Raw genomic sequence first — 70,808 nt, forward strand, 5'->3', positions numbered from 1 at the left:
TCTCCTATGATTATGTAAATCTTACCTTGTATAAATAGTGTAAAACTCTATTTAAAGAGTGGTAACCAAAGAGAATAATATAACACAGTTTACTACAATCATCTTTTCTATACCATTCGCTCCATCACTATGAGTAATACCAAATTCAAGATGGTATCAGAGCGGGAGTGAGACTCAGAGAAGTCTCATCACTGTCTCGAAACCAATCTCAAACCAAAAGGCCAAAACCCGGCAGACCCTGTTCAAATCAAAACCATGTCAGAATCCAATGACAACCGAAATCCAGAAGGAACCGAAAATGAGCAATTTGCTCGATTATTTGCTGAGTTCATGCGCACCAGCATCGCACAAAGCCAACAAATCACAACCACCACACCAAACCATCCAGAAACCCAAAGAATCGATACCTCACCATTGTTGATTGGAACCAAACTCAATGGAGAAAACTACTCACTCTGGGCCATCCACATGACGGCGGCAATCAGCGGGAGGGGTATGATATCTCACATTACTGGAGTCCCAACCCCTCCGGCAAGAACCGATCCCACCTTCAGTAGATGGCAGCAAGGAGACCACTGCGTATTCACGTGGTTGATCCAAAACTTGGAGCAGAAATTAGTAAATCGGGTATCTCAATACCCAACCGCCCGAGACGTATGGAAGAGCCTGGAGGTTACGTATGCAAGCGGCGGCGACAAAATCCAAGTGTATGATCTATACACAAGAGCAAACAGATTAAAACAGACAGATGAATCATTGGAGGATATATGGACTATCCTCAACGATTTATGGGTATCGATTGATCAGAAGCAACCCAATCAAATGCAATACCCAGAAGACATCAAGATTTACAACAATGAAAAAGAAGAACAGAGGCTGTATCAACTACTCGTGGCATTGAACGACAAGTATGAGGGAGTCAAGAAGGAAATACTCAGATTGGAGCCACTGCCGTCAGTAGAGGAGGCATACGGAATCCTCCGGCGAGAGGACACCAGAGCAAGCATCCTGAAGGCAGGGGATAACGGGGCTGCACAAGGAGTCGCGGCTGGACTCAGTGCAAGGCAACCATGGATCAACCAATCCGCTCACCGCCCCTCCCCTCACCGAAGCGGCGGCAACGCCGGCGGAAATTGGAACAAGAAAACGGAGGAGGAGAAGCTACGACTCACATGCACCCACTGTGGAAAGAAAAAGCACACTCGGGACACATGCTTCGAACTCCACGGCTATCCAGAATGGTGGGAGGAGCGGAAATCAAAGCCACCGCCTCGAGGGGGAAGAGGAATGGCAGCCGTGGCGAATGGAGGAGGGGAGCCGGTAGCCGCCGCCATCGGGGGTAACGCTGAGGCCACGACATCCCGAGGCAACAACCAGCCGGAGGAGATTACCCTCGGAACATTCTCCTTCACTCACGGTGGAATCGGAGAGGACACGGCGCAAATGGGAGGCGGAAATGGTAGAGGTACACTAGGGTTTGGGGATTTATCCCTAAGTCCTATTACTTTCGGGAAATTAATAAAAGCACCTCACCCCATTAAATATCCTCACCTTCAGCCCAAACAAATCATAAATTCCGAAAAACACCCTACCAGTTTAAATATTCCCGAATCTGCCCCATTAGTTTGCAAAAATAAATTTCAACCACTTGAGAATTTATCCGATAATTTGCCCACATCATATGCTCTGTCCATTTCCTCCAGTACAAAAAATGACAAGTGGATTTTTGATTGTGGAGCCACGGATACTGTAACTTTTGATAAATCTGATATCTCTAGCATGCATATGGCACCAAAGAGTTATATTCAAAATGCGAACGGAGAGTTGACACCTGTAGTAGGAGCAGGAACTGTCAAAATTTCACCAAGTTTAACGTTATCTAATTGCCTATATGTTCCCTCTATGTCGCATAAACTGCTCTCGATTAGCCATGTGACTAAGGAACTGAATTGTACTCTCCTAATGCAACCGAATTTTTGCCTGTTGCAGGATATCAAGACAGGGAAAATTATTGGACGTGGCACTGAGCGAAATGGGCTGTATTATGTGGATGAGATAGATCAACATGGACATGCGATGGTGGCTCATGGGACAGCCTACAGGGAAGCTTGGTTATGGCATCGCCGCCTAGGACATCCTTCATCGGGTTATTTAAAGTTGCTTTTTCCTAAATTCAGTCGAGATTTGTACTGTGAAACCTGTGTTTTGGCCAAAAGCCACAGACAAACCTACAAATCAAATAACACTAGAGTTGATTCTTTGTTTGATCTAGTCCATTCTGATGTTTGGGGTCCCTCACCAGTTTTAGGGGGGCACGGTTTCAAATATTTTCTTCTCTTTGTGGATGACTGTACTCGTATGACATGGGTATATTTTATGAAACACAAATCTGAAACCTTCCAGCATTTCACCCATTTCTACAACCTCGTCCAAACCCAATTTCAAAAAGCCATAAAAACCCTTCGATCAGATAATGGAGGAGAATTTGTGAACTCCGATATGAAACAGTTTTGCCACGACAAAGGCCTTGTACATCAAACTACCTGCCCCTACACACCAGAACAAAACGGAGTGTCAGAAAGGAAAAACCGAACCCTTTTGGAAATGGCCCGTGCTATGCTTATTGAATCCAACACCCCAAGAAAATTCTGGCCTGAAGCAGTAGCCGCATCAGCCTACCTCTCAAATAGATTGCCATCAAGCTCACTAAACCTAAAAACATCGCTAGAGATCCTCTCGACACTAGCTCAAATTCCCTTACCTCTAACCCTTCGACCGCGGATATTTGGCTGCTCAGTTTTTGTCCACATTCCAAAACACGAAAGAACCAAACTATCCCCTTGTGCAGTAAAATGTGTGTTTGTAGGGTATGGAGTAAACCAAAAGGGATATAGGTGTTTTGATCCCAAATCTAATCATCTGTTCACCACTATGAACTGCGATTTCCTTGAAACAGACTACTACTTTAGCCACCTTAGCGGTCAGGGGGAGAATGATACCAGGATCGACCCACTAAGTTGGCCATCAATACCACTACAACAAACACCATCAAACCTTACGGAAGGAGGAGAGGAGGCCGACAAGATCTCACATATACAGCCCCCAACGCTCAATACCACTGTCCAGGATACTCCCTCACTGATATCCACTGTAAGTCCTTCTGCTGTGATTACTACACCAGAAAATAGCCCACTTGATTCCACTAATAGTGTTACTGAAGAGAGTCAAGAGACAAGTGCAGATTCAGGCGATGAGAACCAAGGTGAACCAGAAATTTGCGATTTGTTGGAAGAACAGATCAGTGAAGGGATTGGGGGGTATAAATTACCTCCGAGAGTGAACAGAGGAGTTCCACCAAAGAGATACAGCCCCGATGTTCACACAAAGGCCAAATACTCAAGAGTCTTCTTGGCCAAGAATCACCTCTCAGAAATGGCTCAAGCATTTGAGGCAGCACTATACGAAGAAGAGGAAATTCCGTGTACAGTGGAGAAAGCTTGGAGACACAAACATTGGAGGGAAGCAATGCAGAAGGAAATGGGAGCACCAGAGAGAAATGGTACATGGGAAAAATGCATGATACCTGAGGGAAAGAAGGCAGTCGGATGCAAGTGGGTATTTACAATTAAACGCCGACCTGATGGCTCTATTGAAAGATATAAAGCACGGCTAGTAGCAAAGGGATACACGCAGACCTACGGAATAGACTACGATGAAACTTTTTCCCCAATGGCAAAAATGAATACCATTCGGGTTCTACTTTCAGTAGCTGCAAACAGAGATTGACCCTTACATCAGTTCGACGTTACGAATGCCTTTCTACACGGAGAGTTGAAGAGGGAAGTTTACATGGAGGCTCCCCCAGGTTTTTCTGATGACTACAGAAAAGGAGAAGGGTGTCGACTACGGAAAACCTTGTACGGTCTCAAACAGTCTCCTAGAGTCTGGTTTGGAAGATTCACCGAAGCTATGACAAAGTATGGGTTCAAACAAAGCAGCTCAGATCATACACTATTCTTGAAGAAGAGGGACGGTCGAATAACCTGTCTAATCATCTACGTAGATGATATGATAATCACTGGTGACGACCATGAAGAAATTGAGAGACTCAAGGAAGGCCTATCAGAAGAGTTCGAGATGAAGAACTTGGGAAATCTCAAGTATTTCTTGGGGATAGAAGTATTGAGATCAGAAAAAGGTATCTTCTTAAGACAGAAGAAGTACATCCTGGATATTCTTGCTGAAATAGGACTACTAGACTGCAAACCAGCCGATACACCAATTCTGGTGAATCACGGATTACAGATTGTAGAAGGGGCAGAACTGGCAAACCAAGGCAAATATCAACGCCTAGTGGGAAAGCTCATATATCTGTCTCACACAAGACCAGATATTGCTTACGCAGTAGGCATTGTAAGTCAATTTATGCACCGACCGCAGAAGGATCATTATGAAGCTGCGTTGAGAATAGTAAGATACCTAAAGGGAACAGTTGGACATGGAGTACTGTTCAAAAGAAGTAAACATAAGGGGATCTATGGATACACAGATGCAGACTGGGCAAGCAATCCGATTGACCGGAAATCAACAGGAGGATACTTCACCTTTGTCGAAGGAAATCTGGTCACTTGGAGAAGCAAGAAACAAAAAGTAGTGGCCTTATCAAGTGCAGAAGCGGAGTTCAGGGGTATCAAAAGTGGGTTGATGGAAATATTGTGGTTGAGAAGATTAATGAAAGCGATCGGGCTACCACACGAAAAAAGTCAATTGTTTTGCGATAACAAAGCTGCAATCAGTATATCTGAAAATCCAGTGCAACACGACAGGACCAAACATGTAGAAGTCGACAGACACTTTATCAAGGAGAATATTGAGAATGGAGCTGTTGAACTCCCATTTGTACGATCCGAAGATCAATTGGCTGACATCCTTACCAAAGCAGTCAACTCAAAGAGTCTATCCAATGTTTTGAGCAAGTTGAGCTTTGGAGATCCCACCACTCAACTTGAGGGGGAATGTTGAGAAAGGAAGAAGATTACAGAATCCTCCAAATTTGGAAACAAGAATAAGATCGGCATCAATCAATTAGTATTTATTGAAAAGTATATCTCCTATGATTATGTAAATCTTACCTTGTATAAATAGTGTAAAACTCTATTTAAAGAGTGGTAACCAAAGAGAATAATATAACACAGTTTACTACAATCATCTTTTCTATACCATTCGCTCCATCACTATGAGTAATACCAAATTCAAGACCTATCACCCCTACAAGACGCATAGTAGACTTTAGATTAGCTTCTAACACGATTCAACACAAAGGATCTACCCCCGATTTATCACCTAATCGGTTCTAACTCGAAGGTTCCTTATCTTTGTTAGCTCCTTATTCTAAGTTAAAGAGACATTAGAATTAAGGCAATTCCCAAATTAAGGTTACATGCTCAACTCAACAAGGGTAAGAATAATCACCAAAGATAAGAACTAAAAAGCAAAGGAAATCATAAATATTCAATTAAAGAAGTTCATGTTCAACAACCCTACTACAAATTATGAGTAATCCCAAGCTCTAGCCACCCATGATGATCACAATAACAAGGAAACAAGCTAAAGATATCATGGCGGACAAGGCTTAGGTGGATAAAGCTTCAATCTTGCTCTCCTTCTTCAAGTGTGGCTTTCAAGCTCAAATTCTCTCTCTAAAAACGTTCCAGCCACCAAAAGTCCCATAGGAAGTCGTGCCCTAGCTTTTTATATAGTTTGGGCTGAAAAATCAATTTTGCCCAGTCGGGCGTTTTGTTGCTCAAAACTCGCCCGCCCGAGCGTTTTTTCTGTCTCGCGACATTCGCGCAAAACGCCCGGTCGGGCAATTTAGATCCGGCCCGCGCGTTTTTTCACTACAATGCACAGTCTTCGTAAAACAGCCGTATCTTCTTCTACCAGGCTCCGATTGAGGCGTACGAGGTATCTACGCGTTAATACAAGTGGTGTGAATGAAATGAAGTTCAACTATACATATTTATAGAATTATTAAAAAAAGAAATTAATGCAATAATCGGGACGTCCGTGGGAATCAACGTAATGGCGGACGTCCGCACGGTCATCGCTACGGATATCCGCGGAACGCCGCGGATGTCCGTATCCGTGCCTCCCTTGCACAATGGCGGACTTCCGGCACGCCGATCAGAATTCCGCCGGAACGGACGCCATTCTATAATATTAATAGTAATATATCTGCGCTGCGACGTCGTGTAGTGTGGTGCGCATGAGACAAACAAGCGATAATTACGACAAAGTCAAGGCGTGAGACGTGGAGATTAGAGAGAGAGAGCATGTGCATCAATTTTGATTGACTCTATTTAATTATTAATTGATATTAGTGTAGTACAGAAATATTTTATAAGTACGGATGTGAATTGAAAGGCTATCACACTTCGCGGGCAGATAATTAATGTGCAACAGTTGATAGCTTATTAGAGCATCTCCCATGATGGAGGACATCCAATAGCCTTCACATAGCATTCCCACTGTCACATTATCAGCACTAAAATCCATCTGCCACATCATATGAACATGCAACTGGACATCCAATAGCCCTCACATAGCCTTCTCATAGCCTATCCACATCACTAATAAGAATTATATAATTTAATTTACAATCGTAGCAACATACGAAATTTAATTTACGAGACAAATACGGGAAAATTGAATAATACTATTAAAATTTAAAAAGTACAATAATTTAAAAAAAAGTACATTAATTTAAAAAAAAGTACAAAAATTTAAAAGTACGATAAAAAATTAAATAAAAATCACTCATCGCCGCCGTCCTCACCTCCGTCGTCACCCAGCCCTTCGTCGTCGCCGCCGCCGCCTCCGTCGCCACCAACGCCGCGGCTACTCCCGCCGGTATCCCTCTGAAACCCCTCCAATTCTTCACGCATGCTCCGGAGCAATACGCGAAGATAAGCCTTCTCCTCGGGGTCCACCGCCGTCCGAAAGTCGGCTAACGTCTTCACCATTTGAGCGCGCGTTTGTTTCGGAAAATTTAAAAAAAAATTAAAAATCTGACGCCGATCCGGGGCATACAATGGCGTCGTGAGGATCGGCGTGAGAATCGGCGTCAGTCCAAGAATCGGCGTGGGCACGCCGATTTCGACGACGACGCTCGCAATGGTTCGGCGTCAGCACCGGCGTCCGCGAAAAATCGGCGTACCGGTGCCGACGCCGCCATTGGAGATGCTCTTAAGCGTAACATGTTTGTTGTACTATATCTTACTATAATTTTGATGCCCACTTGCAATTATACAGAAATCTTGAATCTTGAACTAAACATGGCATGATGCAAGTGGGCACCTAAATTAATCCTTGTTGATCATCTTAATCATAATAAAATCCATATACATTCATATGTATATGCATCAATGATCATATTCATTCAAAAATTACTTCTGATATCAAATTCGTGGAGTTTTTTTTTTTGGAATGCAATTGAACTATTTATTATATAAACAATCCGAATAAGGTATAAATACCAATATAATACAATTAAATCTAGGTTGAGTTTATGAGAAATCTTATTAGTTGTTAATTCTTTTTTAACTACTCAATTATATATTCTGTTTTTGTACTAGTAGTAGTATAATTTAATATCCTTGGATCGTAACAAGAAGCTGCTCAGCAACTTGATAGGTGTGCAATTATTTATACTACTAGTTAACAGCTTAAATTTAGAATATAGCTAAAATAAAGGTTGGCCGCAATTGACCCTGAAAATATCAAAATTTTAATATTAAGAAACTCTAGTTGACTAATACTGTTGTTCTTATTACTTATCTTATCTGGCTAGAGTTGAACAGTTGATAGGCAGCTCTTTCTTTTGCTGGATATACATTGACTTCGTATCAGTGTCATGTCCCTTGCTGGATATATATCAATTGAAGTAGTACTATATGATATATACATTCATATGGAAATCAACCCTTTCTCAAGTGATGCTACTCCCTTCGTTCCATAGTAATTGAGACATTTCTTTTCGGTACGGAAATTAAGAAAATGATGTATATTAAATTAAAACATACTACGTAAGACAGATGGAATAGTAAAAAGAATAAAATAAGAGAGAAGGAAGAATGTTGAATTTTACTAAAAATAAAAATGACTTCATTATTATGGAACGTACCAAAATGACAAAATGACTCTACTACTATGAAACAGAGGGAGTACTATTTTGCGGGAAATTAGGGAAGCTGTTTTTACGTTTGATTGTAGGGAGATGTACTAATCACTCAAAACTTCCAAGCTTTTTGTCAAATTTCAAATAGTCGCATATATTAGCTGCGCATGGCTTATTTATCAGACCACTAAAAGTTCAACAACTAATGTAAATATGTATACATATAAACATTTTTGTGACTCATAATTTCGAATAAAGAACCAACCAAATGATTAAAATATATAGAAGTAGTACGGTAGTACCTAAATTTTGAAAAAACAAATAATAGTAGTACTCAATAAATAATTATATACTCCGTACAATAATTAGATATATGCAAGTAATTGCAGCTACTAAATAACAAAAATTGAAATATTAAGAATAATTAAAGAACAAGTGGCAACCTAGTTAGTAGAAAATGTGGCGCGGATCCAATAGGCAGAGTAGCTGATTACTCATTTGTATTATGGAGTATGAAAAATTCTGTGGAATATGTCCTGTGAGAATCCAAAACTAGTTGATTATTCAAACTGAGATACGGTCCTCACCCTGAAATCCAATAACATACTTTAGCTCCCTAGCTTCTTTTCTCAATATATCAAACTCAGAATTTAAGTATTGCGATATATATGCACACATACATATGGGAATACGAAATTCTATTGGAGTAATATTTTTTAAATTTAGAAGCGAATTCGGTTTTTTCTACAACCGATCACTTAATTTGATTTATGGTCCCCGATAGGCCTGCAAATTCGGGTACCCGCGAGTACCCAAACCTAAAAATTGGGGTACGCGAACCTGAAATCTCAAAAATATCATACCCAATACCCGACCCGTATGTGAATTCGGGTACCCTAATACCCGATGCGGGTACCCGAACCCAACTAATCAGGTACCCATAAACCCGAAATTATAATATTTCAAATTTATTCTTTTATATAAATTATATTTTGATGAGAATAGAAGTTATTAAAAATAACACAATACTACTATTTATTGACTATTATTAAAAGTTTAAACTTCAATTCTAAATTTCTAATGTTTTAGCTTTCTCTATATAAAATAGACGTTAGACAAATAGATACTACTTAATTTTAAAATAAAGAAATTTTTGGCATAAATTGAAACATAAAAGAGATTAAAATAATTTTTTAAGACATTAAATGAACATGTAAATAAAATGGAGAAAGCATAACTATATATTTTCAAAAGATAACAAGTAAGAAAATAAATAATGCAACATGAACATAACACGAATGTAAAGAAATACTATTAAAGTCGAGATAATAGAACAATAAAATGTCAAAGCAACCTATACTAAATAAAAATATTTATCACAAATACATAATTAATCGGGTATTTGTCGGGTACCATAATATGAGTTTCGGGTATCCTAAATCCGAAAAATTCTAATATTAACTACCCAAACTAGTACCCGAATCCATAATTTCGGGTTTCAGGTACCCAAAACCCGTCGGGTATTGGGTCGGGTCGGGTCAGGTATACCTGTACCCGAAACCCACGGATTAAATTTGCAGGCCTAGTCCCCGAAACAATGAAGCAAGAAGCCAACATTTTGATCCATGAACAAAGCAAGCAAGTATAAGAAGTTAATTAAGAAGACAATCAATTTTAGGTAATAATTATACATTACGATACATATTATCGACTACACAACACAATCGAATCACAAGAACTAAAGCTGGTAAAAGCGCCCTTCATGGTTGTACATTTACGTACACCTATGTACAACCAATCATGATATACAACGCCTTTAGATTACACAAAATTCTAAGGGAGGGATAATTGGACTATTCAGTCGAGAAGCGTTGACGATTTTAAAATAAAGGGCTAAACATGAACCGGAGTGGATCCCGGCGGGGTCAAGGACGCGGCGATCTCGGTCCGAGTCCCGCGCTCGGAGCGGCTGTTCTCGGCGAACTTGAGGCTTCCGCCGTGCAAGCCCCTCTCCCTCTCCTCCTCGCTCCACTCCGAAGCGTAGTAGCTCTCCTCCGTGTGCTTCCCGCTCTTGGACGCCGGGAGGAACATGCTCCCCCACTGCGGGAAGTGGATCAGCGCCACTGGAACCGTGCACGCGACGGCCATGGCGCCCATGTAGGTGAGCCCTTCCGCGGTGGAGAATCGGGTGCCGGAGAAGAACACCAGCTGCGTCAGTCCGCCGCCGAAGTTCCCTCCTGCGCCAGTGAGGCCGGAGATCATCCCCAGCGATCTTCGGGAAACAAAGGGGATGATGCCGTAGGTGGCGCCGCAGGCGGCCTGGGCGCCGATGGAGAAGAGGATCATGGAGGCGACGGCCATCACGATTGAGTTGGAGCGCCCCAGCCAAATGCACAACACTCCTCCGAGTGTTTGGAATATCCATAGGATCCAGAGCCTCCCCCTCATTCCGAACCTCTTGGCGGCTATGTCCGAGGCGTAGCCGCCGAAGGGCCGCGCGAAGAAGTTCGCCATTCCAAATGTGGCCGCGATTACTCCGGCTGTGTGTAGGTTCAGGTTGAACCTGAAACAAAACAATTTTAATTTATCAATTTAAGAAATTGTTTGATTCTATAAAGAAAAAATGAGAAAATGTGAATGTAATGATTTTCTAATTAAATGTGAGTGAGGTCTACTTACTTAAAGTAGAAAAAAGTAAATGAACTTTAAATCGCACTAACGGATATATATATATATATATATATATTTAGTGTAAGAAAAGATGTGTAAGCGAACTGAGCTAACCTGTCGTAGAAATATTCAGCGATGACATTGTTAATGCAGAGTTCAACTCCCATGGAGAAGCCATAGAGAAGGAAAAAAACCCATGTTCTGTAATTTGTGACAGCATGACGGAGTACCTGCAGTACAATAATAATTAGTATATTAAATTTGAACTGATACTAAATAATTAAAAAAATTAGTGACATTAATTAATTACTGTACCTTGGAGAAGTTGTCCTTTGCAACATCACCACTCTTCTGGAGAGTGCTAAGGTTGCCATCTGGCAGGTCTTGACCCATGGTCAGCACCATGACCCCGATGATGACATGGAGCCATCCTGGGATCATGAATGCGATGCGCCACGCCGTGTAGGGGGTGGCGCCGGAGATCTTGATGAAGTGGAAGAGGAAGGGCATGAGGAGCTGGGTGACGCCGCCGCCCATGTCGCCCCAGCCGCCGGCGACGCCGTTGACGGTGCCGATGATGGAGCTGTTGAACATGACGCTGGTCCAGTACTGGCACGAGACGAACGTGGCGAGGGAGAAGCCCGTCATGAAGCGGACGGCCACGTAGCCCTGCGGCGAGGAGACGAAGACGGTGGAGAAGACGACGGGGGCTGCGAGGAGGTTGAGGACCGCGCAGCCGTAGCGGGGGCCGATGAGGTCGCAGACGACGCCCATCATGAGGCGGGAGAAGATGCTCCCGGAGACGGAGGCGACGCCGGCGTTGCCGATGTCGGAGCGGGTGAGGTTGATGTTGTCGCGGATGATGGGGACCAAGGGCGCGGCGGCGAAGGTGGAGATGAAGCAGGTGAAGAAGGAGATCCAGGCCAGGTGGAAGGATCGCATGTGTGGCTGCGCGAAGGAGGTCACTTTCAGGACTTTTGCTTTGTGCTCCGAATCTACCGGCAGAGAGAACTTAGTGTCGCCGGTGGACAAGGGTGGAAGAGGCACTTTGATTTCCCCCATTTTCGGATTTCTTTCAACACTAGGAAGTGAGGAATTGAAGAGAAGAGATTTAAGTTTTGTAGGTGTGCTCTCAAATGGAGAAGGTGGTGTGGTATTTATAGAGTTTGTGAGAGCATATTCTAATTTGATGCCAACAATTTAATCAATATTTTATTATTTGAATGTTGTCATTTCCTAACTTCAAGTGTTTATTGACATTCAATCTCTCCGATATTTTGCCATTTTTTTATAAAGAAAAGCGAGCATAGTCTGAACGAATAATATAAGAAACATTTAATTTATTATGTACAAACTAAAATCTATACCCTATAGATGGATTCTTCAGCACGTGAACTTCGTTGTAGATAATATAAGCATAAGTGATAAGTAATCAATAACAAATTTCATTTCCTTGTGCACATATGATCGAGTTAAAATCATTTTGATTTATATTAACTATGTTCATCTAATAAAATGTTACTAGCAAAATAAATTTACATATGTGATGCACACAGCACCATTAATCAAACTCGCATTCATATTAAACTAGTATAGTTGAATAATAAGCTTGATTCTATAAATGATTTTTAATAATTGTCAACGATATATTATGTTATGGTAATGTTAAAATGCAAACTCTATATATTGTACAAACTATAAATTTTTTAACGTAATGTCAACACAATATAAAATATCAAGATTTTGATGTCAACATGGTGTCAATCGTTGACACCGTGTTGACATTTTCTATTAATGTTATTTTATTGACATTTTCTAATGGTTCAGATCATAATTTAAAGTTGGTACAATATCTAGAATTTACATTTAATCACGTCTTATAACTATTTTTGTTAATTTAATAACGGTTGACATAGTGCTCCTGTTAGGTGCTGACGGTTCCATCTCATGTCCTTTTATGCTGGATATAGCAATAATATTCCTTTGATGCTTAATTCAAATAATATCTATGTTCTTTCTTTAAGTAAGAATTTGGTGCGGTAACACAATTGACTTATATGTATTGGATAGCACATTTTTATTTGTGAATGGTGATATGTAATGAAAGCAGTAAAATTTGGACGAGATGGTATTGGTAAACTCTCTAGCTAATCTTGTGATCTTCTTGCTGGATAGGCCAAACAAAATAAAAACTCCATTTACATAGAACTATATCAGCTACACCATTAATTGTAGTATGTTCAACCTATTATAATTTCAGAAATATTATCTTTTTATTTTTCTATTATTGAATTTTAACTCACATTATTAACTCACAAGATAATATATTTGCATAGATGTTTCAAATATTACTATTAGGGAGTAATTTATATTTCAAGTTTATCTGCAGGTAAACATTAGCTTCAATTCATAAATATTCTGTATACAAAAATAAGTTGACTTACATAAAAGTAATTAATTTGCCGATAAGGACACTCCCGTATTCATGAGAACATATATACCTATCACAAAACTTTGACCAATATCAATGATATAGACACGTCTTTAGGTGGTACTATATGAGTATGACCGTGTTAATCAGCATAGCATATATAGTTAATACTCCGTACAACTGTTAATTAAATTGATTGTGTTACTCAATCAGCATAGCATATATAGTTAATACTCCGTACAACTGTTAATTAAATTGATTGTGTTACTCAATCAGCATAGTATATATAGTTAATACTCCGTACAACTGTTAAATTGATTTTGGATATTTTACGTACAGCTGTTTAATTGATTTTGGATAATTTCGTTTAATTGGTTTTGGATAATTTCCGTACAACTGTTTAATTGATTTTGACGATGAGGCATTTTTCCAAAGATAAATTAATATGCTCATTATTCTTAGATTCTTTCTGTTTCCGTCTATAACCCCAATCAAAGCTTTTATTTTGGATAATTTCTCTTATATACCAATTTTAAAGTTTATCAGAAATACGACCAAAATTATAATTTTAGGGATCAATATCTCAGCCGTTTATCGTAAAACTAAAAATACCAAAGAAGCAGGAGTTTAGCCTCCATATAATGATAAAAGAAAATAAACATTTGCCAAGTAAGCACTAACAAATTAATAATTTTACGTAATTAATAGACATGGTCAATCGACATTACGGCATTCGGATAAAAAAGGGAAAGACAAAAAAAAGTTTAAAGAAAAAAAAGGATATTGACTCCTATCATGAAACTTTTCAAAAAATTTACTTTTTCGTGAACTTTGAAATTAACATATAATTATATTACAAACTTAAATAGTTGTTGAATTTTTTCCATCAGCAACATATTCTGACAAATGACATTGTAATCACATTTTATCATTTTTCAGTGGTAACTATATCTTATGTGATGTAATGTGATAACAAATGAAATGTATCAGGATTTTGTCACCACCAAGAAAAGTTTAACAGCTATTTATATTCGTGATATTGTATGCCTAGTTCAAAGTTCGTAGGAAAAAATAATTTTTTTTTAAGTTTCGTGATATTAGACAACAATATTCGAAGAAAAAATAACTAAAGTGGCTTATTAACTCAATTTTTCAATATCCTCTTTTATATTGAAGTTTTAATTATTGATTTCATCACTAAATTCGATATAAATATAAAAAAATTCTTAAGGGATTCACACTCCTCTTGAAAAGATAGAATTCACAATTGGTATTTTGAATACTCCGAAAAGAAATCAATTTCTCTCTGGTGGAATAAAATGGAAAAGACTTAAAAGACCAAGGTGATGTTCTCTTTAAAGGAACTACAGTTGTTAAAATGTTCTTTATTAAAATTAAGTGACAAATTCTCTCTGGATAGGGATATACAGCAGGGGCTGCTACTCCTCACAAACCATTAAAATAATATTATATTAATGTAATTTATTTATTTAATTTATCTGATTATTTTATTTTTTGTAAGAGGCAGCAGTGCATTTGGAAATGCACAGCAGAGGATCCTACCCCTCAGACTCCCTTGTTTAAATTAATTAATTCGATTTGATCCTTTTGGTATGAAGTATGAACCTAAGTTAATGACTCGTCTAATCACAGAAAGAGGCTGTGGAATACCAAATCATAATTAGGCCCATTTAACTGCATCCGATCTATTTCAAATACTGTATTTATTTATATACTTCACATGTAATATCTAAATAACACAGAAATTTTCACCACAGCAACCTGATGAAACATACATTTCAATGTTAAATAAATCAAGTTTTGCTAAGTCCTACTACCACTGCTCAAACAAGGATACAAATGAAAGAAAAGCCAAAGAAGATGATGAGGTTCGTGATCAAGAAAATCACCTCTTGCTGCTGCTTTATCTTCATCTTCTTGGAACAGGTTTGTAGAGCACAACAGTGACAAATTTTGAACGAAAACGATGAGTGACCCCAAGTGCAACTACTGTACGAGGAGGTTCTCGATTCTCTATGTAAAGATGATTTAGTGTAACATTCTGTGGTGATGGGAGGGGTGCACAAGGATCACTTGTCGTAGGTTGATTCAACAAAGTATGCTGCAGATGGGGAGGTAGGGCAGGTGGTTCTCGCCCCTCGTCTTCGTTTCCAGGATACACGTTGTTGTAACTTGCTTCAGGAGAGTTGGGGATATCAAATCCAGCTACACTCACTCGATCCTGCAAGCAGTGTCATTTTACGAGTTAGTTGGTAGAATGTATGCACACACAACTAATCGGAACGGGTTTTCTAGACTTACTTGGTCTTCACCATATTGGTGGTTCATTGTTTCTGGGACAAAGGAGACTGAAAAAATATTGCAAAATTCCATCTGTTAGCACTACTGGAATTATTCAGCTGCAATAAGAATAGAGAGTTCTGCAATTACCAATTGTCGGAATAATGCTATAGACACTATATTTTATCAAGCATCGAATATGGCAAATTGAGCACCACTTCCACACCGCATAATCAGATCTGATGAGACAGTTTTAGAGAGTTTAACATGATGCCCCAAAGATTGCTGGTGAATGCAACAAACTTTGATTAATGAGTCATAAATTAACTAATAGTACTAAAAAATAACATCAATCATGTATAAAGAAGACCCCAGTGCGTATATATTTTGGTAATAAGCCAAAATAAGATTTTAGTATAGGAGCCATGACATGCCAACATATACATAGCCGAGAATCCAACTAAAACTGACATGCTGTGTTAGCTATATCATGAGTTACAGTGAATATCATCCACCATACAAGGCGACTATCATTTTTGGTGCAGAGAGAAATAATGCAAGTTGTAGAGACACACATCATGAGAAAGTATATGATGGGGTCCACATCTAGTCTAGCTAAATGGTTCAGGTAAATCACTATCACCTTTACCTGATAGCTTAACTGCAATTCAAAAATGCAGAATTGGAGAATCATGGAAGTCCCACGTTAATTTTCTTCTTTATGCAATTAAATTCACATAGTATGCAACTAATTCAGATGATTCGAATTCAACTATTTTTTTTGGCACGGATTATAAATTTTCATTGGTATTATAGTTATTCTTTTCACCTATAATAATCTCTAAAGAGTTTATCAGCTCCTTAAAGTTAAATGCCATGCATCATTATATGTATATATATATTCCAAATTAAGATTCTATTCACAGGGTACCAAAAAGGATAAAGTGTACAATGACTATGATAAAAGGGTAAGGTCATAGTGATATCCCATTTCTAAATTAGACAGAGCAAATACATATGAAAATCTGTTGATAAAAAGAATCTCCATAGACCATTCATTACATTCTGAGTGTTCAGGAGTACACCTTGACTAGAGATTTGAGAAAAGATAATTCTCACTTATTATAATCTAATTTAAGTAAATAAAACACTCTTTTGGAAAATAAGGAAGTAATACTAAATTCTGTATTCAGTAACGAGTAATTCTTCTTGACCTCTTGCGGTTAGTTATCAGCCTTCCGTACTTAGATGAAAAATGGAAGGTTAAGCTCTTCCAAAATAGAGCGGATAAAAGATTTTAATCTTTTCTAAACTTAAAAGGACAGGTGACTATTTTGCTTACTTCTTTCCAACCTGAGAACACTAATCACTACGCCCAATAAAGAGGATAAAAGATCACAAATGGACTTATGACCACATTGAGTTTCAGTATCTGGGAGCTGCAAAAGTAGGGACCTAACGAATTGGTTTTCAGCAAACTAACTACAGCCCCCCTATGTATAGGATGGATCGGTGAGGAGCTCGCAACAGCAAAATTACAAATCTCTGGGTGAGCTCATACTCATGAGTCATGAGTGAGCAGAAGAAAACAAGTATGAAGCTTTATCTCCATTTCTGCATATTTCTAATGCAGCTGAAAGCATGTAAAAACTTTCAAATCATTTAGATTACTTTGTTTCCCTGTAGACACATGACAATGCACATACACTGTATTCACATTACATGGTTAACTTCTTAAGATCTAGTTGCTGGCATAATGCTGTTATGAACCAGTATTCATACTCACTATAGCATTCGTATATTGCAATAAGATACTATAGTAACAACCAACAATGCACATATATTATTTAAATATGAATAAAATTGCAATGGTTCATATGTTCAGATCTAGTTACTGATATATACTGCTTTTATGAACATGTATACATACTAATTTGAGCATTTGATGTATATCAACTAGAAATTATGGTAATACATCCGAGGCATACTTTTTCAACAGGATTTGCCTTCAATACATAAGCCTGAAGACCAGGTATAAAATCCTATCTTTTGATCGTCTCCAAGACTGATGGAACAGGGCATAGCTAAGTAGCAAACGTTAACCGAAAACTACCATAAAAATAACCTAACATTGCACCTTCATGATCATCAAGCATCTAGCATAATTCCTAAAACCATACAAGCGATGAAAGCATTGACAAGACAAGTTCCAAACTCTACCAAAATTAATCTAGTGAGAACATTAAATTAAAAGACTCGTGAAAAAAAATTAAAAAGACAAATCTAAAGGCAGTAACTTTTTCCCAATACAGAACGGCAGGGCAATGAAATTACAACTATCTTCCACTTGCTGCAGCCACAGCTCGAAGAAACAACACCCAAAATTCACCCTAGAATTTCAAGCCTCGTCTGAACAACACAATAGAAAAATTATTACTATCATACAATATTTGAAAAAATGCCCATCACATAATTCGACAAATTAGACACACAGGGTAAAGAGGATATCCAATAAATCACGAAATTGATGATACGAGCAAGATAAAACTTTGAAAAAGGAAGACAAAAATTCGAGAATTCAATTTAATCCCCGAAGAAATTAAATCAAGAACTTCAACATCATCAAATCTAGTTTTTGTACCTAAATAATGGTAGAGGTGAAAGAGTGGCAGAGAAAAATATAAAACCCAATAATTCATGACAAATTACGAAAAGAGGGAACGCGTAAAAGAAGATACACACAGCTTTTTTATTTATTTCTTAATTGAATTAGAAAGAAGGTGAAAATGTCACTCTACCTTGTAGAATCCGCCGATAGATTCTCAAAAGAATCGTATCACTCTGCTTGTCTGTCTCTATGCATACGTGTGTGTGCGTGCGTGCGTGATACAATGAGAGAGGGAGACAAGATTTACAATATTCTCATGACAAAGAATTTTCATATTCGAATAATCTCATAATTAAAAATTAAAATTTAAAAATTAAAAATGAGTTGGTCAGACTCTAGTAAAGTGAATGGGCTCAATAGAATTGAATGGAAGGGTGAATGATTTGGGCCATATTGCTAGGTTAGGCCCAATTTCATAGTTATGCCCAAAACACAACATAATGACTAACTAAAGTTAAATAACTAAGTTTTAGTTAAATATTCTAAAAAAATGGTTTATAATTTTGAGTAATACAAGAACAAAAAGAAAAAGATTTATTTTAAAATTGAATTGTATCACAAAAATGTGGTAGTAAATAGAAAGGTGGACCAAAACGGTAGTATGCTGAATAATGCGCATAACATGGTTTAATGTGCACAATAACGATCCAATCCAATTTATATGAGAGAGAATGAATCATCAATAAAACTTTTCACATCTACGTGTCTTTTTTTTTTGGGTAAGTGAGATAATATATTATGGTAATTGGTATTGATCGATCACTACTAAGAGATAAAATCTGTTTATCGTCTCAAGGTGAGATTATGTATTACCGCAGTATATATCTTGTGCCCTTGCTGTGCTCATGTTTCCATCAACTTTTCCCATTTTTGTTTCAAATTAATTAAGATAGAAAAAAATTAATTAAGCTTAATAGCTATATTATATTTGAGTTGATCATTTTTATTATTTTCAGTGTGTCCATAATGTCAAGATGGAAAGAATAATTAAGGGAATCAATTCTCTATAATCAAGGATTGACTTAATATTTTGAATAGAATAGAGTTATTTGCTTTCCATATGAAATAGTACATACCATGTACAGTGTATATGCATCCCTACTTAAAGGGATCCATATTCTATTGAATAATCAACCTATTCAATACAATTCTTGTTCTTCTCTCTAATCTCTTCTAATGCGGACGGAAGGTGTATAATTAAAAAAACAATTAAATTACTATAAAATTTATGTAAAATATAAAATATCTTGAAATACTCCGTATATGTTAAAATATTAAAACTACGTACCGTTTTCATTACGAAAAATTGAAAAAGCAAGATTAATTATGACCCTTAGATTGCAAATTTGGACGGTATTATTTTAAATGGTCGTTGTCATATTTCATTTACTCCTATTAAATATGTGATGTATTTTTAATAGCATTATATATACACATATTCAACATTAAAAGAAATGGACTAAGAGGTCAAACATGAATGATTTATTAATATATAAGAGAAAACTCTAACATATGAATTTCCTATAATTAACTATCCATTTGCCACGTATTTCTCTATTTAAAAAGAGAGAAAAGAAAAGGGAAATAGTTGTTGTAGTGGACTGATAATTTAATGCAGGTCCACAACTTTGGTGTTTGGGCATGGATGAAAATGAATCATGGTATCTAATGTGTGTACTAGGGTGGGTGAGCGTTCCACAAATCATGAGAGAGAGAGAGAGAGAGAGAAATTAGGGTTTTAGATAATAGTACTATAATTCAATTAAACTGACATTCACATGCAATATTAGCATCAGTCCAAATGCATTTTCAATGCCTTAATAGTTGTACTATATTGCATTGCATCTATAAGCCGCCCTGAGGTCTCATCTTGACTTATAGTTGAGTGTTCATGAGCTAGTAAGAGTCTTAATTACTATATTCATGGAGTATTACTTATTCCATTTAGTGGACTTGTAATTTTTGGTATTTCAAATTAAGATGTTAATGAATCCACCAGTCAAAATCAGAACGGTCTCTTAGTATTTTTAATTTCCCCCATATTAGAGTATTGCTTAATTGATTGTTGAACTTGACCGTTGTTTATACTTGTAACTGATGTATGAGCTGGAGAATCCAATGAGCATGCTGCTTGGGTTTTCTTGATTTCTGTTTCTCCCTTGTTTTTATTGCAGGAATAAATGAATTAGAGTTAGAGGAGAGATTCTTGATCCTTACTGCCATCCTCATTTTTTTTATCAGTATTTATTTAAGTACGTATCTTATATTACAACCCCCCACCCCATTCGTAGTAAGCCACATTGCGCCTCTCTCTCTCTCGATTCCATATGAATTTAAGTTTCAGTACTATTTCCTTGTCAATATTTTTTCATGTCGTCTCTCTCTCTACACATATAGTCATATAGAGTTTGATCTTGGATTGATTGGAGGCTTTTTGCATGGATCTGTCTGCGGTGCGTATACATACATAGACGAGATAGAGAGTCGTTGTTTTCTGGTGTAGCATCATCAAGATTCACAAAGCAAAGGTTTGTTGGTTTATTGCAGATGATCTCAACCCCCTCTCAGCTGATGAGAATCTTGATGATGCTGCATCGGCAATAAACGACTATCGCCTCCAAAAGGCTAAAACCCTTCTCATTTCTTCTTCTTCTTCATTTTTTACCGGTGTTGAACTTAATATTTTGCCTCTATCTATGAGTTAATTGGTTTAAATTTCTTCTTTTTATGTATTATTATTTCTGGTACACCAGTGAAAACTGATACAAATGAGTACTGAGAGAACTATATATATATATTTCAGTCTGCACTTTGCAGGTGAAATAGATCTGTCATATTTGATCTAGTTTTGATAACATAAAAACAATTTTGTTAACTTCTTTAATTTTGTGCTTACTTACTTCATTCATCAGATTCTCAGTTTCAGCAGAACACAATATATATGGCTTTCTGCCACAGAGGCGGAGGTGTAAAGCAACACAATTCAAAAACTACGAGGTGAGATAGTATTATTTTCTTTTTAAATTTTTTGACTGATTTGGTTTTACAATGTGGTTTATCATAAACTTGTGACAGAAAATATGGGTTTAGTGCACAGTAGGAATTTGGTTTTCACGTTTACTGGGATTGTTTGGTAGAAATTGCAAACATGCTTACATTATTTTATGGGATATATCTTTTCCAATTGACCTACCTAGTTTTATTCTAATCAACAATCAAACGTTTGTTTGAAAATTACAAATACCCTTGGGGGAATGGATTCTTGTCATGATGATGATTTGGATAATTTAATCAAAACCTGTTGGACAGTTGATCAAGTGGACTTACACACCTTTTAACATATACTGCCATCTTGCAACTTTGGTAATCGTCATATCTAGTACTACTAGATCTCCCTCGATGACTCACTTAAGCAAATAGTAATAATTTACTCAATTAATTAGTTTTTATAAAGTTATGGTTTGATTTAGTGGTTCATCCATACTACTATGTGATTCGTTAATCCCAATTTTTCTTGGTATTTTCCATTTTGGGTGAACATAGAATAAAAGGCAAAACTAGCTCATTGATTACATAATATGTATGTGAAATATGCAATAAATACAAGAACATTACAAGACTATAGTTTAACTGCAGAGAAGAAAGAGTGATTTTTTCTAATACGTTGTTTCATCGAATTATCAAGGCGTGTACGTATTTATTTATGAATTATCAAACACACACATGTTTGGCAGCTAATGAATGAGAGAGTAAACACAATTGTAGTACAAAATAATCCAAGTTAATAATCTAAACTACATGTTTCGGTGTAAACAACTACTCTACAGTATCTGATTCCACTTGTGCATGAAAATATACATATTCATTGATTCTATAATTTGCTAACTTTATATTCCATCCCTTCCTTTTTCTATAAAGAATGTAAAACCACAAATCTCTTTGTACTATCATAAGAAAAAGGAACATTCATTTTCATGTCATCAATTATTCATTCCGAGCCTCCACAAATATCAAATTTAGGAATTCAACATAATTTTTCTTGTGCAAACTACAAAATAGCAACATTTTCCATGATAATCTAGCTAGACCATCCATTTGTGCCAGAATGCAAAGATCGTCAAAAGCATGGCAAGAATAGATTCGAGACCTTCATGAAAAACGTACCTTAACAAAGTTTAACTTGCTCCAGCAACCCAACATGTAATCTAAAACAGCATTTGGTTCCTCTAAGTAGTAGTAGTAAATACAGGTATGTAAAGAAAATGAAACACAGAAAAAAGTCTGCCGTGGTAGCTTTATACAGGATTGGAGAAGAGAAGAATGTAGAGCATGCTGAATTAACCAGGTTCCCCCATGGCTCTGCGTGATAAATGACCTAGAACGATGGAACAAACTTCAAGTTCCATGGAGAAACAAGAGCAAACAGCGGAGCTGCACAGATAGTACCACACAAGTGCTTCTTCACTGGATTGGATCATTTACTACTGATCCACGCTTTACAAAGGAAGGAATGCTCAACGAACGTCTTGTTAATTTACATGTACCAGGAGGTGGGGGTCTCCTCTCACTTTTTTCTTTAGAAGGTGATGAAAGGGGGCACAATAGAGAATCTAACAGGGGTTCATGTCTCGTTCTCAAGAAAAGGTCAAGGTTTCGTTGATACTTATCTCCGTGAAGGCCTTTCCTGTTTGATAAATCTTCTGAGATTAAAAAATTAGCATTAAGCTCATCATCAGACACGTAACCATCATGTGGAGAATCCTCCATGGCAAGGTCGTCATACTCCTCATCCGACTTAGTTGATTGCTCATCCACGGAACCTTCCAGCTGAAAATTAACTTAAGATGAGAGTTGAATTATTCGAACAAGCAAATGTCCAGAAAAGAAGATCCTGATAATAATGTGTCTTAATGCATGAAAAGCTGGATATTGCACAAACCAAGCACTAAACCAAACAATTTACAACAATCTATAGTGTCAGATTTCTACTCATGCCTTCCCACAGCTATATAATCTTCGTGACCTCATCCTCCTTACCTCTTCGTGGAGATTTTTCCCTCCGTCACTAAGATCCTCATCACTGTCCACCTCAGGTGAAACATCAGCCTCTTCATCACTTCCGTGCACAGAAGATTCTTCCTTGAGCTGAAACAAAGCTATGTCATCAATACCAATTTTACACAAGACAGCCAGATTCATGTTAATAGAAAGATAATTTTTCTTAGTGTTGATATGATGACTATATGAATGCATATGGCCTGTTCAAAAATGGTCATAGTTTGGACAGTCTCTTGTAGATCGATAATTTTCACAATATACCCATTTTAAGGTGAAAAACTTTTGACATTAAGCTATATATAAACTTATGTTTCCCACCTTGACACAAGAAACTGCTTCAGCTATATAGGTCTAAAGAGTAAATTTGTTTGGTCAATAATTCATTGCAACTACGACCAAGTAAAGGTTTCTCCTGAATAAAGGCTATTCCTATAACTCAACTCAGTAGATTGTTACACCTATAAAGAAGTTTTTTGTAATTCATTAAGAATTTCAAGGATATGTGCTAACTGTATGGTGAAAACTTGCAGCACCAGAGGCCTAATAGATTGATAGTTGAGTGAGTCCAGGGAAAATGTTTTGTTGTTGATCCCAAACCGTGCTTTACCTAAAAGTTGATACATCTAACACAAGCTGAAAGGTTTTGAACCAGTTTTATAGCCCAACTTCAGCCATATCAGTAAGCCATGCTGGTAATAAAATAATTTTTACCTCCTTTGCAGGACCCCTTGGGGAGCTACAGCATGATGAAACGCATCGACTAGCGTTATCCGCCCAATCATCAACACTGCTAGCACGACTTGTACCTCCATCACTGGGCCACGCACTAATCCCAAAGTGACCAAATTGCAGGTTGACAGGTTCTGCTTTACCTATCTGCAATGGCCCATACATAGGTGTACCGATTCCATTTCGTGGTGGATGGCCCCAAATGTTCTTGCCACCATCATAGGTCATGTCAACAGGCCAAGCCTTTGCCACAGAACCATCATTATTCAAAAGTGCCATCAACTGTCTACTGGAACCTTTCCTTTGAATAAGCTGAAACATTCCTTTGGAGGTCAAAGAATTAGCAGCACACTGGTTCCTGTACTCCTCATAAACAACGGCGATTGTGTTCGTCGATGGGTCATAAAGCTGCTCCCCCACGACGCGCCTTCTTAGGCAGCTGAAAACTGTTGCATGAATGACAGCTACACTTTTATCAACATTGGTGTTGTTAACTTTTGGCACCAAAAGCTTATCTGCTTGGTTGCATAGATATTCTTGGATGGTTCTGATATTCCGTATGTATTTAACATACTTATTTTTAGCAGGATCCAATGTCATGTACTTGGCACGAACAGCAAATCTTTCCATGTGCTTCTCCTCACTTGAAATATAAATCATAAATGGTATGATTGAAGGATGTTTCTTCATGAGCCCTATCTGAATGAAATTAAAAAGTGGTGAGAATTCAAAGCAGATTTTATCTAACATTTTCGAGACTAAGTAATTAAAAAATAATAGCATAATCATATCTTGAAATAATACCACAAAGTTGAGACTTAAGTGAACGCCCTCCACCACTACTGATTCTTTCCTTTCCTCCCACCCAGTAATTAATCTATCAAGGCTCTCAATTACCATCTCACTTTGTGCTTTAAATCCTTCTACTGCCATCATCTTTTGACTAATTAAATCGCTGGTGGTGCTGTTCTCCTCAGGCTTTCCAGATGCATCATTACTAAATGCATCTGGTGAAGCAGCAGAAACATGAGATGATTTCTTTGCTTTTTTTCTTGCCTTGGCTTGTGCGACAGCTAATGGATCCAAATGTTCCCCGGCGTGATAGGTCGAGGCCCACAGTAATGGATTTTCCTTTTCATCAACAAAACTTCTCATCATATGCCGAATTGAATCAGTAGATACAATAGTTGTAATGCCCAACCTGCTACCCTGCAATGATAACATAAACAGAGTTAATATAGATAACATAAATAGATTCAATACATTGTCAGCTCATAACTAGAAAGGACATTCAAATAGGAAAAGCTTTTCATGCATGGGAAGAGATGCACCACTGTGCTGAAGAAAATTAGTAATTTTTAATCTAACATGGTAACACCCATCAGTGTCTAGGGCACTAATTTCACATGTCAGCATATCAAATGTCAAAGCTTGAATGAAAGCAATGTCTGTCAAATTCTCAGGCACCGGAAGACCTCGAACCTCAAAAACAAAAATGGAAACCATGTTGCCAACTATTCTGGTTCAAACCAAAGAGAATAGATATTAAGCAAAACATGCAAAGCGAAAAAAAAGGTTTCATCACTTGAATACTATGGAAAAGTAGCATTGAAAGCATATACAATGTAAAAACTTTCTTAAGCCATTTCTGAACCGTGAAGATGGCAGTAAAAAATAATTGCATCAGAAAACCAACCAGCAGGGCAGATAATGTAGATTTTCCACACCCACTTGTGCCGCAGAGCAGTACTGTAACAGATTCATTTCTTTCGCGAACTCTGGAAGTGCAACAATAATAGTCAGGAAAGCTCGTAAAAGGAATACCAAATTTTATACATCAACCCTTGTAATCTAGTATATCTAGCAACAGCTAAAGCAACCAAAGTGAACCAAGTGAAGGCGACAAAAAAACTGATCAACCAGATTGTTAGTTTCTTCCTCTCTCTGTTGAACGGAAAATTCAACTTGTCCATTCCCTGGATAAGCACAGATATACCTAAACTCTCTTCCCTCCCTACATAAACATGAATACCAATGGATATTCTGACCAGATTACAAAAGTCAGAGATAAATACATTTTGACTTTAGATCTCGGTCAAAAGTTACCTAAACTTCGATAAGTGAAGTTGATATTTCTATCTGATACACCAAAAACAGGATTTTTAAATTATAGTATGTTTTTAAAAAGCTAAGAATGTCAAGCTATGGGAACATGAGCACTAGTTGCAGAGATGATCTGTAGAGATATACTATAGTTGACAGAACAAGCTATGAATATCATTAGATACTTAGCTATATGAGTAATTAGAGAGTACAAGAAGAATATTTTCAGAACTCTCACATTTGTATAAACCTACATAATTCATTGTGGATTCTAAATGTAACTGTACCTGCAGGCAATCACCAAATCAGCCCTCTGATTTGGCCCGACATACTTGTATTCGGAGAGAGCTTCACAAACAGTGTCAAGAAAAAACTTTCTTCTAACAACAACAGTAGTACGCCTTTTGTACAATTCAAATGGCTCCTCCTTACTCTTATCTTCTTCTAAAGCTGAATCAACAACATCTGCTTTGTCCAAGCAGGCAACAACATGGCTTTCCATCTCCCTGTTATCACATGCTTTGACATCTTGAGCTGGCACCCCAACAAGAGGGGAAACGAACCTCTCCAGTGCATTTTCCAGCCTTATTACCTCAAATACTCTTTGGCTGATCTGTATAAATAACATTGCTTTAGGAACAACACCAGAAAGTTGTTGCAATGTCCCCAGACACAAGCTAGAAAAGGCCAAAAGGGGAACTTATATATAGTTCCCCAAAAACCAAATGCAAGATGCTCAATTCCAGTCACTGACAACATAGGATCCATATGCAGGTTCTATTATGAGAAGAACACATGTTCTGAATATGTTCGTTGTCAGTCCATATTTTGAAAGTCAATCTATTATCACATTCATGTGGCTTTGATTGGACCAAATTCTAAACATTGTAACATATCAGGCGTAATTAAGCTATAAAGATGTCTAGATCAGAATTAGAGCCAAAAATCAAGAGTCATCTGATCCAACTAGAGAAGCTACATGTAGGGATGTCATAAACATATTGTAAAATGTTTATAGTTTATTCAGCTCAATTTGATAATCCGAAGAAGAATATCACCTTCTCCCCGAAATGAAGAAAACAATAACTTTTGAAACAATATCAATAACCTCCATATAAATTGAACCAGTCTGTTTATGCGAAGATCTAGAAATTTGATAAATTCTTCTTTTAATCTGATTGTCCATTTCACACGCACGCATATTTCCGTTCATCATGAAAGGCATGCATGCAAATGAAGATTGAAAACGGACGAATCGGATAAGAGATATCGACCTTGAAGGAATGACGAGGCTTGCAACCAATGAGCTGCAGAGTACTCTGGAGAACGGGGCGCGAGTACCGAAAGGACGACGCCTCGGTAGCATCGGAGGCATCGTCGTCCTCCACCACCACTACGTAGAGCAGCTTCGTGGCCAATCCCTCCGGCACCGGCATCCTAGAGCCCTATTCCAGCCCCATGCACGCAAACATTACACAGCGGAATTCCGAAATCGAGCGAAATTGCGGCAATGCAGGCGGAGAGATGAGACCTAGATTAGAAGCGGAGGGGAGAGATTGAGAGCAGATGGAGTGAGAAATGGAAGAGGCAAAAACGTAGAGGGAGAGGAGAAGGAAAAAGAGGCGGGTTCCGAGGCGATCTGGCCATTTGTACTACCCACTCCTTCCACGCATCATAACTGTCTGCTTCCACGACTCACTCTAACCGATTCCACCATTTTACTCATTCATCCAAGGATACTTTCGGGATTCCAAAACCCACGCCGATTTACTCGTTTCCCTCTAACAAATTCTAACTTTCTACTATAAGAGCATCTCCAATGCCGGCGTCAAAATCGCGACGCCGATTTTTCGCCGACGCCGGTTCTGACGCCGAACTATTGGAACCGGCGTCGGCGAAATCGGCGTGGCCATGCCGATTCGCGCGATGACGCCGGTTCCGACGCCGATCCTCACGGGGGCACCCGGGATGCAGTCACCGGCGCAGCAGATGATTCCACCGGCGCAGCAGATGATTCCCCCGGCGCAGGGGACGCACGGGGGGACAACGCCTATCGGCCGACTTTTGATTTTTCCACCGGTTCTTCCCACACATCGACCCCAACGGATGTACAGTATACGGAGACCTTCTCCTTAGCGGACTTGGGTTTTGATATTAACGAGGTTCCGGAAACTCTCATTCAAAGCCAGGGAGTAGGGCGGGGTAAGAAGAAGGGCAAGGCCAAGAAGGTCGGCGAGTCGTCGCAGCCGGAGGCCGAAATCAGGGGCCGGAGGAAGTGGACGGACGCGGAGAACGTTGCGGTTGCCAAGGTGTGGGTGAGTGTCTGCGACGATCCTCTCGTTTCGAACAACCAGAGGATCGTCAACTTGTGGGCCAAGATAGCCGCAGCCTACAGGGCATTTTGCCCTGAAGGGAGACCGTGCACCGGGGAGGAGGTCCGGAAGTGCTGGGACCGAATCAGGTCTGGCGTCTCTCGATTTTCGGGTTTGTACGCCAACGCCCTCCGCATGCAGACCAGTCGCCAAACAGAGGAAGACTGCAGGAGGATTGCGGAGAGAGCCTACCCCGATCCGCAGAAGAAGTACTATGAGTTCATCTACTGGAACTGCTACGTTGTGCTCAACGAGTCGGAGAAATTCCGGGCAGACGTCGACGCTGGCTGGCCGAAGAGGCAGAAACTGAACTATACCGGAGATTATAGCGGCAGCAGCGATGGTTCGACAGACCTCCCCGTGACGGCCCAGGAGGTCCCGACTCCTCGTTCGTTCGGTCGCCGACCTCGCCCGGTTGGCCAAATGCGGGCGCAACAGGTTGCGAGGGGGGGAACCCCGAGTTCCCAGGGGGTCCATTCGACATCCCCCCTCGGCAGGTCTACCGAGGAGCTCAAATTCTTCGCGCGCCAACAAACGCGCGCTCAAATGGTGAAGACCTTAGCCGACTTCCAAGCGGCGGTGGACCCCGAGGTGAAGGATTTTCTTCATGTATTGCTCCAGAGCCAGCGTGAAGAATTGGAGGTGATGAGGAGGGACACCGGCGGGAATAGCCGCGGCGTAGGTGGCGACGGAGGCGGCGGCGACGACGGTGAAGAAGCGCTGGGCGACGACAGAGACGAGGACGGCGGCGAGGAGTGATTTTGTTTTACTTTTTTAAATTAATGTACTTTTTAATTTTTGTACTTTTTTTTAAATTATTGTACTTTTTTTTAAAAATTAATGTACTTTTTAAGTTTTAATATTATTATTCGAATTTTCCGTATTTGTCTCGTAAATTAAATTTCGTATGTTGATACGAGTGTAAATTAAATTATATAATTGTTATTAGTGATGTGGATAGGTAGTATGAAGGCTATGTGAGGGCTATTTGATGTCCAGTTGATGTGGCAAGCTGATGTGGCAGGAGAATTGTAGTGCTGATGATGTGGCAGTGTGAAGGCTATGTGAGGGCTATTTGACGTCCAGTCTTACTGGAGATGCTCTAACATGTCATCACTTTATTTTAGCTTCTTCAAAACTAACTTAAATTGTTTACTACTCAGCGGATTAAATTCTACACTCAATTTTTTATAATAAATCTACCTCTAATAAAATTACAAACTGTTACGATTTTGATTTGATTAGTTTGTTTAGATTTTAATTATCTTCCTATGACATAGTATAAAGAGGTATATAAATTTTTTTATTATGATTAAGAATTACTAATAAATAATCATTTATACATAGTTTCTCCCTTTTGAAGAAAACGATCCCTTACCCCTCTCCTCAAAAATCAAGCCACCTCTAATCCCTTCCATTCTCTCTATTCTAATAATTTCTCTGATACGTAATAATTAAGAATTATTCCTAGTTAAATACGTATTAGAAAAATATAAATAAAAGATCTTGACAAAAGTTAGTACTAACATAGAATATGTAGCAGCAGTGGCGGATCCAGGATTTTCCGTTTGGGGTACAATAAATAACCAATTCTTTTTATTTATTTTTATTTGTTTTCTCGATCAAGATTTAAATTTTATCATTAAAAACATCATAAAGATGTGCATTAGAAGGGAATTAAAAAAAATAAAAACTAAATTATATATTATGAGTCATGATGAAATAATTTGGAATTGAAATATTGTTAACATAAAAAAAAGCAAATATGATGAATATATAAAAAATAGTTTTAAAATATTTGAAAAAACAAAAATAATAAATATACGTGTGAATTTGGGTAGGTTTACTAATTCATTAGAATATTTTTAAAAAGCTAAATTGATGAAAATGTAAAAAAAATACCTTAAAAGATTTGATAAAATAGAATAAATAAATATATGGAGTATATAAATTGTGTAGGTTTCAAATGCATTCGAATATTTTAAAAAACAAAAGAATGAAGAATTTAAAAATACATAAGATCTAATAAAACAGAAAAAGAACGATTTGTACGGGTTTCTATTTTGAAATGCATATTAGAGTATTTAAAAATGATAAAAAGTTTTCCATGAACAGAAGTGTAGAGTGTATACAAGAAAAACATCATTTTTTACTGTCAAAAGGGTCTCCGACTCGGGCCATTTAATATACACTAACAAGTTGCGACAAAAAACTCTAATACGGTAATCAACAAGTTTTAGCTTTATCCTGTTTAATACATGGGAAGTGTTATATTGCTAACTCAATACTTAATTATTAATTATAATTAAATAATAGATTTTAGATATTCAAATCAAGGGCCTAGATCATTATCCTTAAAATGTCAATAATATAAAAAAAACGTTATTAAAGTCAATTTACAATAAATTAGTTGCAACTAACTTTTGAAAAATATCACATAACTTAAAACGCATATAACTTTCTCGATTTAAATTATTTTTTCGCATAACATATATCAAATTAAATATAATTTCATAAGGATTCTAACGAGATCTCACTTGCATAGGTTCCGATGTCAAAATTTGAAAAAAAAATCGAAAATTTTCAATTTTTTCGTACACAATAAATGTCAACATAGTATATAAAATATGTCAATATAATACATGTAGAATGTTATTCTCAAAGCAATGTGTTGACATTATCAAAGCATTGTGTTGATATTTTCAAAACACTATATTGACATTTTCATCCAAAACCCTAATTTAATATTTTTTTATTTTTTTTATTTAATTAATAAAAATGAAAATGACACGTGGCAAATTTTAGACCACTATACTTCTAAAATCCTATGATTTTAAATTAATTGTAATTAGCAAGAGAGTGAGTTAGCAATTGATCACTTTCCGTTTAATCATATAGTTAGGATGACAAAATTATAGTATTATGATAAATATTTGTAATACTACGATAGTACGATGAGTTTACTATAACCTTGCGATAGAGATTTTGTCGTTGCATGACAAAAGAAGAAACATTAATATTGAGTAACATGTCCGAGTTAATAAACTTTAAATAATATGATATTTACTAGAGAATTGTGTAACTAATTAACATTACCAAATTAATATCAAATTTTAGCCATCTCCTTTATATATATAAATATATCTTCGAATATTGAAACATACTAATAAACATTAAATTATCATCTCCAAAACACTAATAAGCGATAAACTAATGCAATTTCCTTTCCAAATGGCAAAACTGTTTTTATGTTACGCAACAACAACAATAACAATACTTGAACTCTCTCTCCCGCGCTGAATGAATCCTACAAAGTAGAAGCATGTGACTTCCCATTTCAAAACCTATTCTACACTGAATAACTGCCGACTGGGGCATCAGTAGCAGAGCCAGCAGCTGCAGGGAACGCCCTCGGCTTGGGTTTATCCACCACAATGGCTTGAGTGGTTAGCACCATTCCGGCCACAGAGGCTGCATTCTGCAATGCACACCTCGTCACCTTAGCTGGGTCGATCACTCCGGCTTCCAGCAAGTTCTCAAAGGTATCACTCATCGCATTGTACCCAAACTCCCACTCCTTAGCCCTCACCTTCTCCACAATCACCTCTCCCTCCACCCCCGCATTCTGTGCTATCAGAGACGCCGGTGCTATAAGCGCCTGCACCCACAAAACAACCAAAAACATGATTACCAAAGCTCAATTATCATGGTCACATATCATGCATGCATATTACATATACATATGTTATACCTTCTGGATGATGTCAGCACCAAGTCGCTCGTCTGGGTCCTCGAGCATCTCCTTGATGGTGGAGACATAGCCCGACAGATGGACCAACGCAGCTCCACCTCCGGGGACAATCCCTTCCTCAATGGCTGCGAATGTTGCATTCTTGGCGTCCTCTATGCGCAGTTTCTTGTCCTCCAGCTCCGTCTCCGTTGCTGCTCCGACTTTGATCACAGCAACTCCTCCCGACAGCTTAGCGATTCTCTCCGCTAGTTTCTCGGTGTCGTACACAGAATCAGTCTCGCTCAACTCCTTCTTCAGCTGAGCAATCCTCGCCTGCAGCTCATCCTTAGAGGCAGCATCTGCGATCACCGTTGTCGAATCTTTGCTGATTGTGATCTTTCTTGCAGTTCCCAACTGATCCACATCAGTCTTCTCCACAAACAGGCCCAAATCAGTTGCTTGATACTCAGCTCCTGCAAAAATATTAATCATCAGATGCAAAACCAAGATGGAATAGCTCACAACAAGAATCACTCTTTTGTACCAGTCATAATGGCAATATCTTGAAGAAGGGCTTTCCTTCTCTCCCCAAAACCGGGTGCTTTGATTGCTGCCACATTCACAATGCCACGAAGCTTGTTCACGACGAGGGTGGCCAAAGCCTCCCCTGTGACATCTTCTGCAATGATGAGCAAAGGTGCTCTCAACTGTGTCGTCTTCTCCAGCAGAGGGATGATGTCCTTGATTGAGGAGATCTTCTGGTCCGTAACCAGCACTTTCGCATTCTCAAACTCCACGAGCAGCTTCTCAGGGTTGGTGACAAATTGTGGGGAGATGTACCCTCTATCAATCTGCATAACAAGCGGTGATCAAACTTTAGCCGATCTAAAATTCGGATTGTGAGGAAGAAAGGTGAATTTGAATGGATACAGACCTCCATTCCTTCTTCCACATCGACTGTGGTCTCAAAGGAGGAAGATGACTCGATTGACAAGACACCATCCGGTCCAACCTTGTCAACTGCATCCGCAATCATAGTTCCAATGCTCTCGTCGTTTCCAGCAGAGATTGCAGCAACAGCTGCAGTGTTATAGATTTTTCATACCAACAGTTAGTAGGCTGCAGATGACGGGTAAGGAAGCTAAAGGATGAGCATACCTTTGATGTCATCCCTTCCCTTGATGGGCCTAGCTCTCTTCTCAAGCTCGACAATCAAACCCTGCACAGTTTTATCAATGCCCCTCTTCAGCGACACCGGATTGGCACCGGAGGTGACATTGAGGAGACCGAGTTTGATGATTTCACGAGCAAGAATCGACGCTGTAGTGGTGCCATCACCAGCAGAATCATTTGTCTTGCTAGCAACCTGCACAGCAAAATTCAAAATTGAAAACATGAAACAACATTACCAACAATTCCAATTACATCCTGCACAAGAGGAAAAAAGTTGGGGAACCAACCTCTCTGATCAATGCAGCACCAGCATTTTCCATGGGATCAGGCAACTCAATGGCCCTCGCGATAGTCACCCCATCATTCACAACTTTGACGCTACCAAACTCATCTAAAACAACATTCCTCCCTGCAGATTAGGTTAGAGTAAGGCCTAAGTGATCAAACAAGCTCATAATTGCCAATTCCATTAAATTATGCATATACTGTTCAAATCGAACACACCTCTAAGTAAAACGAGACCTAAATTATCCTTGAGGTCATACTAATTGCAATTGAATTGGAAGAAGTAAGAGAGAAATTACCTCTGGGGCCGAGAGTGAGGCCAACGGCGTCGGCGAGCTTATCGATGCCGGCCTGCATGGCAGACCTGGATTTCTGGTCGAAAGCAATATCCTTAGCATTAGCCCTCACCACAAACCGGTTGTTGCTCTGCTTCTGCTTCTGTCCCTGCCGCAATTGGGTCGCTCTGCTGTTCTTCAATCGCCACTGAAAAAGAAAAACAACCACTTACCAAAAAAACGAGAACCCAAAAATTGAGAAGGAAAATGGTGGATGAAAGCGGAGGAGATACCTCTTTAGAAGGAGAAGGAAGGATGGAAGCGGAAGAGATAGCGCTGGCGGAAGCCATTTCTGCGAGAGAATTGAAGAAGAGAAAATGGGAGCTGTGTTGAGTTGGGTGAAGTTGTGGATAAGGCAACGCCCAATGTGGCTCTAAGTAGACACTCGAGAGTAGGGGGATTATTCTAGAAGATTGGTTACACACTAGGCAGTTAATTTTGTTGCACGATTTCAATTATTACTTCATTTCATCCTCCGTTGATTTATTGGGCCGATATCTCGGTGGGCTATTATTTGGGCCTGTGAATTATTTGGGCCTGGTGGTGATCTGGGCTTGTGGCTGCCCTAGCTCAGTTTCTGGATGATATACCCCCTCTCCCTCCATCTGCCGCTTGACATTCACTGCTCTCTCATTCTCTCTCTGCTCTCTCTCGCGTCTGTGTGATTCCCTTCTTTCTGTCTTCTTCTCTGATGAGTCCCCGATTGTTTCACGGTGATCTTTCACAGTTATTTGAGTGATTGATCTTGTGTAAGTGTGGGAGAAGTAACTGCTTCGGTCGCTTGGGTGTTGGAGAAACTAGGGTTTATGTTCCGAGAGTTTCTTGTAAGCTTGTGTTCGGAGAGTTGTTAGATCCGGCATTGTGGAGTGGATTGGGGTTGGTATCTGGTGTGTGAGGTTAATCACTTGTGGATTCAACAGTGCTCCCTTGAATCTTGGTTTCTGGATAATAGATTCGTACTATTAGCGGGTGGCTGAACCATAGCTACTAGATCTATTTGAATCCTTTGTTTTCCTTGTTATTTTTGCACTGTGTTTGTATTACTATTTTAGATCGAGAGGATCTTTTGTGTTTTACTAACTAGAGTTTTGAGTGTGCAGGTTCTCGGTGGTCCAGTGGCGCATCCGATCAAGGATTGCATGGTCCGAGAGTAATAGCTAGTTATTGTAATAGCTAGGGATTCATATTGTATAAATCAGCCGCGTAGGTGAGAGTTTGGCTAAGCTCTCTTGTATAAGAACAAAGAGGTCTCAGTAATTTGTATAAGAACAAAGAGGTCTCGGTAATTAGTGAACCCGAACTTATCTGATCCCTATATCTTCAATATAAAATTCAACAATTTTGTATGACAATTTGTTGATTAATCAATGGTGTAAATATCCTTCCTGAAAATGCAAGATTCCATACACGGTCTCTATATACTAGTAAAATTTTAGGAAAAATAAAAAATAAAACATAAAATTAAACAAATAGAAAGGTAGGACTAACATTATGTTTTCTCACAAAGTTCTTTATAGGATAGTAGTAGTACTAGAATTTTAGGAAAAATAAAAAATAAAAAATAAAACATAAAAATAAATAAATAAAAAGGTAGGAGTAACATTATGTTCTCTCACAAAAACACTTGACGAAATCGAAGCATTAGCACCTAAAATAAGTAAGGAATTATCCACCAATAGGTCCAGCAGTCGAGTGATCACGGGGAATAGATAAAGAATCATTGTTGATCCTCTTAAATAATAGAAAAAAAAAAGAGTAAGAAATTATCCATGTTGGCAAGTAAAAATGGAAAGTACCATGATATGTTTCCTGCCTCTAATAAAACTGCATCAACTAAATATAAAGGTCCATAGATCCACAGAAATTAAAAGATGGTCATCAAGAGAAAATTTTCACTCTCTCAGATTTCATTTTATTCAGAAAGAATCAGCTCTTGTTGCCTTGGTAGAGATAGTCGATAATAGAGTTGGCGGTTAGCAGAGGCCCCAAGCTCTTTCGCCTGCAGACGAGCTGCTTATTCCGCATCATCAGGTCATCAAGTAACGCCAATAAGTCCATATCAAAGTTAACTTGAGGTGCCTAGCTATTGCCATATCATTCATCAGTTATAGTCTTCTGGTGACTCAACGTGCTCGTGTTGAGCAGCCTGCCACCTCTTCTTCTTCTTCTTCGTCCGAAACCTGGGGCAATCTGCAGAAAAATGTCTTAATACACAAGGTTCTAAAATATTGTGTTTGCTTGTTTAGTAGGCTCTGAGTATGAAATATGAGAGTACCTCCGGCAGGATATATCGAGTTGTAATGAACCTCGGACCAGAAGCTAAGGAAAATAACTGCACAAGACACAATACATATTCGTTTAACCATCGTTGGTGGCAAGAAGTTGTGCATACAGTATAGCATAAATGGGCACACGACGTAGAAAAGGAACAAAATCCCCAACAAATTTTTTACCTCTTTCTGACTTTTGAATGTTCGGGAGAATCTCAATGTAACAGGTATCCTTGAACGACGTTATGACAAATATCTTTATACCATACTGCAGGAAATGAAGAGCGACAATCAGTGGATCTCCCAAAAAACGGCAATCAGTGCCTGAGACACTTGATATGTCACCATGCATTGCCCAATATGGATACTATTGACATACAAAAAACGTATCACGACATTAAAATGAAAGAAGATACTAAGGGAAAACATACGGAATCTGCAGCAGCTTGCAACGTGACATGATCTCCCCACTCCCCATTCCTGATGTCCATTCACATCTTGTTAGAAGTGGTCGTATAAGCACAAAAATGAGTCATCAATAAATGAAGTGCAGAGATATACTTTTTCATCTTTATCAGATATTGGTCATAAGCCATGGGCACATATCCCTCGTAGATCTCTGGGAGAGACCTAAGCTAAAATGTGGAAGACATAACATCAGCTCAATAAAATCGATCTTAAGTTTAATACAGATGTATGGGCAAAAAAATCCTAACCTGGTTTACAATCTGCTCCCGGACAAATTTGTGATGCTCAGGAGTACGATAAAATTGGTCTGACAGAGCTCGGAACTGAAAAGGTAGAACATCTACTTAGTCATGTTCGGTCACTTAACGAGATTGTATGACAATGCAGAATTTGGTGAGAACAAAACTAACCTGGCAGTTACCATCTCCTTGAACCTTGAATTCGACCAGTTCATAGACCTGTAATCTACAAAATGTATCATGACAATAATTTATACATTGTGATGGGAAATGTATGAGACAAGTATGATTAGCATTAGGTATAAGAGATATATATGGATACAATTTATTTTTAACCAAATTAGCAAATAAGCTATTGCAAAGAAATCTTCCCGCCCGAGGCAGCAATAAATAAATCTCATTATTTTGGTGAAAAGCAATGTATTTATTTTTCCTCTTATATGGCAATTTAATACTTCGTTGAGATTGGCAATCATTTTACTTCCGTTGAGCAAATAAGGTATGCTGGGAAGGTTTCTATTTTTTTCAAGTACATTAATGACATAAAATGTCTTAAAATGGGATAAGGATACTCATACTCTGGGGCCGGGGTGGAGTACTTTTTTCTACGTCAAAAGCTCATGTAAAAAAGATAAATTGATGGTACCTGTCCAGAAGCCTTTGATGATCTAAAGTTGCTTCATCTACTGAGGGTATTTCACCGTTAATTTTTGGAATGTGCTGCAGAAATAAGGTCCATGGATAAGCGAAAAAGTAATGCATGTCTCGTTTTTTCGCAGTCAAGCATGCAAATTGTTTAAATATATGCAATTCAAGTTGAACATAACTACAACTATACTATAAAAGTTTGAATGGTGTAAAAAAATTCAAAAACAACATATTTCTACACGTAAGGCTTAAAGCACAAGAAGAAGAATTTAACGAGTCGCTCTGTTGCCTGATTGCAGACAAAGTAATATATACAACTAACTCAAACAGTTAAAAACTAAGAGTGACTAGAAGAGAAACCAGGGAGCATGTTTTTATCTAAGAAGCATACAGATCAAATGAAATATACATACGATATTATATCTATGCCCCTGTAAAACCATAAGCTAAGACATGTGACTCAGAAAGCACTCTAAATGCAATTAGAATCCACATATACAGAAACATGTCCCTTTCTGTTCCCGCTATACTCACAGGAATAGAGACCATCTGGTTCAATCTTTTGCCTACTTCACCATCAAAAGCATGCTCATCCATTAGTTCTAGTGAACTCGACCACTCTTCTTCGCAGTACAATTCATCTCCAGGGCTACAACACGAAGCCGGAATTCCCAAAACAGTTTCTTCTTCATGTTGACCATTATATCCTACAAGTCAAAGAAATAGTCCATTAAACCAAGACAGCAAAATTAGGTAAGCGAAAAATAAGTTTAGAAATCAGCACACCGTCGACAACATAGTTGTAGTTCCCCAACGAATGCGGGAACCAATCCTGTGAACAAAACGAAGTTTGGTGCTCCTGTGATAGTTGTTCGTGAAGGCTGTCTACATTAAGGTTCTGGTCTCCTGCATAATTGCAGTCTGCCTCATACTGATACCCTTTCAAATATTGCCCCGGATAGCAATCCGTATTATGTTGGGAGATGGAACCACAATATCCAAAATTAGAATAAGGATCGCCATCAAAGAGCTCAAGTCCCCAGCGAATAACATCCGGATCTTGGTCGTATGTGATCATGCTAAATGCAAAATATATCTGCCAAACAAAGAAAATAATCAGGACTAGTAAGATCCATCAACTTTTACTCTATACACATTTATTCATAAGAAATCATATTTCTTTTATTGGAAAGACATATAGATGCTATATTGATGGCATACAACAACCTATCAACATGTTAGTTCTTGCCTTAAATCAAGCATTAGTTTCCCTGAAGCCCAATTTTGTAGCAATGCCTCACTCTAGTACTCCACTTGTAGTACAATTAATACAACAACAAATAGATTAATCGATTTAATTCTCACAAACAACACATTGATCATCATCAAAATTTACAAGATTTGCTAGCTGCATCTGCATCTGCATCCTTAGACTAGCAAAATCCTACTAGAATTAAACCCTTGGAAACAAAATCGAAAAGCAAAAATCCAGATCAACGAAAAAACAAAACACTATACATATATATAACTTGCATAAAAAACATGATTCCAAAACATCAAAAGTTCATAAAGAAATCAAAATCCTTATCCCACTAAGGATTTAAACAAGATCAATGGATGTACGAACGATCAATGCCATAGAATAGAACGTGAAAGTAGCAGAATTTGTTTAAAGACGCAAACTTGAATCCAAAATTTCAAGAATTGTGCAACAAGCAACACTCACATTGAGTCCTGAGTGATGTAGAAATCGTTGTCGCGAGCATGAACGCCGTTATCATCTAGACATGACGCTCGAGAGGTGGCAGAGGAGGGAGAGGTCTGAGAATTGAGAGATAGAAGTAATGATGATTATATAAGGTGAGGAAATAATGGGATTGATTCGGGAGAGTGAGAAAATGTCGTGAATTTCGGGGGGGTGGGGTGTCATGTCACGAGGTGAATTGAATTGCTGTCTGGAGAGAGAGTGAGAGAAGACAATGGAATTGGAATCTCAGTTTTGGGGTCTCAATTCCCAGTGTATGCAGAAGCTCTTGTACTCAAACTGACGGCGATTCCTTTACGTTTGTCCGTTTTCCCGTTTTCTTGTCCTTTTCTTTTTCTCTTTTTTTTTTCACAATTATCGTTTTATCATTATCAAACTCGTATCGCCCTATTTATTGTAAATTATACTCTTATATTATTAGGATATATGTCATAAATAGATAGATTTAGTTGCACAACTCAATTAGAGCAAAATTCCTTGGATAGTTGTAGTGACAATTATATTAATAACGTAAGTCATTAATTTGATGGAGTGTCTAACTTTTTCATTTTTATTTTTTTTATCAAGATGTAGATCATACGACGTTGAATTGGTAGAAATAAACACAAAAGGATATTTTCGAAGAGTTAAAAACAAGTCGACGTATATTAGATATGGACAGTCTTCTGTGCACGCCGACACTATACGTGTCATAAGATATTAGTGTATTTAATGAATGAGACTAATATACGATATGATTACGTAATTTGATGAACTAATAATTATTAAGCAAACATATACGCGATGTGCGCATCTGAGACCTTTTCATTCCAAATTTAAAAGTAACATTTGATTAACACACGTGTTGAGAAAACCGTTGATACATACATTTTAAATGGATAAAAAGATATTACTAAGTAGTATTTCATTAAAAGTGTTTTTTGTCGTCTACGAAAAAAATATAATCTTAATTAGCGCACATACAAAATGTATAATTATCTCAGTTTTATAAACCCTACTTAATTACTAAAAATCACATTTTTTTCTAGTTAAATAGGGCATACGCCGATTCTCTAATTACATTTCAATATAATTCGGTACCAATACTATCTCTTGTTTCCAAGTTTTTGTCACGCCCGCATTTTCTAAGGATAGAAAACACGGTTGATCGCGACTAGGGGAGGATTAAAGAAGTGGGGAAGAAAGGGGAAAACAACACAACTCAACCATAGCCCGAAACAAATGGGAATGGCTCGAATAACATCAGAGTATCTCAACAATCAACAACTCAAAAGAAACAATATTTAGCGGAAGCATTTCGAGAGTAGAATAATGCTATGTATGAAGACACAACATATTCTAGACATTTGATAGACATTCTTCACTGTTATGCTCAACACCCACCGCACTCGTCACAGCTCAACCTGCACATTTTTAAAAAGAAATGCAGGGCTGAGTACTTGATGCACTCAGTGGACTCATGCCGAAAACATTTTATAAAAAGTATTTATCATGCCACCATTGAGTGACCTTGGGATTTTAACTTTAGAAATCGTCCAAGACACTAAAATCATTTCCATTGAAAAATTCGGTTGATCAACCATTTTCTCATAGCTATCTACCATATCTGATCCATTGATGACAAGGAACGTGGCCACATTCCAAGTCACTAGACCGGCCGACCCAAAAGACGGCTCACGATCTCCATAGGTGTACACTAGCCTGAATAGGGACTCACTCCCTAGACAGACCCGAATTCGATTATCCATTGATGGCAAAAGCCACATCAGATAGGTTCCATAGAATAAAACAAAACACGGCATGACAAATATTCATATCATTTTCACATAAATATACTTAGGGCATTGCCCTTATTTAAAAAGAAAGCCCACCTCGCTTACTTATACCACACAATCACGACTTTACGCAACCTTTTACTCTTGGTACCCTCGTACGTGCAACAACCCTTGTCAAAATCACCACATAATCAGGTTTTCCATTATTACAATTATCATGCATGTCCTATCGTTCCTTTCATCGTTTTCTTAGATTGCCCATTCCCGAACGTTCATCAACATAAGGAAAAACATGCCATAATACTTCTCAACGTGTTACACATAATCATGCCATAGGATACCTTCTTAAATCATACATGCATCATATAATTCATTAAAACTTAGCAACAAGTGATATTTTCACCTAACAACAAAACTGACAGAATTGCGCGGTTGGTTTGTAAAAATTATTTAAAATTCATCCGGTCTCCGTTGGGGCTGAAACTTTTCCACAATACAGTAGACACATAAAATATCATTCAATTAAAATTTCACATCAAAATAATCTTTTTAGGTCGGTCAAATCGAAAACGTAACTCCCTGGTCGAGAAAAACAATTTCTGGCAGAACTGCGCAGTCAACTTCAAAAAATTCACCAAAAATACATCTTTCGTCCAAATAGGTTGAAATTCACACACCACACAGAAGACACCTTAAGGTTTACTCAGAAAAAAGAATCGTATAAAAAGGAGTTCGTTTGGTTGGTCAAACATGCGTCGGAACCTACTATCCGAATACTACAGATTTCATGCTCCAAAATTCGAGTTATCCTAAATGAATGCAAGGAAATCAAGGCTGGGAATTGATCGGTGATTACCTTCTTAGGCGGCAGAAAACTCTCTTCTCCAACTCGGTTCTTTCTCTAAATTTTAGTTCCTGATTTTTCTTGGTATTGAATTTATGTGTAGAAAGATCGTGGGATTGATTGGATATATATAGGCAAAACTGATAGATATTGATGGATTTGTTGGTTGGAGAGATTTTAGGGAGTATAGATATGGGGAAATCGTTTGGTGATATGGTTTACAGAAATATATTTGACCAAGTCAACTAGGAAAAGATTTAATTAGATTTATTTGATTTTTTTTTCTTTTTTTTTACAGGTGTTACAATCTACCCATCTTAACAAAAATTTCGTCCCGAAATTTGCTTACGTCCTTCGAATACAGAATTTCTCCATCATCTTGTCTTCCAAGCAGCTTCCGCATGTCGCTTAATTAACATTGTAGTTGAAAGTCACATCGCTGCCACTTTTAATAAATTACGCGAGATTAGACTATATTAAATTAAATTGCGCACTTCGCATCATCCCTCCTTGTCTTGCACCCTCTTTTGCATTTGAACTTCATTTCGTCTTCGCTATCTTCCACTTCTTGAAATCTTCTTCGTCTTCTTTTTGTTCTTGTCGTGCCTTGACAATTTAGGGATTCGCCCCACACTTTCAGATTCTCGTTCGTTTTTTTGTCACATGGGAAAGTGATAGATTATTTCATCTTAAAACTACGGTTCGCGCATGTTCCATCTAGCTTAGTCTTAGGCACTCTAAGTTCACAACACATTTCACCATCTCATAGATCAACAAATATCACATTTAAAGTCATTCATACTTCCAATAACAAGTATAATACACAACATTTTCACATCCCATAGCAAAACACTTTCGAAATTCACATTTCTTTTCAAAACTTTCAAAACTTTTGAAACAAAAATATCTTTACACTTTCACACTTTCCTCAAAAATTTCCACATCTCACTTTTAAAGTAAACGTTTTGACTCAAAACTAAAACGTACTTTCGCATCAATTTTCATCTTTCGTATAAAACACTCCATAGAATAACGCATCATACTTTGCACCTCATAACATAAATATCATCACACTTCCATAGCTCAATTTTCCAAACGAAAAAGTTAAAAACTATTTTTCTCGAAACTCAAAATTTTTTGAATTCATAAACACAACATTTTCCATTGATCAAATCTTTTCATAACAGATAAGTCACCCCATTGCATAACATATCGCGAAACACAGACGCACATATATTTTTATATAACCATAGCTCATCTATCCTATTGTAAAACATACTTTGTTTTCATAACCATAGCTCCTCTATCCCATTGTAAAACATACTTTGTTTTAATAACCATAGCTCTTCTATCCCATTGTAAAACATACTTTGTTTTAATAACCATAGCTCTTCTATCCCATTGTAAAACATACTTTGTTTTAATAACCATAGATCTTCTATCCCATTGTAAAACATACTTTTTTTTCATAACCATAGCTTCTCATCTCCTTTCCTGAAAACTTTCTCATAAAAAAAAAATTCCATAAAAATAAATTACCACTTTCTTGATTGAGCGCGGCGAACCGGGATGTTGAGCCTTCAATGCATAATTATTATCATTATTATTTTAGTCTAGCGAAACAAGTCTAGACTAAGACTGAAAAAGACTCTCGGGTCCAGAGCGGAAAGAAAAATTGCTCTGATACCACTTTGTCACGCCCGCATTTTCTAAGGATAGAAAACACGGTTGATCGCGACTAGGGGAGGATTAAAGAAGTGGGGAAGAAAGGGGAAAACAACACAACTCAACCATAGCCCGAAACAAATGGGAATGGCTCGAATAACATCAGAGTATCTCAACAATCAACAACTCAAAAGAAACAATATTTAGCGGAAGCATTTCGAGAGTAGAATAATGCTATGTATGAAGACACAACATATTCTAGACATTTGATAGACATTCTTCACTGTTATGCTCAACACCCACCGCACTCGTCACAGCTCAACCTGCACATTTTTAAAAAGAAATGCAGGGCTGAGTACTTGATGCACTCAGTGGACTCATGCCGAAAACATTTTATAAAAAGTATTTATCATGCCACCATTGAGTGACCTTGGGATTTTAACTTTAGAAATCGTCCAAGACACTAAAATCATTTCCATTGTAAAATTCGGTTGATCAACCATTTTCCCATAGCTATCTACCATATCTGATCCATTGATGACAAGGAACGTGGCCACATTCCAAGTCACTAGACCGGCCGACCCAAAAGACGGCTCACGATCTCCATAGGTGTACACTAGCCTGAATAGGGACTCACTCCCTAGACAGACCCGAATTCGATTATCCATTGATGGCAAAAGCCACATCAGATAGGTTCCATAGAATAAAACAAAACACGGCATGACAAATATTCATATCATTTTCACATAAATATACTTAGGGCATTGCCCTTATTTAAAAAGAAAGCCCACCTCGCTTACTTATACCACACAATCACGACTTTACGCAACCTTTTACTCTTGGTACCCTCGTACGTGCAACAACCCTTGTCAAAATCACCACATAATCAGGTTTTCCATTATTACAATTATCATGCATGTCCTATCGTTCCTTTCATCGTTTTCTTAGATTGCCCATTCCCGAACGTTCATCAACATAAGGAAAAACATGCCATAATACTTCTCAACGTGTTACACATAATCATGCCATAGGATACCTTCTTAAATCATACATGCATCATATAATTCATTAAAACTTAGCAACAAGTGATATTTTCACCTAACAACAAAACTGACAGAATTGCGCGGTTGGTTTGTAAAAATTATTTAAAATTCATCCGGTCTCCGTTGGGGCTGAAACTTTTCCACAATACAGTAGACACATAAAATATCATTCAATTAAAATTTCACATCAAAATAATCTTTTTAGGTCGGTCAAATCGAAAACGTAACTCCCTGGTCGAGAAAAACAATTTCTGGCAGAACTGCGCAGTCAACTTCAAAAAATTCACCAAAAATACATCTTTCGTCCAAATAGGTTGAAATTCACACACCACACAGAAGACACCTTAAGGTTTACTCAGAAAAAAGAATCGTATAAAAAGGAGTTCGTTTGGTTGGTCAAACATGCGTCGGAACCTACTATCCGAATACTACAGATTTCATGCTCCAAAATTCGAGTTATCCTAAATGAATGCAAGGAAATCAAGGCTGGGAATTGATCGGTGATTACCTTCTTAGGAGGCAGAAAACTCTCTTCTCCAACTCGGTTCTTTCTCTAAATTTTAGTTCCTGGTTTTTCTTGGTATTGAATTTATGTGTAGAAAGATCGTGGGATTAATTGGATATATATAGGCAAAACTGATAGATATTGATGGATTTGGTGGTTGGAGAGATTTTAGGGAGTATAGATATGGGGAAATCGTTTGGTGATATGGTTTACAGAAATATATTTGACCAAGTCAACTAGGAAAAGATTTAATTAGATTTATTTGATTTTTTTTTCTTTTTTTTTACGGGTGTTACAATAGTTTTATAGAGTGTCTTTAATAAAATGGAGTATTCCACAATATTAAGTGGGGAAAAGAATTGTAATCCGTTGCTAACTTTCTTAAGCTGCTAACTCATCAACGCAATGTATTAAAAATGTCAACACGATAATATTGAAATGTCAATATAAACTTAAGTTGATATTTTAATAAATACATTGATATTTAAATGTCAATACGGTTTATAAAAATGTCAACACGAATTTGTGTTCATATTTTAATGTGATCGTGTTGACATTTTTAATACACTGCGTTGATGAGTTAGCAAGTTAACAATGTAACACCCGTAAAAAAAATCAAATAAATCAAATAAATCTAATTAAATCTTTTCCTAGTTGACTTGGTCAAATATATTTTTCTAAACCATATCACCAAACGATTTCCCCATATCTATACTCCCTAAAATCTCTCCAACCACCAAATCCATCAATATCTATCAGTTTTGCCTATATATATCCAATCAATCCCACGATCTTTCTACACATAAATTCAATACCAAGAAAAACCAGGAACTAAAATTTAGAGAAAGAACCGAGTTGGAGAATAGAGTTTTCTGCCGCCTAAGAAGGTAATCACCGATCAATTCCCAGCCTTGATTTCCTTGCATTCATTTAGGATAACTCGAATTTTGGAGCATGAAATCTGTAGTATTTGGACAGTAGGTTCCGACGCATGTTTGACCGACCAAACGAACTCCTTTTTATACGATTCTTTTTTTTGAGTAAACCTTAAGGTGTCTTCTGTGTGGTGTGTGAATTTCAACCTATTTGGACGAAAGATGTATTTTTGGTGAATTTTTGAAGTTGGCTGCGCAGTTCTGCCAGAAATTGTTTTTCTCAACCAGGGAGTTACGTTTTCGATTTGACCGACCTAAAAAGATTATTTTGATGTAAAATTTTAATTAAATGATATTTTATGTGTCTACTGTATTGTGGAAAAATTTCAGCCCCAACGGAGACCGGATGAATTTTAAATGATTTTTACAAACCAACCGCACAATTCTGCCAGTTTTGTTGTTAGGTGAAAATATCACTTGTTGCTAAGTTTTAATGAATTATATGATGCATGTATGATTTAAGAAGGTATCCTATGGCATGATTATGTGTAACACGTTGAGAAGTATTATGACATGTTTTTCCTTATATTGATGAACGTTCGGGAATGGGCAATCTAAGAAAACGATGAAAAGGAACGATAGGACACGCATGATAATTGTAATAATGGAAAACCTTTGTGTGGTGATATTGACAAGGGTTGTTGCACGTACGAGGGTACCAAGAGTAAAAGGTTGCGTAAAGTCGTGATTGTGTGGTATAAGCAAGCGAGGTGGACTTTCTTTTTAAATATGGGCAATGCCCCAAGTATATTTTTATGTGAAAATGATACGAATATTTTTCATGCCGTGTTTTGTTTTATTCTATGGAACCTATCTGATGTGGCTTTTGCCATCAATGGATAATCGAATTCGGGTCTGTCTAGGGAGTGAGTCCCGATTCAGGCTAGTGTACACCTATGGAGATCGTGAGCCGTCTTTTGGGTCGGCCGGTCTAGTGACTTGGAATGTGGCCACATTCCTTGTCATCAATGGATCAAATATGGTAGACATCTATGGGAAAATGACTGATCAGTCGAATTTTACAATGGAAATGATTTTAGTGTCTCGGACATTTTCAAAGTTAAACCCGAGGTCACTCAATGGTGGCATGATAAATACTTTTTATAAAATGATTTCGGCATGAGTCCACTGAGTGCATCAAGTACTCAGCCCTGCTTTTCTTTTAAAAATTGCAGGTTGAGCGTGACGGGTGCGGTGGGTGTTGAGCAAGACCGTTGAAGAAATTAAGTGTTTAGAATGTGTCATGTCTTCACACGTGGCATATTCATTCTCTCAAATGCTTCTGCTAAGTAGTTGTCTTTCTTTTGAGTTCTTGTATCGCTGAAATATTATTCATTTTTGAGTTATTGATTGTTGAGATACTCTGATTTTATTCGAGCTATTCCCAGTTGTTTCAAGTTATGGTCGAGTTGTGTTGTTTTCCCATTTCTTCCCCGCTTCTTTAATCCTCCCCTAGTCGCGATCAACCGTGTTTTCTATCCTTAGAAAATGCGGGCGTGACAAACAATTTAAGAAAAGTTAACATTATAACGCACCCAATAGGTATATATATTATTTTTTGTAGAGTATGTGATTTTTCCGATATACTTTTTCAGTGGGCGACTTTCATGTATTTGACTTTTTTTTCCTTTTTTCCTTTGTAAAAAATGGAAGTTTGAAATAGAGAGAAAAACAAAAGAAAAGGGAATATAAGGTAGGGTCAAATGACAACATGAAAAGTGCCGTAGCAGCATCGGTTCATTATTTTTGTCCGAATTTGATAGAAAGTTAAAAATATATGACGTACCAAAAAATTAAGTATTATAATTTCAATCATTCAACTTCTCCTAAATATATAGAACTATACTACTTTTTTTATTCATTTATCCATTCAGGAGGTGCTAACATTTTTTTTCCACTGAAAATACTTTCAACAATTTTTGTTAAAATTTATATCCAATCTAATAGACATCTACGATAATAGATGAAGTAAAATGTAAAAAAACCTCGGTCATATTCTATTATTGCTTTGATACTTTAATCTTTTCGAACAAAAAGAAAGCAGCAAATTAAAAACTACCACGTCGGTATTTTTGGGTCTCGTAAGAATCTTTTTGTACTACGATATTTGATAATCATACATACGTTGAAAATTACTGAGTTATAATTTGAAAAGGTAAATCATTCATTCAAAATAGTCCATTTAATTATTTGTTTAAAGCAAAATACGGTCTTTATATTTTGGTCTCAATAAGAAAGCTCATTTTAAAATTTTCGTTCAGTCTCATTAAATGTATCAGTAAGAATTTATTAAAAACGACAATAAATCTCATCTTTACTTTTCATCCTTATTGCATTAAATGTCATTATGAAAACATTAAATAAATAAAGTCAAACCTAAATAACACAACAATTAAAGTGAGGCCCAACATATCTCTCATAAATACAAAAATATCTCTCAAACAATTTATATCTCTAGTTAAATACAAAGTTAAATAATTTCTTAAAAATAAACTACGCAAACAGCACTTGAACTTTCAATTTTAAACAAAAATAGTCTTTCAGCTTTAAAAATATTATGGGTAGTCCCTGAACTTAGAGATAATCTCACATATGATACTTTTACACTATTATATAGTATATACCGAAAATAACCACAAGGCACACGGGATATTTTTATAATTTCATTAAATTTAGGTACTTTGATTGAAAAAGAGAAAGACTAAATAAGATTTGATATACAGTGATTAAAAAAGTGAAGTGAAAAATATTATTTCAAGTTTCCAAACTATTGGGAAATATCATACCCAATACTAGAGATTGAGAAAAATATCATACCCAATACCTTGGTACCCTAGTTTTATGAAAGTCTAAAAATACCCTTCATGTCTTGGAGAGTATTTTCGGTTGAAAAAATAGGCCAAACAGTGAAAAAGTACCATGGATGAGATTACTCCATATGTATAGGGACTATCCATGATATTTTTAAATTTCAAGGACTATTTTATGTGCAAACCTCAAAGTTCAGGTGGTGGTGAATTGTAGTTCATTTTGATTTAAAAGGTTCTTTGGTAATTTTCATTTTATAGATTTCATAGAATAATTAATTTTTTGTGTGAATTAATTTTTTTTATATTTTTTGCTCTTATTTATTTGTAAATTAATTCAATTGCAATATATGTCATTGAAAAAATGATAATTTATAAGACGAGCAATATCAATAATTTTATTATTTTCTCAATGATTCTTGAATCGAATTGCAACTAAAATAACTTTAAAATAAATATGAAAAATTGAAAGTAAATAAATTTAAAATAAATATGAAAAAATGAAAAAAAATAAATTTAATTAATACAAAAATTAATTACATTATGAAGTTTTTTAAATAAAATTCAACAAAAATAAAATATAAATATAAAAAATTAGTAAATCACAATTCATTTGTATATACATGGACTTAATCAACAAAAAAAGCTGTAAAATGACATAAAGAAACAAAACGGATTACTACAATTACTTAATGAACCAAAAATTTATAGAATAATCTAATGATAAATGTATAGTACAATAATCTCTAAGATTGTTTTGCCTTTATTTAACATGCTTTAAACATAATGCATGGAGATGATATGCTCACAATCAGACCGTTTAATTAATACTTTCTCCATCACAACAAATGAGTTTTTTTTTTAAATCATACACGTTAAAAAATATTTAAGATTGTGAAAATATAATTTATATGCAATTGTTATATTTTTCTTTTATTTACGGTTGCTTATATTATTTGTGCAAACATTGAACAAATATATTTTAACACCGCATCTATGTTCCTTATAAAATAAATTTAGGAGGAAAACAAAAGATATTGAAAGTCAATCCAACGGTCCACAATGTCCAGCTCCTAAATCACCTCCCCGCCATTTCTTGTCTCCCTAGAAAAAACAGAAACCCATGAAGAAGACGAGTTTCTTGAATCAAAACAAATGAGAATGAGACGAATGAGAATATTGTCGTGGGCGATAGCAGTCGCGCTAATCCTTGTGTTGGGTGATCAGGTATGGCTGGCACAAGCACAAGACCCCGCTGCCGTGGAAACCCCCGCCGACCCCGCAGCCGCAGGCGACCCCGCTGCCACGGCCGATAACCCTGCGGCCATGGAGCTCCTGTCGCAGGCCATGTTCAAACGCTTCAACAATTTCTCCGCCTTCTTCGGCCCCGACGTCAAGAAGCATCTCAAGTACTGCATCAGAGATATGTACGTGATTCATTAACCAAACATCCTCTCATGCTGATGCTTAGAAATCATTTCTTGATTTGGTTTGGTGATTGTTGTAGGGATGCTGAATGGGATAAGGCGTTTAATTTCTCTAAGAACACCAAGTTTCTGGCGGAATGCGTTAAAGGCGACAAAGGCATGCATAGTTTGATCAATGCTTGTTAGATAACACGGAGTTCATTATTAGTTCATTAAATTTTCTGTGCAACCATAACACACAAATTTATAAAATGAACTAAAAAACAAACTAATAATGAACTATGTGTTACCTAACAATGACCTTCATGACATGGAAACTAGCTTTGCATATAAATGGTTGCATGTGCAGATGCTATGCAGCGGCTGTGCACGGCGGCGGAGGTGAAGTTCTACGGGCAGAGTCTGTTAGGGGGAGAGGACGGAGAAGTGAAGAGAAAATATAGTCTGAGGCCTAACACGAACTGCAACATGTCGGGGTGGCCCGAAGGGTGCGAGCCCGGGTGGTCCTGCAATGTCAGGAAAGAAGATAAGGTTGACATAAAAAATGACAAAGTGATACCGGAGAGGCTTCTTGACTGTCAGCCTTGTTGCCCTGGCTTCTTCTGCCCTCTTGGCCTTACTTGCATGATACGTGAGTCTCTTTCACTTATCTATAACTTACTAGTTCAAAATTGTGATTTCTGTAATTCTTTCTTCAAGCCTGCCCCTTGGGAGCCTACTGCCCTCGAGCTCAAGTTAATGAAGCCACCGGTGTCTGTGCTCCGTAAGTCTTCAATTCCTACTGCAAATCCATTTCCAATAATTGATGTTGACACTCGAGAATATTTGGAAGGTACCGTTATCAACTACCTCCAGGGCAGGTCACCCACAGCTGTGGCAGCGCTGACATGTGGTCTGATTTTACATCTGGCCACCCGTTGTTCTGTTCCGGAGGATTCTACTGTCCCACCACAACCCAAAAGAACCCCTGCACCAAGGGGTATTTCCCTCTCCTGCTTTTTAACATACATCATCAGCATCACTCTCCTACTCATAACTTTTTCTTCTTCTTCTTCAATGTGTTACAGACATTTCTGTAGGTCTGGTTCCACTACTCAGACGCGTAAGTCAAATCTTGTGTTTGTGTGTGTGTCTTGATCAGTTATGAATCTGATCATGGATGAGTTTGCAGCGTGCTATCAGCTCGCAGGCTGTCACAGTCAAACTGAGAATCAGAATATCACAGCTTACGGACTCATCTTCTTTGTAAGCTTCTTCGACTGTGCTTCATTTGATCTTGTAAGAGAGAAGAATTTCGTTGAAATGTGGGTTGGTGTAGGGTGGGATCACTATGATCCTTCTCATCATATACAACTGCTCCGGTCAAGTCCTGAGTGATAGAGAGAAGAGGCAGGCCAAGTCGAGAGAAGCTGCTGCTAAGAGCGCCCGGGAAACGGTGCAGGCACGGGAGAGATGGAAGTCAGCCAAAGATGTTGCAAGGAAAGGTGCTGAGCTCACGGCACAGTTGTCACGGACATTCTCCCGTAAGAAGTCCGTGCTGAATGAGCCACATAAAGGCTCCGGACAACCTAAACCGGGATCAGATGGCGCGTTGCCTCCAGTCACTGGTGACTCAAAAGGGAAAAAGAAAAAGGAAAGCAACTTAACCAAGATGCTGCGCGACCTCGAAGAGAATCCCGATAATGATGAGGGGTTCAACGTGGAGATCGGAGACAAGAATCTGAAGAAGCATGCGAAGGGGAAGCAGCTGCACACGCGCAGCCAGATCTTCAAGTATGCGTACGGCCAGATCGAGAAGGAGAAGCAGATGCAGGAACAGACCAAGAATATGACATTCTCCGGTGTCATATCCGTGGCTTCCGATTTAGAATTCTCGAGTAGGCCACCTATTGAGGTGTTCTTCCAAGACTTGGCTATCACGTTGAAGGGTAAAAACAAGCATCTCTTGAGGTGTGTGACAGGGAAGCTCGTACCTGGCCACGTTTCTGCTGTCATGGGTCCGTCAGGTGCTGGGAAGACAACATTCCTCTCAGCCTTGCTGGGAAAAGCTGCTGGATGCACTATCACCGGCTCCATCCTCATCAATGGCAAGAACGAACCTATGCAATCATATAAAAGAATTATCGGATATGTTCCTCAAGATGATATAGTTCATGGAAATTTGACAGTGGAGGAGAATCTCTGGTTCAGTGCCAGATGCAGGTACATTTCTGCCAATTTATATGATTACTCGTGCTATGTTTATAATCATGGATTTCGTGATCTCCTAATCCCTAAAATTTCTTTAGACTCGCAGCTGATCTTGAAAAATTTGAGAAAGTTTTAGTTGTTGAGAGAGTAATCGAGTCCCTAGGGTTGCAGCACATTAGGGACTCCCTAGTTGGAACAATCGAGAAAAGAGGAATCTCCGGAGGTCAGAGGAAACGAGTCAATGTCGGACTTGAAATGGTTATGGAGCCTTCACTGCTAATCTTAGATGAGCCTACGTCTGGCCTAGACAGTTCTTCTTCACTGCTACTCCTCAGAGCCCTACGTCGTGAAGCTCTTGAAGGAGTAAATATATGCATGGTGGTTCACCAACCAAGGTAAATCTAAGGAGTCTATCACTATTTATGAGCTAATTGGGTCTATTATTAGAGAAAGTTAAGGTGTCAGATTATGCTAATCAGCGACCATTTTTTTCTGTAGTTACACATTATACAGGATGTTCGATGATTTGATACTTCTAGCTAAGGGAGGCCTTACGGTGTATCACGGACCAGTGAAGAAAGTCGAGGACTACTTTTCTGGTCTAGGGATCGTTGTCCCTGAAAGAGTGAATCCTCCTGATTATTACATTGACATATTGGAAGGAATAGTGAAACCAAGTGCAAATGCAACAGTTAAATTTAAGGAACTTCCCCTCAGATGGATGCTTCACAATGGTTATCCTGTACCACCCGACATGCTAGATTCTGCAGGGGTGTCATCTGTTTCCGCTGATGACTCATCCCATGGAGGAATGACGCCTGCCAGTACTTCTACGCCAGAGCAATCTTTTGCCGGAGATCTTTGGCAGGATGTTAAGTTTACCGTAGGCCAGAAGAAAGATCACATATGGCTTAATTTCAACAGATCACAAGACTTGTCTAATCGAGAGACACCAAACGTTGTGATGCAGTATAAGGTTTTCTTAGGGAGGTAATATCTACACTCATTTTGGCGGAAACTTTTTCCTATTATAAGCATAATCTAAGATTTTATGAGATGAAAGCTTAGATTGATGAGGAAAAGCAGTAGCATCTCACCTCTTCATTTCTGATGCACTAAAGTTTAATCTCAGACTCGGAAAACAGCGACTAAGAGAATCCAGAGCACAAGCTGTGGACTTTCTGATCCTCCTACTGGCAGGAATCTGCTTAGGAACACTTGCAAAAGTGAGCGATGAAACCTTTGGCTCATCGGGATATCTGTACACAGTCATTGGAGTGTGTAAGTCCTGAATTCCATGAAAATATTTTCAATGTCTTAAATGAGACATGGAATGTACAACACTACTACACTGATGCTTACCAATGTTTGTGTAGCCCTGCTCACCAAGATTGCTGCTTTGAGATCCTTTTCTCTGGACAAGTTGCATTACAGGAGAGAGAGTGGTTCTGGCATGAGCAGCTTGGCTTATTTCCTAGCAAAGGACTCGGTCGATCATTTCAGCACCATCATAAAGCCTGCTGTCTATCTATCAATGTTCTATTTCTTCAACAATCCCAGGTCTACCATTTTTGAAAACTACCTGGTCTTGCTGTGTCTCGTATACTGCGTTACTGGCATAGCCTACATTCTTGCAATCTACTACGAACCCGCTCCAGCCCAACTGGTGCGCAATATTGTCTTCTCTGAGAGTGTGTTTTCTTGAGTATTTGAGTCTTGAATACATCCTGTGTTTTTTCACCTCTTCAGTGGTCAGTGTTGCTTCCTGTTGTTCTTAGTCTCATTGCCAACCAAGATGCGGAGTCATTCGCATCAAAAATAGGAGACTATTGCTACACAAAATGGGCTCTGGAAGCATTCCTGCTTGCAAATGCAGAAAGGTAGGAGCTGTCCTGCATGTCATACTCTCAAAAAATATTTGTAAGAATATTCAGCACCCGTTGCCTTTTGTTGCAGGTATTCTGGGGTATGGCTTATTCAAAGATGTGGCGCAATCAGAAAGAGAGGTTATGACCTTGAGGACTACTACCCCTGTTTGGCATACCTCATTGCCACTGGTATATTCAGTCGAGGGGTGGCCTTCTTCTGTCTGGTCACTTTCCAGAAGAAATAGTTACAGAGAATCTAGCTGTTTTTTATTTTCTTGTAGCAGAGAGGTAAATGGAAGGGCAAGATTCATAGTTAGGAAAATTCTCAGGCAAGCATTGTCATGGGATACAGTTAGCAGTGAGAGTTAGAATTCTTATTTATACTATGTTTGTATCCTAAGAAGGTAACGAGTGGGAAAACAGAGTAGGTGTTGTTGTATCATATTCAAGCAAAATTCTTAGCTCCGGGGGTATATCCCCCGCCAACCAATGAAAGACGAGATTAAATATAGACAAAGAAGAAACTGTATTTATTAGATTTGCAAAGGGTAAATGAAGGAAGATTCGATTTATCAGATTCTGTCTTAGTTCCATCTACAGATTGCAAGATGCTCCCTCGCATTTGAAACGGGACGATAAATAAGATATCTAATGAACTTCTTGACACATATATCGAAGTGAGATGAAGAACAACTAACTATCAATATGAATGCTTCATTTCCAAACCATATCCCCCATAAATTTGAGAGCTGGGACACCCCTTATCTCTACATCAACTAGGGGCGATTCGATTAGCTTCAGTTTAGCCAGCTCAGGGTCTTTCTCGATCTTATCAAGAGCACGTCTTTGGTCCTAAAGGATATACAAAATCACAAGCTTCAGACACGTTGTCATATCGTAACTTATTTATTTTTTACTTTCTTATGATTAGCTTCTTACAAATATTAAATTCCATCCAGAGTGGTTTTCAAAATGTTGAAAAATACTTTATCTGATTCAAGTATCTAAGCATATTTTTGGAAACGATTTTTTATTTACTAGGCCAAAATCAAAATCAAGATAAAGCTGAGAAATGAGTTTTGATTCATATCTTACCTTTCTTCTCATTGAGCAAAACTTGCAGTCAGAAGCAGATGGAGGTAGCAATTGATTTATGACTAGTCTGTTCACTGGAACCATCTCCTTCCTCAAGGATGCACATAGTCTTGAAGATTCATTGACTGCCATCACCTACACATTATTACACCAGGAAGCAGTCAGTTTAACTTAAAATGGATGTGTTGAATACCCTTTTTTTCTGAATCATATAAGGATAATGATCGATTAAGAGCATGTTACAGCAGTTGAGTGTGGTGAATCAAATTATAAGAAAAGTATGGTCGTGCTGTTGTCAGTATCATCTATAGCATCAAAAGTAGTTCTAGCTAAATCAGAGATCAATTACGAGAAATTGATGGCAGTTATTCATTGATCTTATAAAAAATTTAACTATCTGTGTAGGTTCATTACAGTGGGGATTGTTACGATCACAAACTCTGTGGTCTCTGGGTCACGGAAAAGATCTCGCACTCTTCCCATGCTTAACCTTAGCTGCTCTAACTTGTCATTCTGCACAGATTTAAAAATAATAATAAAGCTGTACTTATCCTTTCTGAATAGTAAACTGTTAAATACTCGAATGCCTATTTTAAAATAAGAGTAAGAAAAACAAAAAAAAAACGGATTTGCTAACATCATCTTGCTGTGGTTCTCCTTTTCCGAATGCAGATTTAAGGGCTGCTGTTGCTGAAGCTATCTTCTTCTTGATCTGAATCCAGTAGAATAATTTTTATATTAATTCTATACCCCTCACGAAATCGCTAACTTATGGGTGGGGAAGGGAGGGTAAAGAAGTCGAGCATAGGAAAATTGCAAGTGCAAAAACACAAAAATGCACTCACCTTCATCATCTTGCCTATAGATGCATCAAGGAAATCTGGCAACGACAATAGTCGAAGTGTGTGACCCTACAAAAACCATATTAGCAGCCTGCAACTGTCGGCCAAGAAACAAAGACTAATCCCTTACCGTGGGAGCCGTATCGAACACAATGTGCCTGAATTTGCTATACTCTGGTGAGTCCAAAAATTGCATGACCTGTAAGATAATACAAGTAATAATTCAGCATTAATTCAGAAACTAGTTAGTAAAAATAATTTAATTACATGCCTTGGAAATTGCAACAATTTCATCTAGACCAGGAGGGGAAGTTTCCAACAGCTCGTCAAGTTTGAGGTCTCCCATCTGCTCATGAAAGAAGCAAGTACCACACATGGATAAATCATAAGTACATCATATTTCTAGTTCAACAAAAACCTAAAATGCTAAATATATTATAGAACATGCAGCAATCAGCCTAAGTTTAAGATATTACTCATTACCTAGCTCTGGCGAACTCAAAGAAACTGTCAAGACCCAATATGAAAATTACAAACAAGTACTATCTGGTATGAAGTACACCATGATCATCCTAAATCAGTGACGACTTTAGCCTGCACAAGTGAAACTAAAGCCTAATTTGCTAAAGAAGTGCAACGATTACATCAGTTTCATCTTTGAATGTCTTATTTTCTCATAAATCCACAAATGATCAGTCTGCGACAAAATATGCCATAATTCAAAGCAATCAATGATTCTATAAACCATGGGAAGTCAAATGTACCAGCAATTCACCGAAGGTCGAGTAACCAAATATATCTCTGGAACTAAAGGAAAACTAACCAGTAATGAAATTTCTCACCATGCCAGCAAACCCCCCGAGGCCCATACTGTCCATGACGTTTCTAACTGCACCTTCATCATGTTGCCCTTTGGAACTCAACTCTTCCCTTGCCTTCTCAGGGTTTAACTTTCATAGGACAAATACAACATTACGATTGATAAGCTTGATGCTTAAACAAAGAGAGATATTTTCATCTTATCAAGAAATGGATACCTCAATAGCATATAATGAAGAATCCACACCTTGTACAGGAACAAGCATCCCTCCAGTCAAATTCTACAGAATACACATTGAGCAAATGGCATTGTCTTCTAAGGAAAAAATCAAATTCTCAAGCATTCACATGAGTACAAGATATTACTTGATCAAAAGAATCACTTAGTGAATGCGCAGGATCTGTAGACACCACAATAGTGGGGTGACCCCGATTGGCTAATTTTACAGCAAGAGATGCTGCACAACTTGTTTTCCCAACACCACCTTTCCCACCTAGCAAATAAAATTTCCTCTGCTTGCTAGAAACCATTTCATCAAAGCCAGCAACTTTTGTCATAGCAGTGGTCATATATCTTGCTGCAATAAAAATACACCAGGGAAAATTAAAAGGTTACCTTAATTGAAAACAGTAGGCTTTGTAGACTTGTAACTCATGTAGTAGCATTTAAACTCAGCCATGAATACAGGTCGCAGTTAATGTTCGAAAAAAACATGTGTTTCACTCAAAATTCTAGCAATACATTTGCATTTTTCTCAAAATTCTTCCACCATACCACACATGTACCTTTGTTTCATTTTCACAGCAACCCTTTTTGCTTCTAGCAGTTGAAAACTACCTAAATCTTCAGTCTCAACACATACTCTGCCTAAGAGAATCAACTATGTTACACTGCCCAAGCATTTTCAAATTGTTTTCGTGGACACTTATTCAGATTATTTCAGCCCAAATTCTTAAAAGGAACTAAAATTATAGTACAACAAGAAACTTACAACATCGAATACAAACAATATCAAGAAAGGGGGGAAAACAACAATCCTTGGGGAAAAAAAATTAAAAATCACCAAAGAATAAGCAATAATACTACTAAACATTCAACCAAAATACTCCAAAAGCAAATAGCAATACAACGAGACAATATATCGAGGAAATACAACAATCGAACTTTGCGAAAGGGCGCATTATTGCGCGTGTCAATGAGAGCAAGTCGCACCTTGGAATGATGGGTTGAGTGGATTTGAATTGATATAAGCTGATACCAAGTGTTGTATGCTTCTGCTGAGTTTAGCAGATGAATGTTTGTGAGGCAATGACTTGGACATGTGATTGAAAAGAGAGGCCATAGCCATATTGGGTTTCTCGAAAATTCTTCGCTGCAAATCGAAGCGTGGTTCCTTCAGCGGCGGGACAGGGGAACTGCTTTAACTCGAAACAAAGGTGGCGCCGCCGACGACGCCGTTTAGTAGTATAAAATATATGGACTAAATTAAAATATTCGGTTTAAATTAATTAAAACTGGATTATCTTTTTCAAAATTGAAATTGAAATAAAATAAGATAATTAATTACGGATGGAATTAGCTGGTGTAACATGTATTTTTAATTAGAAATATCTGTAGCACCTTATATTTGATGAACTCCAATAATCTTTAAGTGAGTTGATTGAGTTTATTTGCTTGGAACTCTAGAACATAGACTAAAATTAAGATCAGTGCTACCGTGTTGGTTCCGAAGGTGATTACGAGGTTTGACCTTCTTGTTATGCATTAGCTACGAGAATATTGTAAAGTCGGATTCGTGACATGTTTATATTAGGGGCCGCCGATGTTCGGTAATGGTGTGTCTTTATTAAGATGCCCTAATTATCCCCATATGCTCACAACAACTTTCATGAGTCGCAAGCCCTACGGTGGATCTTCGATAGCTTCCATTCTATATTGCTAATACGATGTCGGCGATCAAGGGTTTAGGAAGATTTTTTAGCTTATACTAGTTTCAGAATTTCTTACGTGTCACTCATGCTGACAATCAGATGATTAGTTTCTTATCACAATGATCAGTACACTAGTTGTAGGAGACTGATAAAAGTTTGCTCCACTAACATAAGCATAGATTGAACCTTTAATCTTATGCTTAAGGATAGAGGTGCTGAACCATCCTCCAATCATTTTGGTTAGATTTTCATTTTCTTATTGTTCTAAACCGCCATTTTGTTATTCTTTACTTATTTTACCCACACTTATGTTTTCTTTTAGTAACCACTCCCAATTTTTCTTAATGTTATATTGCATATATAGAGTTATGTCAGGATAGTAGGTTATCGCCCTCCCTTAAAAGGCCATTGAATACCCTAATTGAATACTCAATCCTAATTGAATATTCCTTACAGTAATGTCGGGTTGGAATATGGAGGGCTCTTGGGTTAGGGTTTCAACTTTCAACCCATAAGTACTAATCTAGAAACTACATCATATAAATTTTGACGGAGTCGTGTTGTGCAACTAATTAAATAGGTACACGAGTTTTAAAAGTAGGATGTCCAACCAAATGCAGTACTGATCATGACCTTGTCGGTGTAGGCCCAAAATATTATTAAATGGGCTTTCTGTATAAAATACCGAGGGCCCTTTTTAGACCAAATTTTAGAATAAGGAGTACGTACTCGTACCATAACGATTTTATCTTCCCATCAATTATGTTATCCATCTACAACGATAGGGAGTTGTACTATTTTTTATTTGTGAGTGTAACGGTGGGGTCTGATTGTTTGATACTCTGATCTCTGGACCTCTAACTTATAAAAATATACTAGATCAATAACAACACTAATAAAAATTATTGATAATACTACTGTAATTATGCAATAGATTCGTCACTGCATACACGGAATAAAAAAAAGTATAGAAAGCTGAATTCAACAATAATATCTATTACCACTGCATATTTTGACATACATTAACAAAAGAAATGATGCAAAAAGAAAGAATATGGGGCCAATTACATTTGATAAAAAGGAAAATTCCTGTTTCTAGTCCTCATACAAAAATTCATCAGCACCACCCTATACATATATTCTCTTGCAGATATGGACCCTACTTTTCTATTGAAAGCTTTCTTTAAGGAGTCAATAATCAATCACATGAATGGTCTTTGTAATTCATGTGAATATGAATCATATACTACTTCTCTATTTCGTAGGAGTATTTCTTGTAAGGAAAACAACAGAACATTTGCCTATAATGTAAGAGTTTAGTCCCTATATGTTATCCTCTATTCAGACTAGTAGTATAGTTGAGTGAAATCAATATGTAGTACAAAGCTTTCTAATCTAGAATAAAACAATTTTGATACAATGTTGTCTCAACGAAATTGTCTATGTGCTGGAACATCGAAATTCAACTAAACAAAGAAAACTATGTGGTACTACAAAATAGAAAGAAAATATGCTAATTAAATTGAAAATTTATAATTTGAAAACCCTAAGTTGGCAAGCTAAGTAGAAATAGAGGAAGGAAGAATTACTAGTAGCAATAGGGATAAAAGTTCGTCTCAAATATTTTACAGTACATTCTAAATTGTACTATGTGATGATCAAGCTCTATTACTTGGGTGTGTTTATGAGAGGAATTTGGAGAGAATGTGGCTTAATTAATGTTATTTTAGAAAGTGGATATTGCTATTAAAAAGAGAATTTGGGTGGTTGGGTGTAGGGAGGTTAGGGCACTAAATGGTAGGGTTTCGTGCTGTGACGCAAAAGTGTGACGTCCAAAGGTGGACATCGTCGTCCAGGGAGTAGATCCCCTGCTGTGGTGGGGAACACAGCAGCCCCTGCTGTGCCTTCAAAACTACGACGTTTCCATTTAATTACTCCAGCCTTTACCTTCTCAACTTATACTAACCTTAATCTTTTCCATCCATTCAAATTGCTTCCAGCTCTCGCCGGTAGGCTGCTCTCACCAATCCATAATATTTTAGTGATTTATGTTGAATAATGATTTAAATTTAATACTCCGTAATGACTAATTAATTGAACAACTCATTTAAAATTTTGGTTTAGTTATTTTACTAACTAAAATTTCACATTTTATATTTAGTTGCATGTTCATTTAAATTTAATTTAACGACTAAAATAATAATGTTAGATCAATTTTATATTTAGTTGCATAGCCAAAATTCAATGAAAAATTATAATTTAACACTCCTTAAACGTATAAACTTTTTTTTCCTTTTTAGTCGATTCCTAAAAAGTATGAACATTCTATTTTGAAAACTATTTTTTCTCTGCTAAGGAAGACTCATTCTCCATTAACAATACTGTAAAAACTTTTTCTATCTCTCTTTTATTTTATCAATTATGCATTAAAACTCGTGTCAAACAAATGTTCATGCTTTTCAGGGACAAAGGGAATAAATGAGTTTTCAAATTTTGATAAATTTATAGTTTAAAACTAGTCTCTTCGTCCCCATTATGTGTTCCATTTTTTCATTTGGTTCGTCCCTTATTAATTGTTAATTTCACTTTTAAATTTCTGATAATGGACCATATATTCCACTAATGCATTTCTCTCTCCGATGGAAGATGACCTTTTCCTTGAGCGACACGATACATTATGCAAATGAATTTTGTTGGTTGAGTTGAGAGAAATAAAGTAAAAGAGAGGAAATAAAATAGGAAAAAATGTATTTCTATTTTTAGGAATGAGTCATTTTGATTGGGACTAATAAAAAAATGAGTCATCTTTAGTGAGATGGAGTGAGTATATAAAAGTACTAATATACAATCCACATACCATTGACACTAACTTTTTAAATCTAGTTTCCTTTACATTTCATAAAATCTGTGTCGGGTCAAAGTGAGATATATATTAGGACGGAGGGAGTTTGAAATAAAAACTCTCTATTGCAATTAATAAGCTCTAATTATAATTTAAAATTTTAAATATTAGATAATTTACTAGGAGTATTACATTTACTTATAACTATACTAGTTAAAATAATTTTAAACGATCGGAGTAGTACAATTTTTATTACTACTAAAAATCAATAATTAGCAGATTATTAAATGATTATAATTACATCAGTGACGATGTGACAGTAGAATACTTCTTATACTAATACATTATAAAATTAAATCATTGATAACATATAATTATAGATTCTACAGCTTCAAGTGTAGCTAGATTCAAAAGGTAAAGGATGCAGTAATTAAATGAAAACGCCGTCGTTTGAAGGTACAGCAGCTCCTGCTGTGTTTCCTCCCCAACAGGGGATCCACTCACAGTCGTCCATGTCCATGTCCATGTCCATGTCCATGCCCATGCACAGCTGTTATTCAATTTTATAATTAAAATGAATTTATTATGTAACAGGAAATCGACTTTCTATTCAAGTTATGCTATGAATTTATAGTATGTTGGATCATATCCTTCAATTATAATACTCTGTTAGTCTAATAAAAATAGTCTATTTTATTTTTTTAAAAATTTCTCCAACTTCTTATTCATATATATCAATTATTTATATCACTAGGGCTCATCATTAAACAATAATAAAGTAATAATAATGTAGGTACTGCTGCCACTAATACTATTTTAACTATCATTCACTTCATCTCCTTTACTTTACCAATTATACATTAATTTCCATGTCGTTCCAAATGCCTCTATTTTTATGAGACGAGGGTACTATTTTTCTGGCAAATTATGGTACGTAATGTTGTCTAGTAACAATATATTAAGTGTTAAAAGATTAAATTAAATAAAAAATAGAATAAAGTGGAGATAGTGTTATTTTATATCCGGTATTTTAAAATGGAAAATATTTAACTTTGAATAAGATAAATGAATTAAGTATTTTATTTGGTGCGCTTTTCAAGCAGGCAAATATAAAAATAATACTAGTACTAGAAAATTACAGAATATTTAAAGGACATTTGAATCAATTTAAGTAAATATAGAGATCATGTATCACTGCTCATGCTATTGAAAATGAGTAATGAGTAGCAACTGAAAATTGTTGAAAATGATTCGTGTATAAATTAAATTAAAGCCATAAGAATGTAAGATATGACTCCGACCCTTTTTGACAAATCTAAGAGTATGGTTTGTTTGGACATTTTTTTTATATAAATGTTGAGTATGTAGATTTTCGCCCGTAAAAGTCAAAAAGTTTTTTTTTTAATTTCTTTTTTTCTGGTCATTAATTTTCACTTAACTGTTGAATGACATGTTCTAATAATTGACTACCACTCCATTAGTCTCACAATATATAAGAATCATTTAAATAATGCCACGAGTTTTAAGAAATATAAAAAAATAAGTTAAATAAATTAATAAAACATGGATCTCACTTATATAAAATTTTATAATAAGAGTAAAGGCTAAAATTGGCCATGAACATATGCTCATTTTACAATTTTGGTCATATACTTTATCTTTTACCACTTCGATCCGTCTCACATTAAGTGTCACGTTTTTCCACTTTGGTCCGTCTCACGATGATGTGAATCCGGGTATTCACAATCATAGAATACAACGATGTCGAGAGCCATGGGTTGATTGGGGTCCGAGAAGAGGGTGGAGAATTGACAAGGAGCCAAGCCGAATTTAGAGGTCTGATTCAAACTGGAATTTCACTATGAAGATAAAATCCAAATGCACTCCTCAGACCACCATTGTCTTCATCGTCGAAAGAGCTTCGCGTGAGTATCTTGCATGCCTCAATCGGAGCCCGGATAAGGAAGTTATGATCATTTTAAGAAAGTCGCGCAATGTAGAAAGAAACACACGGGCGGGTGTTTTTGCCAACACAAAAACACCTGGTCGGGCGTTTTTGCCGAGAAATCAGTTTTTGTCCAAAGACTTCATGCGGGTGGGTGAAATGAGCCGTGGAAAACACTTGGTCCGGTGTTGTGTCCGGGATGTGACTTTTTGACCAATAAATGTTTTATTTCGCTTTTTTTTCACTCCTAGCTGGTATAAATACTCTTGCTAGGGTTTATTTCATGGCAGCTTTGAACATATTTGTAAACAAACAAAGTCTCAATATTGAGCATCGTTCTTCATCTTTGAAGACTTATCAAAATCCTTTGTGTTTGCATTTTAATCTATTGTCGGACTTAGATTGAATGTTAAGGTATGCAATTCTAGTTCTTGTATTGCTAGTTTTGTGGAGTCATTAGATTCTTGCTTTGGTGAAAGTTGTTTTGGGTTGTCTTCATTGTTTTGTAGAAGGTCCATAGGTTCCAAACATCTATCTAAATCATAACACTTTCATCTTCTTCCTTTTCCACCATTTTTATTGTTTCAGTTCTTGTTGGGTATGTTGGGTTGTTGAAATATTTAAAAGAGCAAGTCTGGGGCAAACATATGTGCCTTGAATCCTTAAGATTCACATTACACAATAAGGGTCGCATTTCACTTTTACCATAAATGGTAAGTAGAGCCCACATTTTATGCACCAATCAATTCTACTCACATTTTATTATAAAACCAATATATAAAAGTGAGACTCATAATCTACTAACCTTAAAAATTAAATAATACTACCTCTGTCCCACATTAATTGTCACGTTTTGCCACTTCGGTCCGTCCCACATTAAGGGTCACATTTCACTTTTACTATAAAATGGTAAGTAGACCCCTCATTTTATGCACTAACCAATTTTATATCACATTTTATTTTAAAACTATAATATATGTAAGTGAGACTCATAATTTATTCAATTTAATATTTTTTATATTTTTTAAAATTTGTGTCCGCCTTAAATTTGACATTTAAAGTGTGACTGAGGTAGTACTTGGTAATTCAGGACAAAATACAAGTGCATTAATATTTTGGAACTTTGTCGGTAGTATAAGCACAGTGACTGAAAAGTAAAACTGGTAACTCCACATTGACTACGGATAGTGAAAAATAATCAGATGTGGCTGCTGTGATTGTACAACATTATTATATAATTTATTTTTGATGTATTACCATACATTTGTGGACTTTTTAAGTTTATTCAATTTATTTATATATGTTTACACAAATAATTTGGGCAAGAAGAATATTTTTGTTTTCACAAATAATTTGGGCAAATCGGTCTTATCAGACGTTTTACCTTTCAATTAACAAAATGAGGATGAGTTGCTTCACTGTGCTATTCCATCCGTCTCAACTAAGTTGAGTCGTATTTTTTTTAGTATGTCACAAATAAGTTGAGTCGTATTTTTTTTACACAAAAAAAACTTCATATCACTTTTATTTTATTCAATCACCTTACTTTATGGACAAAGTTTAAGAAATGGATGTATAAAATAGATAAAGTAAAGTGAATAAAGTACTCCTACTCCTACCGTATGAGATCTAGAGAATGACACTAAACCCTACTCTCTCCGTCCAAAGATATTAGACTCGTATACCACTTTGTTGTGTCCCAACATACTTGAGTCATTTCAAGTAAAAATTTACTTTATTACCAACCTCACTTACACCACTAAACAACACCTCATAAATTCTTGTGCCAAAAGAAATGAGTCTAATATCTTGAGACGGAGGGAGTACTATTTATAGAGGAAGCAAGGCATAAGGATCGATTTCTCCTCCGTCCCAAGATATTAGACTCGTATACCACTTTGTTGTGTCCCAACATACTTGAGTCATTTCAAGTAAAAATTTACTTTATTACCAACCCCACTTACACCACTAAACAACACCTCCTAAATTCTTGTACCAAAATAAATGAGTCTAATATCTTGAGACGGAAGGAGTACTATTTATAGTGGAAGCAAGGCATAAGGACCGATTTCTCGCTTACTAATGATATATTAATGTTTTACCCTTTTAGGCGTGATTTACACACAAAAAATTATAAGTATTCCATATCGCCATATCGGGAATGCATAATACTTTCACATGTGAATTGAACTTTTTTACTACTTTTATTTGTTATGAACAACTTATAACGGCAGTATTATCTCGACTAGTTATTACTCGACATATAAAAAACTTAAGCTAATCAACTTAGTATTACTTATAAGAGTTCAATGAACTTACTAATTTGTTCTTCAAACATAATATTGAATGTGGAACTTTAGTAACTAGTATCACTTTCTTACAAAAATAATAAGATACCAAGTAGATTTTACAAATCATGTTTGAATACAACTAATAATCTTTAATTATTTAATAAAATAATATTTAATCCGTTCCACTATATAGGTAGTACTATTAGACAGTCTTCTTTTATCCCCACCACACAATGTACGCATAATCAATTTTCATTGTTAGCAAAAAATAACATGATATTTACCATTTCGGTCTTTACTATTTTAATTTTTTATTTAATTAAAATATAGTAAATCTCACGATTTTTAATATTCTCTCTCATATTTTATTTCTCTCTCATATTTTATTTCACTTAATATATTTTTCTTAAATCTCACGATTAAAGAAATTCATTGCTTGTAATAACATGGTGGGGGTAATTAACTAATTTTTAATACTCATCCGTCTTTTACGTCGCAAGTTCGATTATCATTTCTACCTTCTACATTGAGTGTGTTATGTCAAATTTTTGTAATGAAAATCATTAACTATTTCCCACTTTACAAATTATTGTCATTATTCGAATAACCACTTTCCACTTTAGAAGCCATGAGTAATTAAAAAGAAAAGAAAATACTAACGGTCATAGCGCAGTTGGCAGTGCGGAGCTCATATGGTGATCTTGAGATCACTATTCAAACTCCAGACTTTCAGTCTTATTCCGCAAACCTGATCGAACAGGATTAGTCGGATTCTGCCGTAGGCAGATTTAGTACACCTATAGTCAAATAAATAAAAAAGAAATTTATACTATTTAAAAATGACAGTTAGATGGAAAGACATTTTTACCCTTTTAGGATGGAAAATGAGAAGCTTGACTGTGTAATTCTTTATTTTCTCTCTTTATTCTGCATCTTCTAATATAAAATTTAATATTGGACCAAATGATTGTCCAATACAATGATAGACAATAGCTTTCCAAACAAGATTGAAATCTCTGGAAATAACCTTACAAGTTCCAAGGGGAATTTTACAATGAAACAATTTTAAAAATTGAATCTTGGTGAAGAACTAAACCAAATCAATCTTAAAAATTAAACTACAACACACTACAATTCACCGGCGCCGGAAGGAGATCCAACGAGACTTAGCGGTGGACGTGGAACAATGAGGAAGGACGGTGGCGCGGCTGGGCAGCGGCGAGGCGCGACGGGTGACGAAGGCGGGGAACGGCGGCTGGGCGAGCTATGCAGTGCGGCGGTTTTGGAAGAAGCAAGTGGGCGGCAAATCACCGCGGTAGACGGCGAGGCGAGACAAGGCGTGCCGACGAAGTGTGCCTTTGAGGCAAGCGGGGCGGGCGGGCGGCGGCGCATGGCGGAGAGAGAGAGAGATAGGGGGGCAGCGGCACATGGCGGTGAATCACGGCGGCGCATGAAGGAGGCAGGAGGCAGTTGGGGGAGAGAGAGAAATATGATTTAGGGTTTCACGGAATATTAGTTATTGTATACTAATTGGGTTCTAATTTTGGGCCTTTAAGAGCATCCGCAGCGGTGGGATTTATTCGTTCGTCTGTCCGTGCCAGCGGCAAGGACACCCCTGTCCGCCGCTGCGCTCTTGCCGCTGGCACAGCGCTGCTATTAGCTAAGAGCACGTCTGTGCCAACGAGCAGGGCTATGTGGCGCGTTTCTATTGGCCGTTGGCATTTTTTTCTATTTTTTTAAAAAAATCAAAATTAATACAAAAAGTAAAAAGTATATATTTTCGGATTCCCAAAAATATAGTCGTTTTATTACCGTTTTTTAAAAAAAATTTGAAATTAAAAAAAAAAATTAATCCCAAAATCATCGATAAATACACACATTCATCATCCATTTCGACGAAATTCGGCCACTTATGAATTTTATTATGTAATTTTTAATTTTTCGGATTAAATTTATGTAATTTTTAATTTTTAAGACTTTAATTATGAAATTTTCAATTTTTAGGATTTTAATTATGTAATTTTTAATTTTTTTGTAATTTGTAATATTATTCCGGTTATTTTTAATGTATTTTAATATTGTGGAAACTTTTTTTATTTAAATTGAATAATAGAATGGTGGGACCCTTGTCCTTGCGGAAGAGCACAGATGTGGCTGTTGTGCTCTTGCCTAAGAGCAGGGAGTAAAAGTGGGTCCGGGTCCACATCCGTGCTCGTTGGTAAGAGCACGGATGTGGATGCTCTAACGTGGCATATAATTTGGATTCTAATAGTGTAGTGTAGATAAATAATGTTTTTTTAATTAAATACTACTAGAATTTTTGTTAAACTCTATTATTATTAGCTTGGTTCTAATTTAGACTTTAATTTATTGTACTTTGTATATATTTTTAAAATCAAATTAAATTTGTATATTAATTTCTTGAATATTTTTTATTACTCTTTGGTATATTAAACATATTTTTAGAATTTTTAGAATTTGAAATGTTTCATTTATTAGGAAAGGAAGAAGAAAATTATTAATTTAGAGTAGGACAAGATAAGTATTCCCTATTTAGAGTAGGACAAGATAAGTATTACCTCTGTCCAATTAGAAATGAAACATTTTCTTTTTTGGTTTGTCCCATTAGAAATGAAACATTTCTAAAAATTGAAACAATATTCTTTTTTACTCTCTCTTCTTTAACTCAGAAAACAACACTAGCTAAAATCTCGTGCCTAAAAGCAAAGGTTGCATGTTTAATGGGACGGAGGGAGTACATTTTTTGTTTTTTTGAATCTTTCTGTTGTTTTGAATTCTATTTTTCTACAGTTTTATTAATACTCCCTCCGTCCCATAATAATTGTCACTCTTTTCCATTTCAGTCTGTCCCACAATAATTGTCACACTTCATTTTTACCATAAATGGTAAGTACGTCTCACATTCCACTAACTCACTTCACTCACATTTTATTATAAAACCAATATAAAAAAGTGGGTCTCACATTTCACTAACGTTTCCAATCAATTTTTTTTAATATTTTTTAAAACTCGTGCCCACAATAAGAGTGACAGTTATTGTAGGACGAATGGAGTATAAATTAAGTAATTAAATTGATATAATTAAATATTTTTTATTACTGTTTAGTATATTGAAATTATTTAAAATAATTATCAATTTTATTTATGTTTAATATTCAAGTCATATAATTTATAATTATATTTATATTTAAATTACTAAAGATAGTATACATAGTTAGAATTGAGTTGAATTTGATTTATTATATAACCTAGTACTCCTGTGTATTGTTGATAAGTCGTATTCTAGGCCTTGGTTACTGGTCAGTATGATGTGCATAATTGATTATATCTGCAAAACGTTGCTCAAAGTGTGCAGGTTGAGTGTTCTAGCCAGTAGGCAAAGCTTCAAATACTTCATGTGAAAAGGGCATCAGGACGATTACGTACTGACCAGTATACATGCAAAAATGGCTCGAGATGGAGAAGAAGGATAGCTGGGACTGATCAACCACAATTAAGGGCAAAGAAGTCATCTCACCACAAGGTTTTACCCTAAAATCAAGGGTAAGCCTCCCTATAAAAGGAAGCCACTTGGAGAGAGAAAGGAGGACTCATTCATCATCATCCATTCTTAGGTAGAATTCTCTCGGTAGTTCAGTCCTCCAGCCCAGTCCAGAACCTCGTTCCTCGCCACATCCATGGTCACTTGAAGATCATCAGTTCGCCGGAGTTCCATTCTCTCGTTCCAGTCAGCACTATCGTAGTTAGCAGTTCCATCGCCCGTAGTGGCAAAAATAATCTTTATTTGCTTTCTAGTTAATCTTGTTTGTTTTCTCTACGTTAGATCTTTCGCATTTCCAGTATTTTGCTTATTTTGAAGCCTTGGTTGTGATCCAAACGTTTTCTAAATGTTATGAAGTTGTTTTTCCAGCATCGGTTCATGTTTGTTTTTGCTTCGTTCTGCCTAGATAGCTTAGATCTAGCTGTTACGGTAATTTCCAGTGTGGAATCGCATGTTTTAACTTCTGTAGTTAATCTCTCTGAGTTTGCAAGTCTAGATAGCTGTTAGATTCTAGATCTGAATTAGTTAAGTGTGAAAACCCAGTTTACGTGATTTCTGACACCATGCATGTTGACCAGTAAGCATAATTGCAGTTTCAGTGTTCGATCTTTCGATTCGAAGTTTTAATTGTAGATCTGAGTTGTGAAGTTTGTTAATCTGTGTTTCTCGTTCATGAAATCTGAGATTGTTGATCTGAGTTTATTCATGTTGAAGAAGATAACATCCACATCCAAGTTTGGGACCACTTTTACTTTTTAGTTACTTTTGCTTTTGTCCTTTACTTTTTCTACCTTTTCAGCTGGTACCCTTCAGATCTGTCAGCCTAGTCACCACAACTACCACTACCTTCTGATATTCTGTTTAGCCCAAAATAGAAACCTAGTACTTTTCGAATATTTCCTGTTTTCACCATGTCCACGTACACAGCTGCATATCAGAATCCTCTCACACCTCATAGCCAGTAGGATACCACCTTAAATTTCTTGCCTAGGTAGAGACT

General features: G+C 37.0%; 7 protein-coding genes across 14 annotated transcripts; 1 reads left to right on the forward strand and 6 right to left on the reverse strand.

The window, feature by feature from the left end:
• Positions 1-10,069: 10,069 nt before the first annotated feature.
• LOC121745684 (high affinity nitrate transporter 2.6-like) lies at positions 10,070-11,908 on the reverse strand. The gene is made up of 3 exons (XM_042139657.1): positions 11,162-11,908; positions 10,961-11,076; positions 10,070-10,739 (listed from the first exon to the last, which is right to left on the reverse strand). Exons 1-3 carry the CDS (start codon positions 11,906-11,908, stop codon positions 10,070-10,072), a joined length of 1,533 nt encoding a protein of 510 aa, XP_041995591.1.
• A 3,076-nt stretch (positions 11,909-14,984) lies between these two features.
• On the reverse strand, positions 14,985-18,511 carry LOC121744974 (SNF1-related protein kinase regulatory subunit beta-3-like). Of its 8 annotated transcripts, none has more exons than XM_042138695.1 (4): positions 18,377-18,511; positions 15,729-15,863; positions 15,600-15,646; positions 14,985-15,519 (listed from the first exon to the last, which is right to left on the reverse strand). In XM_042138695.1, exons 3-4 carry the CDS (start codon positions 15,624-15,626, stop codon positions 15,208-15,210), a joined length of 339 nt encoding a protein of 112 aa, XP_041994629.1. In that variant the 5' UTR covers positions 15,627-15,646; positions 15,729-15,863; positions 18,377-18,511; the 3' UTR covers positions 14,985-15,207. The 8 variants fall into 8 exon arrangements, with proteins under 8 accessions (XP_041994629.1, XP_041994633.1, XP_041994631.1 ...); XM_042138699.1 differs by having other exon boundaries at positions 15,729-15,817; positions 18,377-18,478; XM_042138697.1 differs by lacking the exon at positions 18,377-18,511 and adding an exon at positions 18,220-18,346 and having other exon boundaries at positions 15,729-15,817.
• A 3,752-nt stretch (positions 18,512-22,263) lies between these two features.
• LOC121745094 (P-loop NTPase domain-containing protein LPA1 homolog 2-like) lies at positions 22,264-27,659 on the reverse strand. Its single transcript, XM_042138876.1, has 7 exons — positions 27,411-27,659; positions 26,424-26,749; positions 25,730-25,811; positions 24,838-25,242; positions 24,016-24,732; positions 23,284-23,391; positions 22,264-23,073 (listed from the first exon to the last, which is right to left on the reverse strand). The coding sequence occupies exons 1-7, from the start codon at positions 27,570-27,572 to the stop codon at positions 22,708-22,710; spliced, it is 2,166 nt and encodes a 721-aa protein (XP_041994810.1). The 5' UTR covers positions 27,573-27,659; the 3' UTR covers positions 22,264-22,707.
• A 4,048-nt stretch (positions 27,660-31,707) lies between these two features.
• Positions 31,708-34,422, reverse strand: LOC121745095 (ruBisCO large subunit-binding protein subunit alpha-like). The gene is made up of 8 exons (XM_042138877.1): positions 34,265-34,422; positions 33,996-34,179; positions 33,699-33,820; positions 33,397-33,604; positions 33,173-33,318; positions 32,783-33,089; positions 32,260-32,711; positions 31,708-32,166 (listed from the first exon to the last, which is right to left on the reverse strand). The coding sequence occupies exons 1-8, from the start codon at positions 34,319-34,321 to the stop codon at positions 31,858-31,860; spliced, it is 1,785 nt and encodes a 594-aa protein (XP_041994811.1). The 5' UTR covers positions 34,322-34,422; the 3' UTR covers positions 31,708-31,857.
• Positions 34,423-35,865: 1,443 nt separating this feature from the next.
• On the reverse strand, positions 35,866-39,667 carry LOC121743086 (OVARIAN TUMOR DOMAIN-containing deubiquitinating enzyme 12-like). Its single transcript, XM_042136276.1, has 11 exons — positions 39,383-39,667; positions 38,443-38,752; positions 38,191-38,363; positions 37,655-37,728; positions 37,180-37,234; positions 37,018-37,092; positions 36,863-36,936; positions 36,733-36,781; positions 36,485-36,569; positions 36,307-36,363; positions 35,866-36,221 (listed from the first exon to the last, which is right to left on the reverse strand). The coding sequence occupies exons 2-11, from the start codon at positions 38,732-38,734 to the stop codon at positions 36,133-36,135; spliced, it is 1,023 nt and encodes a 340-aa protein (XP_041992210.1). The 5' UTR covers positions 38,735-38,752; positions 39,383-39,667; the 3' UTR covers positions 35,866-36,132.
• Positions 39,668-50,150: 10,483 nt separating this feature from the next.
• LOC121745530 (ABC transporter G family member 28-like) lies at positions 50,151-54,845 on the forward strand. Its single transcript, XM_042139476.1, has 14 exons — positions 50,151-50,422; positions 50,503-50,588; positions 50,772-51,053; positions 51,122-51,185; positions 51,255-51,401; positions 51,490-51,524; positions 51,594-51,667; positions 51,741-52,624; positions 52,711-53,007; positions 53,111-53,602; positions 53,745-53,893; positions 53,989-54,278; positions 54,362-54,492; positions 54,569-54,845. The coding sequence occupies exons 1-14, from the start codon at positions 50,151-50,153 to the stop codon at positions 54,723-54,725; spliced, it is 3,360 nt and encodes a 1,119-aa protein (XP_041995410.1). The 3' UTR covers positions 54,726-54,845.
• Positions 54,846-54,989: 144 nt separating this feature from the next.
• LOC121745529 (ATPase GET3B-like) lies at positions 54,990-58,689 on the reverse strand. Its single transcript, XM_042139475.1, has 11 exons — positions 58,450-58,689; positions 57,603-57,814; positions 57,455-57,517; positions 57,260-57,367; positions 56,689-56,763; positions 56,548-56,616; positions 56,421-56,486; positions 56,213-56,287; positions 55,990-56,088; positions 55,576-55,710; positions 54,990-55,332 (listed from the first exon to the last, which is right to left on the reverse strand). The coding sequence occupies exons 1-11, from the start codon at positions 58,583-58,585 to the stop codon at positions 55,195-55,197; spliced, it is 1,176 nt and encodes a 391-aa protein (XP_041995409.1). The 5' UTR covers positions 58,586-58,689; the 3' UTR covers positions 54,990-55,194.
• Between the last annotated feature and the right edge of the window lie 12,119 nt (positions 58,690-70,808).

This window comes from Salvia splendens, chromosome 8 (assembly GCF_004379255.2).
Source record: "Salvia splendens isolate huo1 chromosome 8, SspV2, whole genome shotgun sequence".
NCBI classification, from domain to species: domain Eukaryota; kingdom Viridiplantae; phylum Streptophyta; class Magnoliopsida; order Lamiales; family Lamiaceae; genus Salvia; species Salvia splendens.

Excerpts from the sequence above, each read along its gene's own strand:
- LOC121745095 (XM_042138877.1), bottom strand. The coding sequence starts at position 34,321 with ATGGCTTCCGCCAGCGCTATCTCTTCCGCTTCCATCCTTCCTTCTCCT. Across the intron at positions 34,180-34,264 it reads TTCCTTCTCCTTCTAAAGAG|TGGCGATTGAAGAACAGCAG; the intron begins GTATCTCCTCCG and ends TTTCTTTTTCAG. Across the intron at positions 32,712-32,782 it reads AGATATTGCCATTATGACTG|GAGCTGAGTATCAAGCAACT; the intron begins GTACAAAAGAGT and ends ATATTTTTGCAG.
- LOC121745684 (XM_042139657.1), bottom strand. The coding sequence starts at position 11,908 with ATGGGGGAAATCAAAGTGCCTCTTCCACCCTTGTCCACCGGCGACACT. Across the intron at positions 11,077-11,161 it reads CAAAGGACAACTTCTCCAAG|GTACTCCGTCATGCTGTCAC; the intron begins GTACAGTAATTA and ends ATTGTACTGCAG. Across the intron at positions 10,740-10,960 it reads GCTGAATATTTCTACGACAG|GTTCAACCTGAACCTACACA; the intron begins GTTAGCTCAGTT and ends GTTTTGTTTCAG.
- LOC121745529 (XM_042139475.1), bottom strand. The coding sequence starts at position 58,585 with ATGGCTATGGCCTCTCTTTTCAATCACATGTCCAAGTCATTGCCTCAC. Across the intron at positions 56,764-57,259 it reads TCGGGGGGTTTGCTGGCATG|ATGGGAGACCTCAAACTTGA; the intron begins GTGAGAAATTTC and ends TTTCATGAGCAG. Across the intron at positions 55,333-55,575 it reads TTTGCTCAATGAGAAGAAAG|GACCAAAGACGTGCTCTTGA; the intron begins GTAAGATATGAA and ends TATATCCTTTAG.
- LOC121743086 (XM_042136276.1), bottom strand. The coding sequence starts at position 38,734 with ATGATCACATACGACCAAGATCCGGATGTTATTCGCTGGGGACTTGAG. Across the intron at positions 36,364-36,484 it reads CATTCAAAAGTCAGAAAGAG|TTATTTTCCTTAGCTTCTGG; the intron begins GTAAAAAATTTG and ends TGTCTTGTGCAG. Across the intron at positions 36,222-36,306 it reads CTCGATATATCCTGCCGGAG|ATTGCCCCAGGTTTCGGACG; the intron begins GTACTCTCATAT and ends ATTTTTCTGCAG.
- LOC121745530 (XM_042139476.1), top strand. The coding sequence starts at position 50,151 with ATGAGAATGAGACGAATGAGAATATTGTCGTGGGCGATAGCAGTCGCG. Across the intron at positions 52,625-52,710 it reads TGGTTCAGTGCCAGATGCAG|ACTCGCAGCTGATCTTGAAA; the intron begins GTACATTTCTGC and ends AAATTTCTTTAG. Across the intron at positions 53,894-53,988 it reads GTACACAGTCATTGGAGTGT|CCCTGCTCACCAAGATTGCT; the intron begins GTAAGTCCTGAA and ends ATGTTTGTGTAG.
- LOC121744974 (XM_042138692.1), bottom strand. The coding sequence starts at position 15,671 with ATGGAATTTTGCAATATTTTTTCAGTCTCCTTTGTCCCAGAAACAATG. Across the intron at positions 15,520-15,599 it reads ACCAATATGGTGAAGACCAA|GATCGAGTGAGTGTAGCTGG; the intron begins GTAAGTCTAGAA and ends CACTGCTTGCAG.
- LOC121745094 (XM_042138876.1), bottom strand. The coding sequence starts at position 27,572 with ATGCCGGTGCCGGAGGGATTGGCCACGAAGCTGCTCTACGTAGTGGTG. Across the intron at positions 25,243-25,729 it reads CTACATTATCTGCCCTGCTG|GGTAGCAGGTTGGGCATTAC; the intron begins GTTGGTTTTCTG and ends TTATCATTGCAG. Across the intron at positions 23,392-24,015 it reads CAAGGGGTCCTGCAAAGGAG|CTCAAGGAAGAATCTTCTGT; the intron begins GTAAAAATTATT and ends GCTTTGTTTCAG.